Genomic DNA, 71,852 nt, shown 5'->3' with positions numbered 1-71,852 from the left:
GGCAAAAGTAACAGTAGCAGTTTTGTAGTAATTGTAACAGTGGCAACGGTAAAGTAACTAAGCGGAGAACAATATGTGAAAAGCTTGTAGGCATTGGATCAGTGATGGATAATTATGTCGGATGCGATTATTCATGCAACAGTTATAACATAGGGTGACACAGAACTAGCTCCAATTCATCAATGTAATGTAGGCATGTATTCCGAATATAGTCATACGTGCTTATGGAAAAGAACTTGCATGACATCTTTTGTCCTACCCTCCCGTGGCAGCGGGGTCCTATTGGAAACTAAGGGATATTAAGGCCTCCTTTTAATAGAGTACCGGACCAAAGCATTAACACATAGTGAATACATGAACTCCTCAAACTACGGTCATCACCGGGAGTGGTCCCGATTATTGTCACTTCGGGGTTGCCGGATCATAACACATAGTAGGTGACTAATGACTTGCAAGATAGGATCAAGAACTCACATATATTCATGAAAACATAATAGGTTCAGATCTGAATTCATGGCACTCGGCCCTAGTGACAAGCATTAAGCATAGCAAAGTCATAGCAACATCAATCTCAGAACATAGTGGATACTAGGGATCAAACCCTAACAAAACTAACTCGATTACATGATAAATCTCATCCAACCCATCACCGTCCAGCAAGCCTATGATGGAATTACTCACGCACGGCGGTGAGCATCATGAAATTGGTGATGGAGGATGGTTGATGATGACGACGGCGACGGATTCCCCTCTCCGGAGCCCCGGACGGACTCCAGATCAGCCTTCCCGAGAGAGTTTAGGGCTTGGCGGCGGCTCCGTATCGTAAAACGTGATGAATCCTGCTCTCTGATTTTTTTCTCCCCGAACGTGAATATATGGAGTTGGAGTTGAGGTCGGTGGAGCACCAGGGGGCCCACGAGGCGGGGGCGCTCCCAGGGGGTAGGCGTGCCCCCACCCTCGTGGATAGGGTGTGGGCCCCCTGGCCTTGATTCTTTCGCTAGTATTTTTTATTAATTCCAAAAATAATCTCCGTGAAGTTTCAGGTCATTCCGAGAACTTTTATTTCTGCACAAAAATAACACCATGGCAATTCTGCTGAAAACAGCGTCAGTCCGGGTTAGTTCCATTCAAATCATGCAAGTTAGAGTCCAAAACAAGGGCAAAAGTGTTTGGAAAAGTAGATACGACGGAGACGTACCAACTCCCCCAAGCTTAAACCTTTGCTTGTCCTCAAGCAATTCAGTTGATAAACTGAAAGTGATAAAGAAAAACTTTTACAAACTCTGTTTGCTCTTGTTGTTGCAAATATGTAAAGCCATCATTCAAGTTTTCAGCAACGATTATGAACTAACCATATTCACAATAACACTTAGGTCTCATGTTTACTCATATCAATGGCATAATTAACTAGCGAGCAATAATAATAAATCTCGGATGACAACACTTTCTCAAAACAATCATAATATGATATAACAAGATGGTATCTCACTAGCCTTTTCTGAGACCGCAAAACATAAATGCAGAGCACCTTTGAAGATCAAGGACTGACTAGACATTGTAATTCATGGTAAAAGAGATCTAGTCATAGTCATACTCAATATAAATTAATAGTAATGGATGCAAATGACAGCGGTGCTCTCCAACTGGTGCTTTTTAATAAGAAGGTGATGACTCAACGTAAAAGTAAATAGATAGGCCCTTTGCAGAGGGAAGCAGGGATTTATAGAGGTGCCAGAGCTCGATTTTGAAATAGAGATAAATAATATTTTGAGTGGCATACTTTCATTGTCAACATAACAACCGAGAGATCTCGATATCTTCCATGCTACACACATTATAGGTGGTTCCCAAACAGATTGGTAAAGTTTATACTCCTCCACCACCAACAAGCACACTCCACGGCTGGTCCGAAACAACGGGTACCGTCCAACTAACAACAATCCTGGGGGAGTTTTGTTTGCAATTATTTTGATTTGATTTGAGCATGGGACTGGGCATCCCGGTGACCAGCCATTTTCTCGTGAGTGAGGAGCGGAGTCCACTCCTCTTGAGAATAACCTGCCTAGCATGGAAGATACAGACAACCCTAGTTGATACATGAGCTATTCGAGCATACAAAACAGAATTTCATTTGAAGGTTTAGAGTTTGGCACATACAAATTTACTTGGAACGGCAGGTAGATACCGCATATAGGAAGGTATGGTGGACTCATATGGAATAACTTTGGGGTTTATGGAGGTGGATGCACAAGCAGTATTCTTGCTTAGTACAAGTTAAGGCTAGAAAAAGACGGGGAAGCGACCAACTAGAGAGCGACAACAGTCATGAACATGCATTAAAATTAATAAACATTGAGTGCAAGCATGAGTAGGATATAATTCACCATGAACATAAATATCGTGGAGGCTATGTTGATTTTGTTTCAACTACATGCGTGAACATGTGCCAAGTCAAACCACTCGAATCATTCAAAGGAGGATACCACCCTATCATACCACATCACAACCATTTTAATAGCATGTTGGCACGCAAGGTAAACCATTATAAACTCCTAGCTAATTAAGCATGGCATAAGAAACTATAATCTCTAATTGTCATTGCAAACATGTTTATTCATAATAGGCTGAATCAGGAACGATGAACTAATCATATTTACAAAAACAAGAGAGTTCGAGTTCATACCAGCTTCTCTCATCTCAATCAGTCCATCATATATCGTCATTATTGCCTTTCACTTGCACGATCGAACAATGTGGATAATAATAATAATAATGCACGTGCATTGGACTAAGCTGGAATCTGCGAGCATTTAATTCAAGGGAGAAGACAAGGTAATATGGGCTCTTGGTTAAATCAACAATAATGCATATAAGAGCCACTTAACATTTTCATTATGGTCTTCTCCTCTCGACCCCCAAAGAAAAGAAAAGAAATAAAACTATTTACACGGGAAAGCTCCCAACAAGCAAAAGAAGAACGAGAAATCTTTTGGGGTTTTCTTTTAATTACTACTACAGGCATGGTAAGTAAACTAGCTAAAAGTTACAACTAAATTTTTTGTTTTTATTAAGGGTTTTCAAACACACAAGAAGAAATCATAAAAACGAAAATAAACTAGCATGGATAGTACAATGAAAAGGTATGAGCACCGACAACTAGCATGAGTGTGCGAACATGAATGTAATGCCGGTGGGAAATACGTACTCCCCCAAGCTTAGGCTTTTGGCCTAAGTTGGTTTATGCCCATGAATCAAAGTTGTAGTTGGGGTCGTACTGAGATGCAGCCGCTATTGCATCGTGAGCTGCAGCTTGGAGGCGAGCTGCTCTCGCCCTCCTCTCTTACTCGTTTGCCTCCTCCCTGGTTATGACATATCTCCCCTTTGCCTGAAAGTCAAAGAAAGTAGGAGCAGGGAGAGAAATATGGATGGCGCGACGTCTGCCAAAGATTAGTCGGTACTGGAGAGGCTGTTCATTCCTCTCAATAAATTGATGGCGAACCATAGCATTAAAATCTAGATAAGCAGGAGGCAATTCCATATCATAATCACGAATGGGTACCTCAAGATAATGAGCTAAACGGGTTGCATAAATTCCACCAAACAAGTCTCCACTTATACCGTTATTATGCAACCTACGCGCAACAATGGCTCCCAAGTTATATTGTTTATCTCCTAATACAGCACTCTTGAGAACACTAAGATTAGGAACACACATGTGGCATGCCTCATCCTTAACGTTTATGCATCTACCTATAAAGAGAGCAAAATAATGTATAGCAGGAAAATGGATGCTCCCTATGGTAGCTTGTGTTATTTCTCTAAATTCCCCCACAGTGATACTAGCAAGAAAATCTCTAAACTCAGATTTGCGAGGTTCACTAGCACTACCCCATTGCGGGAGTTTACAAGCAGTATTAAAATCCTCTAGGTCCATGGTATAAGATTTATCATACAGATCAAATAGGACCATGTGAGAGTTGCGTGATGATGTAAATTTAAATTTTCTCACAAAGGAATCAGTAAGGTAGCAGTACTGGAGGCACTTATCTGACGCAAAGCCCTCCAAGTCAGCGTTACGCACATATGAGTCAAATTCCCCCTTAATTCCTGCTCGAACCATGAAGTTTTCTGACGGCCATTCACAAGGCTGCACTTGAGCTTCCCTTGGTGGTTCATGGTCCGGCTCACGTATTGCGAGCCTGGGTCCTTGCTTCCTTGAGGAACCACCTTGGTACATTTTCCTAAACATATTTCTTCCTCTGAAAAATTTCTGAAAATTTTAGTAACTTAAAATAAAAGTGAACCAAACTCAACAAAATTGATAGCAACTACTCCCACAAGTGTCTAGAGACTATATCATGCATTAGAACTACTTGGGACCATATAAATTTGACATGCAAGCTCAAGAATAGGGTCACCTAAGCAGCAAAAATTTGTAATAAATAAAGCACTAGAATAAAAACTAATTGGACCATTGGAGGAGTCACATACCAAAGAACAATCCCCCAAAGCAGTTTTGTGAGTGGAGCTTTGAGCAAGGAGATCGAAAATGGCAGCAAGATGAGCTAGAACTCGTGCTTGAGCTGGCTGGTGATTTTTTTGGGAGGAAGGAGTGTGTGGGTGCAGGAATAAGTGGAGGGGGCCCACCAGGGGCCCACGAGGCAGGGGGGCGCGCCCAGGGGGTGTGGGCACGCCTTGGACCCTCGTGGCCAGGTGCTTGCTCCCCCTGATGTGTTCTCAGTGCCAGATATTCTCAAATATTCTATAAAAATCATATTTCAATTTCGGGGCATTTGGGAAACTTTTAATTTCGGGGTATTTTTTATTGCACGGATAATTTAGAAAACTGACAGAAAATGCTATTTTTGCTTTATTTAATCTAAATAACAAAAAGTAAAAGGAGGGTACAGAAGGTTGTGCTTTCTAACTTCATCCATGTCATGCTCATTAAAAGGAATCCACTAACAAGGTTGATCAAGTCTTGTTAACAAACTCATTCCGAATCACATGAAACCGGAGAATTTTCGAATAGCACTAGGTTACCTCAACGGGGATATGCACGTCCCCAACAATAAGAATATCACATTTCTTTTTGACAGTAGGAAGAGGAAATTCAAAACCTCCAAAAGTAATCGATGGAATTTTTCCAATAGAGTTTATACTATGAACTTGAGGTTGTTTCCTCGGAAAGTGTACCGTATGCTCATTGCCATTAACATGAAAAGTGACATTGCCTTTGTTGCAATCAATAACAGCCCCTGCAGTATTCAAAAAGGGTCTTCCAAGAATAATAGACATACTATCATCCTCGGGAATGTCAAGAATAACAAAGTCCGTTAAAATAATAACGTTTGCAACCACAATAGGCACATCCTCACAAATACCGACAGGTATAGCAGTTGATTTATCGGCCATTTGCAAAGATATTTCAGTAGGTGTCAACTTATTCAAGTCAAGTCTACGATATAAAGAGAGAGGCATAACACTAACACTGGCTCCAAGATCACATAAAGCAGTTTTAACATAGTTTCTTTTAATGGAGCATGGTATAGTTGGTACTCCTGGATCTCCTAATTTCTTTGGTATTCCACCCTTAAAAGTATAATTAGCAAGCATGGTGGAAATTTCAGCTTCCGGTATCTTTCTTTTATTTGTAACAATATCTTTCATATACTTAGCATAAGGATTCATTTTAAGCATATCAGTCAAACGCATACGCAAAAAGATAGGTCTAATCATTTCAACAAAGTGCTCAAAATCCTCATCATCCTTTTTCTTGGATGGTTTAGGAGGAAAAGGCATGGGTTTCTGAACCCATGGTTCTCTTTCTTTACCGTGCTTCCTAGCAACAAAGTCTCTCTTATCATAACGTTGATTCTTTGATTGTGGGTTATCAAGATCAATGGCAGGTTCAATCTCTACATCATTGTCATTTCTAGGTTGAGCATCAACATGAACGTCATCATTATCATTATCACTAGGTTCATGTTCATTACCAAATTGTGTTTCAGCATCAGAAATAGAAATATCATTGGGATTCTCAGGTGTGTCAACAACAGGTTCACCAGAAGCATGCAAAGTCCTATCATTTTTCTTTTTCTTCCTCTTAGAAAGACTAGGTGCATCAACATTATTTCTCTGAGAATCTTGCTCAATTCTCTTAGGGTGACCTTCAGGATACAAAGGTTCCTGAGTCATTTTACCCCCTCTAGTCATAAGTCTAACAGCATTATCATTCTTCTTATTATTTAATTCATTGAGCAAATCATTTTGAGCTTTAAGTACTTGTTCTACTTGAGTGGTAACCAAGAAGCATGTTTACTAATAAGTTTGAGTTCACCTTTAACTCTAGACATATAATCACTCAAGTGTTCAATCATATAAGCATTGCGTTTCAATTGTCTACCAAAATAAGCATTGAAGTCTTCTTGCTTAACCATAAAATCATTAAACTCATCCAAGCATTGACTAGGAAATTTAGTGGACAGGGTTTCAGCTTTATCATATCTATAGAGAGAATTTACCGTTACTACCTGTGTCGGGTTATCAAGACCGTGTATCTCTTCAAGAGGCGGTAAATTCTTAACATCTTCAGCTTTAATACCTTTTTCTTTCATAGATTTCTTCGACTCTTGCATATCTTCAGGACTGAGAAATAGAATACCCCTTTTCTTCGGAGTTGGCTTAGGAGTTGGTTCAGGAAGTGTCCAATTATTTTCATTAGTCAACATATTATTCAATAGTAATTCAGCTTGATCGACAGTTCTTTCCCTGAAAACACAACCAGCACAACTATCCAGGTGGTCTCTGGAAACATCGGTTAGTCCATTATAAAAGATATCAAGTATTTCATTTTTCTTGAGAGGATGATCAGGCAAAGCATTAAGTAATTGGAGAAGCCTCCCCCAAGCTTGTGGGAGACTCTCTTCTTCAATTTGCACAAAATTATATATTTCCCTTAAAGCAGCTTGTTTCTTATGAGCGGGGAAATATTTAGCAGAGAAGTAATAAATCATATCCTGGGGACTACACACACAACCAGGATCAAGAGAATTAAACCATGTTTTAGCATCACCCTTTAATGAGAACAGAAACAATTGAAGGATATAGTAGTAGCGAGTTTTCTCATCATTAGTGAATAGGGTGGCTATATCATTTAATTTAGTAAGATGTGCCACAACAATTTCAGATTCATAGCCATAGAAAGGATCAAATTCAACCAAAGTAATTATCTCAGGATCGACAGAGAAATCATAATCCTTATCGGTAACACAGATAGGTGAAGTAGCAAAAGCAGGGTCATATTTCATTCTAGCATTCAATGATTTTTCTTTCAACTTAGCTAATAATTTCTTAAGATCACTTCTATCATTGCAAGCAAGAAAATCTCTAGCAGTTTCTTCATCCATTACATAACCCTCAGGCACAACAGGCAATTCATATCTAGGGGGAGAATCTTCATCATCACTTTCATCAATATTATCAGTTTCAATAATTTCATTCTCTCTATCCCTAGCAAGTTGTTCATCAAGAAATTCACCCAGTGGCACAGTATTATCAAGCATAGAAGTAGTTTCATCATAAGTATCATGCAAAACAGAAGTGGCATCATCAATAACACGCGACATATCAGAATTAATAGCAGAAGCAGGTTTAGGTGTCGCAAGTTTACTCAAAACAGAAGGCGAATCAAGTGCAGAGCTAGATGGCAGTTCCTTACCTCCGCTCGTAGTTGAGGGATAAATCTTGGTTTTCTCGTCTTTCAAGTTCCTCATAGTGACCAGCAGATATAAATCCCAAGTGACTCAAAGAATAGAGCTATGCTCCCCGGCAATGGCGCCAGAAAATAGTCTTGATGACCCACAAGTATAGGGGATCGCAATAGTTTTCGAGGGTAGAGTATTCAACCCAAATTTATTGATTCGACACAAGGGGAGCCAAAGAATATTCTCAGGTAGTAGCAGTTGAGTTGTCAATTCAACCACACCTGGATAACTTAATATCTGCAGCAAAGTATTTAGTAGCAAAGTAGTATGGAAGTAACGGTAACGATGGCAAAAGTAACAGTAGCAGTTTTGTAGTAATTGTAACAGTGGCAACGGTAAAGTGACTAAGCGGAGAACAATATGTGAAAAGCTCGTAGGCATTGGATCGGTGATGGATAATTATGTCGGATGCGATTATTCATGCAATAGTTATAACATAGGGTGACACAGAACTAGCTCCAATTCATCAATGTAATGTAGGCATGTATTCCGAATATAGTCATACGTGCTTATGGAAAAGAAGTTGCATGGCATCTTTTGTCCTACCCTCCCATGGCAGCGGGGTCCTATTGGAAACTAAGGGATATTAAGGCCTCCTTTTAATAGAGTACCGGACCAAAGCATTAACACATAGTGAATACATGAACTCCTCAAACTACGGTCATCACCGGGAGTGGTCTCGATTATTGTCACTTCGGGGTTGCCGGATCATAACACATAGTAGGTGACCAATGACTTGCAAGATAGGATCAAGAACTCACATATATTCATGAAAACATAATAGGTTCAGATCCGAATTCATGGCACTCGGGCCCTAGTGACAAGCATTAAGCATAGCAAAGTCATAGCAACATCAATCTCAGAACATAGTGGATACTAGGGATCAAACCCTAACAAAACTAACTCAATTACATGATAAATCTCATCCAACCCATCACCGTCCAGCAAGCCTATGATGGAATTACTCACGCACGGCGGTGAGCATCATGAAATTGGTGATGGAGGATGGTTGATGATGACGACGGTGACGGATTCCCCTCTCCGGAGCCCCGAATGGACTCCAGATCAGCCCTCCCGAGAGAGTTTAGGGCTTGGCGGCGGCTCCGTATCGTAAAACATGATGAATCCTTCTCTCTGATTTTTTTCTCCCCGAACGTGAATATATGGAGTTGGAGTTGAGGTCGGTGGAGCACCAGGAGGCCCACGAGGCAGGGGGCACGCCCAGGGGGTAAGGCGCGCCCCCACCCTCGTGGATAGGGTGTGGGCCCCCTGGCCTTGATTCTTTCGCCAGTATTTTTTATTAATTCCAAAAATAATCTCCGTGAAGTTTCAGGTCATTCCGAGAACTTTTATTTCTGCACAAAAATAACACTATGGCAATTCTGCAGAAAACAGCGTCAGTCCAGGTTAGTTCCATTCAAATCATGCAAGTTAGAGTCCAAAACAAGGGCAAAAGTGTTTGGAAAAGTAGATACGACGGAGACGTATCATTCCTCCAAGTATTTACCTTTGGATATGTGTATGACATTCCACTCTCTTGTTGAGAAATACACAATTTCTGGAGGAACACTTTCTATATTGGCCTTCTAAGCTTTTCGCCCATTTTGGCAATCGATGCCAATGGGGGAGAAGTTTCAGAGAGTTTTGTGGAGAATGTTTCAGAGTTTTGCATTGCTTTGGTTTTGTTCCTAAGCATTTGCATCTCTTACTCATGCATCATTGGTTGTAGCATTGCATGGTGATGCATAATTCCTTATATAAACTCTCTTGAAAGTGATTGTCATCAATTACCAAAATGGGGAAGATTGAAAGGACATGCGGTGCCCCCATGTGTGGTTTTGGTAATTGATGACATTCTCTATGGACTAATGGTTGCATTGAGTTATATTTGAAGGATTTGTCCATAGGCATTTCTTGAAGTCCATGTGTTGGTTTCAAGGAGTTTATGTGTTGACCAAGTTGCTATTAAGGAATTATCCAAAGATTGGTCATGTGAGAGTTGAGCTTATTGCAAGCATGTCTTAAAGAAGAAGATTGTGTGATCATTCATGCTTACCTTCAAGGCATCATCCAAATGAAGAGAGTTGGAAAGGTTCAAGGTTGATCAAGACTAAGTCAAGAGTGAATCAAGTTGATCAACTCACAGAGCGTAGAAAATGTACCGAGAGGGATCAAGTGATCCCATGGTATGATACTAACCCATGGTTGATACGTCTCCAACGTATCTATAATTTGTTATTGTTCCATTCTATTATATATTCTGTTTTGGATGTTTAATGGTCTTTATTATACACTTCTATATTATTTTTGGGACTAACCTATTAACCGGAGGCCCAGCCCAAATTGCTGTTTTTTTGTGCCTATTTTAGTGTTTCGAAGGAAATGGATATCAAACGGAGTCCAAACGGAATGAAACCTTCGGGAACGTGATTTTCAGAACAAACGTGATCCAGAGGACTTGGAGTGGACGACAAGCAATCAGCAAGGAGGCCACGAGGCAGGGGGGCACACCTACCCCCTGGGCGCGCCCTCCACCCTCGTAGCTCCACCGACCTACTTCTTCCTCCTATATATACCTACGTACCCTGGAAACATCATATACGGAGCAAAAACCCTATTTCCACCGCCGCAACCTTCTGTACCCGTGAGATCCCATCTTGGGGCCTTTTTCGGTGCTCCGCCGGAGGGGGCATCGATCACGGAGGGCTTCTACATCAACACCATAGCCTCTCCGATGATGTGTGAGTAGTTTACCTCAGACCTTCGGGTCCATAGTTATTAGCTAGATGTCTTCTTCTCTCTCTCTGGATCTCAATACAAAGTTCTCCTCGATCTTCTTGGAGATCTATTCTATGTAATCTTCTTTTGCGGTGTGTTTGTCGAGATCCGATGAATTGTGGGTTTATGATCAAGATTATCTATGAACAATATTTGAATCTCCTCTGAATTCTTTTATGTATGATTGGTTATCTTTGCAAGTCTCTTCGAATTATCAGTTTGGTTTGGCCTACTAGATTGATCTTTCTTGCAATGGGAGAAGTGCTTAGCTTTGGGTTCAATCTTGCGGTGCTCGATCCCAGTGACAGTAGGGGAAACGACACGTATTGTATTGTTGCCATCGAGGATAAAAAGATGGGGTTTATATCATATTGCATGAGTTTATCCCTCTACATCATGTCATCTTGCTTAAAGCGTTACTCTGTTCTTATGAACTTAATACTCTAGATGCATGTTGGATAGCGGTCGATGTGTGGAGTAATAGTAGTAGATGCGGGCAGGAGTCGGTCTACTTGTCACGGACGTGATGCCTATATACATGATCATACCTAGATATTCTCATAACTATGCTCAATTCTATCAATTGCTCGACAGTAATTTGTTCACCCACCGTAATACTTATGCTATCTTGAGAGAAGCCACTACTGAAACCTATGGCCCCCGGGTCTATTTTCCATCATATTAATCTCCCGTCAACAAGCTATTTCTGGCACCGTTTATTTTGCTTTCTTTACTTTTAGTCTTTATTACAAAAATACCAAAAATATTATCTTATCATCTCTATCAGATCTCACTTTTGCTAGTGGCCGTGAAGGGATTGACAACCCCTTTATCGCGTTGGTTGCAAGGTTCTTATTTGTTTGTGTAGGTGCGTGGGACTTGAGCGTGGTCTCCTATTGGATTGATACCTTGGTTCTCAAAAACTGAGGAAAATACTTACGCTACTTTACTGCATCACCCTTTCCTCTTCAAGGGAAAACAACGCAGTGCTCAAGAGGTAGCAAGAAGGATTTCTGGCGCCGTTGCCGGGGAGTCTACGCACAAGTCAAGACATACCAAGTACCCATCACAAACTCTTATCCCTCGCATTACATTATTTGCCATTTGCCTCTCGTTTTCCTCTCCCCCACTTCACCTTTGCCGTTTTATTCGCCTTCTTCTCGCCAGATTTATTGTTTGCTTGTGTTACCATGTGCCTTCTATTTGCTTGCATCTTTGCTTGCTAAAAATCTATTGATATGGATCCACTTAAAGTGTTCTACTTGGATCATCTTCGATCCTTATGCGCTCGTGCTGAAACCCCAACTAGCCTAGTTGATGGGAAATCTTTAGATGAGCATGCTCATTTTGTGCGTCACCGTTTGTCTGAAAAAGGGAGACTCTTATGGGATCAAATAAATAGATTGCTGTGTTATGCTTGGAATCTTTGTGAGATTTATGATTTTACATGTTGCTCTAAGAACCCTAAAAAACACCTTCCCTACCTATGTGAGTTTAATGAAAATGAAATCTTATCTTCTTATGCAAAGGGTGTTTATAGTTACTATGATATCGAACAAATTGAAGAATTTGTTGCTTTTAAGGGTGCTTATGAAGTTGCTTCTTTGATTGAAAAGTATGATGTTACTCTCTACGAATCTGAAAATTTTGACATACTTAAATATTGCTATGAAAACTATGCTCATAATGTCTATGTCAAAGAATTTATTGAGAGAATGACCGTTGCTTTGGAAGAAAATAATGATATGCATGAATCTATAGATAATGATGAACATGATGCTTGCTATTGTTGTGGCCATGATGCCAATATTTATGAAGATGAATTTGCTATAGTTCCTTATGTTAAACATGAGATCGTTGCTATTGCACCCATACTTGATAGTTTCGTCGATGAAAAGCATGATCACAATGATGTTATTATAAATTCTATTAATGTCAATTGTGTTAATGATATGCAAAACCCTAAGCTTGGGGAGGCTAAGTTTGCTATGTCTACTACTTGCTGCAATGATCATGATTGGGGTGATTCTTTTTATGATCTTGAAAATTTATTTAAGCCCCATGATGAATACGAGATTGATAATAGTGTTTGCAATAATATTGAAAGTGGGTTTGGAAGAGTGTCAACTTTAGATCCCACATATTTGGATTTTGATCAATCTTATGAAATGTTTGATAAAAGTGGGCTTGGAGAGGTCATGACTTTAGTTAATGATAATCCCACTATTTTGGAAGAGTGCCAACTTCGCATGCATGTGGATCGTGTTGAGAATATGTTTTGTGATAGCTATTTTGTTGAATTTTCTTATGATCCTACATGTAATTATTATAATAGAGGAAAATATGGAAATTTTCATGTTACTAAATTACCTCTCGTTATGTTGAGATTGCTATTGTTTCTTTCTTCTTCCTTGCATATGCTAGTTTTTGCTAGCCTTGATAATGTGTTTTCTTATAAAAAAACCTATGCATAGGAAGTATGTTAGACTTAAGTTTGTTTGTCACATGTTTTATGATGCTCTCTTTATGCTTCAATTCTTGTCTTTCATGTGAGCATCATTGAAATCTCAATGCCTAACTAAAAAGGCTTTAAAGAAAAGCGCTTGTTGGGAGGCAACCCAATTTTATTTTAATTTCTTTCTTTTTGTTCCTGTTTAGCAATAAATATTTGATCTAGCCTCTGGTTAGATTTGTTTTTATGTTTTAATTAGTGTTTGTGCCAAGTAAGACCTATAGGATCTTCTTGGATGATAGTTATTTGATCTTGCTGAAAATTCCAGAAACTTTCTGTTCACGAAAACAATTGTTAAAAATCACCAGAACGTGATAAAATACTGATTCCAATTGCAGTAGATCAATAAACAAATTGTATTGGTCGTCCTATTTTGGTAGATTTTTCTGAGTTCCAGAAGTTTGCGTTTGATACAGATTACTACAGACTGTTCTGTTTTTGACAGATTCTGTTTTTTGTGTGTTGTTTGCTTATTTTGATTAATCTATGGCTAGTAAAAGAGTTTATAAACCATAGAGAAGTTGGAATAAAGTAGGTTTAACACCAATATAAATAAATAATGAGTTCATTACAGTACCTTGAAGTGGTGCTTTGTTTTCTTTCGCTAACGGAGCTCACGAGATTTTCTGTTAAGTTTTGTGTTGTGAAGTTTTCAAGTTTTGGGTAAAGACTTGATGGATTATGGAACAAGGATTGGAAAGAGCCTAAGCTTGGGGATGCCCAAGGCACCCCAAGGTAAAATTCAAGGAAAACCAAAAGCCTAAGCTTGGGGATGCCCCAGAAGGCATCCCCTCTTTCGTCTTCGTCTATCGGTAACTTTACTTGGGGCTATATTTTTATTCACCACATGATATGTGTTTTGCTTGGAGCGTCTTGTATGATTTGAGTCTTTGCTTTTTAGTTTATCACAATCATCCTCGCTGTACACACATTTTGAGAGAGGCACACATGATTCGGAATTTGTTAGAATACCCTATGTGCTTCACTTATATCTTTTGAGCTATATAGTTTTTGCTCTAGTGCTTCACTTATATCTTTTAGAGCACGGTGGTGGTTTTGTTTTATAGAGATTATTGTTCTCTCGTGCTTCACTTATATTATTTTGAGAGTCCTACAAAACAGCATGGTAATTTGCTTAAATTGTGAAATTAGTCCTAATATGATAGGCATCCAATATTAGTAAAAACTCTCTTATAAGTGCGTTGAATACTAAGAGAAGTTTGATACTTGATGATTGTTTTGAGATATGGAGGTAGTGATATGAAAGTTGTGCTAGTTGAGTAATTGTGAATTTGAGACATACTTGTGTTAAAGTTTGCAAGTCCCGTTGCATGCATGTATGGTAAACGTTGTGTAACAAATTTGAAACATGAGGTGTTCTTGGATTGTCCTCCTTATGAGTGGCGGTCGGGGACGAGCGATGGTCTTTTCCTACCAATCTATCCCCCTAGGAGCATGCGCGTAGTGCTTGGTTTTGATGACTTGTAGATTTTTGCAATAAGCATGTGAGTTCTTTATGACTAATGTTGAGTCCATGGATTATACGCACTCTCACCCTTCCATCATTGCTAGCCTCTTCGGTACCGTGCATTGCCCTTTATCACCTTGAGAGTTGGTGCAAACTTCGCCGGTGCATCCAAACCCCGTGATACGATAGGCTCTATCACACATAAACCTCCTTATATCTTCCTCAAAACAGCCACCATACCTACCTATTATGGCATTTCCATAGCCATTCCGAGATATATTACCATGCAACTTTCCACCATTCTGTTTATCATGACACGCTTCATTATTGTCATATTGCTTTGCATGATCTTGTAGTTGACATCGTATTTGTGGCAAAGCCACCATGCATATTATTTCATACATGTCACTCTTGATTCATTGCCCATCCCGGTACACCGCCGGAGGCATTCATATAGAGTCATACTTTGTTCTAGTATCGAGTTGTAATCATTGAGTTGTAAATAAATAGAAGTGTGATGATCATCATTCATAGAGCATTGTCCCAAATAAAAAAATAAAAAAAGAGAAAGGCCAAATAAAAAAAGAAAGGCAAAAAAAGAAAAAAGAAAATAAAATAAAAAGGTGGCAATGCTACTATCCTTTTTTCCACACTTGTGCTTCAAAGTAGCACCATGATCTTTATGATAGAGAGTCTTTTGTTTTGTCACTTTCATATACTAGTGGGAAATTTTCATTATAGAACTTGGCTTGTATATTCCAACAATGGGCTTCCTCAAATGCCCTAGGTCTTCGTGAGCAAGCAAGTTGGATGCACACCCACTTAGTTTCTTTTGTTGAGCTTTCATACATTTATAGCTCTAGTGCATCCGTTGCATGGCAATCCCTACTCCTTGCATTGCCATCAATTGATGGGCATCTCCCTAGCCCGTTGATTAGCCTCGTTAATGTGAGACTTTCTCCTTTTTTGTCTTCTCCACATAACCCCCATCATCATATTCTATTCCACCCATAGTGCTATATCCATGGCTCACGCTCATATATTGCGTGAAAGTTGAAAAAGTTTGAGATTACTAAAGTATGAAACAATTGCTTGGCTTGTCATCGGGGTTGTGCATGATGAGAGCATTCTTGTGTGACGAAAATGGAGCATGACCAAACTATATGATTTTGTAGGGATGAACTTTCTTTGACCATGTTATTTTAAGAAGACATAATTGCTTAGTTAGTATGCTTGAATTAGTATTATTTTTATGTCAATATTAAACTTTTATCTTGAATCTTTCGGATCAGAATATTCATGCCACAATTAAGAGAATTACATTGAAAATTATGCTAAGAAGCATTCCACATCAAAAATTCTGTTTTTTTCATTTACCTACTCGAGGACGAGCAGGAATTAAGCTTGGGGATGCTTGATACGTCTCCAACGTATCTATAATTTTTTATTGTTCCATGCTATTATATATTATGTTTTGGATGCTTAATGGGCTTTATTATACACTTTTATATTATTTTTGGGACTAACCTATTAACCGGAGGCCCAGCCCAAATTGTTGTTTTTTTGCCTATTTCAGTGTTTCGAAGGAAATGGATATCAAACGGAGTCCAAACGGAATGAAACCTTCGGGAACGTGATTTTCGGAACAAACGTGATCCAGAGGACTTGGAGTGGACGTCAAGCAATCAACGAGGAGGCCACGAGGCAGGAGGGCGCGCCTACCCCCTGGGCGCGCCATCCACCCTCGTGGGCCCCTCGTAGCTCCACCGACCTACTTCTTCCTCCTATATATACCTACGTACCCTGGAAACATCATATACGGAGCAAAAACCCTATTTCCACCGCCGCAGCCTTCTGTCGGTGCTCCGCCGGAGGGGGCATCGATCACGGAGGGCTTCTACATCAACACCATAGCCTCTCCGATGATGTGTGAGTAGTTTACCTCAGACCTTCGGGTCCATAGTTATTAGCTAGATGGCTTCTTCTCTCTCTTTGGATCTCAATACAAAGTTCTCCTCGATCTTCGGAGATCTATTCGATGTAATCTTCTTTTGCGGTGTGTTTGTCGAGATCCGATGAATTGTGGGTTTATGATCAAGATTATCTATGAACAATATTTGAATCTCACCTGAATTCTTTTATGTATGATTGGTTATCTTTGCAAGTCTCTTCGAATTATCACTTTGGTTTGGCCTACTAGATTGATCTTTCTTGCAATGGGAGAAGTGCTTAGCTTTGGGTTCAATCTTGCGGTGCTCGATCCCAGTGACAGTAGGGGAAACGACACGTATTGTATTGTTGCCATCAAGGATAAAAAGATGGGGTTTATATCATATTGCATGAGTTTATCCCTCTACATCATGTCATCTTGCTTAAAGCGTTACTCTGTTCTTATGAACTTAATACTCTAGATGCATGCTGGATAGCGGTCGATGTGTGGAGTAATAGTAGTAGATGCAGGCAGGAGTCGGTCTACTTGTCACGGACGTGATGCCTATATACATGATCATACCTAGATATTCTCATAACTATGCTCAATTCTATCAATTGCTCGACAGTAATTTGTTCACCCACCGTAATACTTATGCTATCTTGAGAGAAGCCACTAGTCAAACCTATGGCCCCCGGGTCTATTTTCCATCATATTAATCTCCCGTCAACAAGCTATTTCTGGCACCGTTTATTTTGCTTTCTTTACTTTTAGTCTTTGTCACAAAAATACCAAAAATATTATCTTATCATCTCTATCAGATCTCACTTTTGCAAGTGGCCGTGAAGGGATTGACAACCCCTTTATCGCGTTGGTTGCAAGGTTCTTATTTATTTGTGTAGGTGCGTGGGACTTGAGTGCGGTCTCCTACTGGATTGATACCTTGGTTCTCCAAAACTGAGGGAAATACTTACGCTACTTTACTGCATCACCCTTTCCTCTTCAAGGGAAAACCAACGTAGTGCTCAAGAGGTAGCAATGGTCTTCATGAGATTTCTTTGTGGGGTTAGGTTGCCGTGTGCACGTTCAAGTGATGCATCACGAAGAGATCAAGTGCTTGAAGATTGCCGTCCACTATGGTGACAATGGACTTGTGAAGATGTGCCGAAGAGTGGCTCACCCATAGTGGAGTATGGGGGAACAATCTACTAGTCTTCACTGAGCCAACGCAATCAAGAAAGGTGGTCCTACTTGAGAAAGTCAAGATCGTCTACATCTAGATCAAGTGGACTTTGTGCAAGGCAAAGGTTTGGAGACCAGGTTATAGGATCGATTGTTGTACTATCAAGGGGGGCTCTCAAGTGAGTAGCTTGATCGTATCGTTCGTAGAGAGCTCAAACCATTGCATGCTTGCATCATCTTTCTTGGCTCTTGTTTTGTTTTATCCTTGTGAGATTTGGAGCTTATGGTCATCTTCTTGACAAGCTCGAGTTCATCGAAAACGGAGTTCACATACTTCTTCTATTGTGTTTTCGGTGTTGGAGGTTTTACCGGTCTTATTCGAGGAAGGGTTCTCACCATTTTCTTATGGGACTTTTCTAATTTCATTCTTATTGTTATTTCTATCAATATTGTGTTATCCCTTGTCGCTAGCTTTCCAACAAACTTGGTTTCGTTGAATTTGGAGTCCGTTTGCAGAAGTTGTGTCAGTTTTGGTGTCCTTAAAAAGGCTGCAGCGGTACTACCGCTCATGCGAGCGGTACTACCGCTTAGAGGGGATGTAATTTTTTACTACCGCTCTTGGGAGCGGTACTACCGCGGCTACTTCCGTGACTACTTCCGCTCCGGACCAAAAACTCGTCTCAAGTCCAGCGGTGGTTGGCATGGATGTATTTTTTTAGTACCGCTCGCAAGCAGTAGTACCGCTACCCTTTGAGGTAGTACCGCTACCCCTAGCGGTAGTACCGTGAGGATGAGCGGTAGTACCGCTCTATGCGGGCTGTGAGCATAACAGTTGGATTTCTCCCCACCTATAAAAGGGGGTCTTCTTCCCAAGTGAACCTTATCCTTTGAGCTCGTGTTCTTCCCCCATTTTGACCTTCTTCGAGCTTGCTATCTCTCAATTCCTCCATGGATTCTTGCTAGTTTTTGTGGGAAAAGAGAGAGGAGGTCTAGATCCACATTTCCACCAATCACTTTCTCCTCTACGTGAGGGGAACCCCTTGGATCTAGATCTTGGAGTTCTTGGTGTTCTCCTTCTTGTTCTTCCTCTCATTTTCCTCCCTAGCATTAGTTGCTTTGGTGGGATTTGGGAGAGAAGGCTTGAGCACTCTGTGTGCCCTTGCCATTGCATTTGGTGCATCGGTTTGAGCTCTCCACGGTGATATGTGGAAGTTACAAGTTGAGAATCTTATTACTCTTGGGTGCTTGGTACCCTTGAGCTTGTTCCTCTTGGGTGCTTGGGCGCCCTAGACGGTTGGTGGTGTTCGGGGCTCAATCATTGTGGTGTAAAGCTCCGAGCAAGCGTCGGGGGTCTCCAATTAGGTTGTGGAGATTGCCCCGAGCAATTTGACGGGTATCGGTGACCGCCCCCAAGGGTTGCAAAGTGTACGGGTTCGGTGACCGCCCCCAAGGGTTGCCATTTGTACGGGTTCGGTGATCGCCCTCAAGGGTCCCTTAGTGGAATCACAGCATCTTGCATTGTGCGAGGGCGTGAGGAGATTTCGGTGGCCCTAGTGGCTTCTTGGGGAGCATTGTGCCTCCACACCGCTCCAACCGGAGATTAGCATCCGCAAGGGTGTGAACTTCGGGATACATCACCATCTCCGCTTGCCTCGGTTATCTCTTACCCGAGCCTTTTACTTATGCACTTTAGTTTGTGATAGCCATATTGTTTCTTGTCATATATCTTGCTATCACCTAGTAGTTTATCTTGGTTAGCATAAGTTGTTGGTGCACATAGGTGAGCCTAGTTGTTGTAGGTTTTGTGCTTCACAAATTAACCGCTAGGTTTATTCCGCATTTGTTCAAGCCTAAACCGTAATTATTTTAAAGCGCCTATTCACCCCCCCTTCTAGGCGACATCCATGATCTTTCACCAAATGATGCAAGGTTTTTTTTGGATTGGAAGTATACTTCAATGATCTTTTGGTGGTATAGCCCATTGTCGTGTTTCATCTTCCAAATGATTGCAGGATAGCAAAAGATCATAGGCACATTCTGATACTTGAGATTCATATTCGAAACTTGTTTTGGCAAACTTTATTTCTTCGTAAGCTCAAAGATTGGTGATTTCCCTCAACTTGTCCCGAGTTCAGACAACAACAAAGGTGATGAAAGTACAACCACTTCACTAGTTTCATATGGGAAATTAAGTTAGTGTTCACCCAATTAGTTATTTGTTTGGCGCGACTTCTTCTGATTGGACGTATAGTTGTTGGAGTCTTGTCGATGGCAGTGATGTCCTCATCATTCTTACCCCCTTAAAAAGAGTCATCCTCGATTCTGATGGGCCAAATACGGAGAAAGATCAGAGGCATTGAAAGATGGACCAACTCCATACTCCGTTGGAAGGTCAATATTGTAGGCATTATCATTTATCCTCTCAAGCACTTTGAATGGGCCATCTCCACATGGCTGCAACTTGCACTTCCTTTGATCGGGAAAATGATCCTTCCACAAGTGTACCCACACAAGATCTTCTTCTTCAAACAAAATATTCTTTCTTCCCTTATTTGCTCGTTTTGCATATTGCCTAGTCATCTTCTCAATGTTTTCCTTGGCCTTCTCATGAATGCAAGGTTGGACTGTTCCTGCAATAGTAAAGGCAAAAGATCTATGGGAGTAGCAGGTTTGAACCAATATGCAATCTCAAATGGACAAAGTTAAGTGCTTGGATGTATTGCCCTGTTGTATGCAAACTCCACGTGAGGTAGACACTCTTCCCACATCTTCGCATTTTTCTTTAAAACTATTCTTAGCATCATGGACACTGTGCGGTTTACAACTTCGGTTTGTCCATTTGTTTGTGGGTAACATGTGGTGGAAAAGAGTAGTTGGCTCCAAGCTCTGCCCACAAAGCTATCCAAAAATAGCTCTTTAGCTTTGTGTAACAGTTGGAAACAAATGGTGTGTGTCACTTTATGCAACAACACAACTTTCCTTGAGAAATAATTCAACAGTATGTGAAGCTTTTGTGACATGGAATAAAACGAGTCATCTTGCTAAACCTATCAACCACCTAGACCGAATCACTCCCCTTCTTAGTACGTGGCAAACCAAGAACGAAGTCCTTAGAAATATCTTCCCAAGGTGTACTAGGAATTGATAAAGGCGTATGAAGTCCATGAGGGGTTTAAATGTGCCTTAGCTTTGTGGCAAATCTCACAACACAATACATAGCGCGCCTCGTCCTTGGCCAAAAGAAATGGTCAACCAACACACTCTAGGTTTTCTTAGCTCCAAAATGCCCCATGCAACTGAAGGAAATATGCCCTAGAGGCAATAATAAAGTTATTATTTATTTCCTTATATCATGATAAATGTTTATTATTCATGCTAGAATTGTATTAACCGGAAACATAATACATGTGTGAATACATAGACAAACAGAGTGTCACTAGTATCCCTCTACTTGACTAGCTCGTTAATCAAAGATGGTTATGTTTCCTAGCCATAGACATGAGTTGTCATTTGATTAACGGGATCACCTCATTAGGAGAATGACGTGATTGACTTGACCCATTCCGTTAGCTTAGCACTCGATCGTTTAGTATGTTGCTATTGCTTTCTTCATGACTTATACATGTTCCTATGACTATGAGATTATGCAACTCCCGTTTACCGGAGGAACACTTTGTGTGCTACCAAACGTCACAACGTAAATGGGTGATTATAAAGGTGCTCTACAGGTGTCTCCAAAGGTACTTGTTGGGTTGGCGTATTTCGAGATTAGGATTTGTCACTCCGATTGTCGGAGAGGTATCTCTGGGCCCACTCGGTAATGCACATCACTATAAGCCTTGCAAGCATTGTGACTAATGAGTTAGTTGCGGGATGATGTATTACGGAACGAGTAAAGAGACTTGCCGGTAACGAGATTGAACTAGGTATCGAGATACCGACGATCGAATCTCGGGCAAGTAACATACCGATGACAAAGGGAACAACATATGTTGTTATGCGGTCTGACCGATAAAGATCTTCGTAGAATATGTGGGAGCCAATATGGGCATCCAGGTCCCGCTATTGGTTATTGACCGGAGAGGTGTCTCGGTCATGTCTACATAGTTCTCGAACCCGTAGGGTCCGCACGCTTAACGTTACGATGACAGTTTTATTGAGTTTTGATGTACTGAAGGAGTTCGGAGTCCCGGATGAGATCTGGGACATGACGAGGAGTCTCGAAATGGTCGAGACGTAAAGATCGATATATTGGACGACTATATTCGGACATCGGAAAGGTTCCGAGTGATTCGGGTATTTTCGGAGTACCGGAGAGTTACGGGAATTCGTATTGGGCCTTAATGGGCCATACGAGAAAGGAGAGAAAGGCCTCAAAAGGTGGCCGCGCCCCTCCCCATGGTCTGGTCCGAATTGGACTAGGGAAGGGGGGCGCCCCCTTCCTTCTTTCTCCTTCTCCCTTCCCTTCTCCTATTCCAACAAGGAAAGGAGGAGTCCTACTCCCGGTGGGAGTAGGACTCCCCCCTTTGGCGCGCCTCTCCCCTTGGCCGGCTGCCTCCCCCTTGCTCCTTTATATACGGGGGCAGGGGGCACCCCATGGACACACAATTGATATACGATATTTTAGCCGTGTGCGGTGCCCCCTCCACCATATTACACCTCGATAATATCGTTGCGGAGCTTAGGCGAAGCCCTGCGTCGGTAGAACATCATCATCGTCACCACGCCGTCGTGCTGACGAAACTCTCCCTCAACACTCGGCTGGATCGGAGTTCGAGGGACGTCATCGAGCTGAACGTGTGCTGAACTCGGAGGTGCCGTGCGTTCGGTACTTGATCGGTCGGATCGTGAAGACGTACGACTACATCAATCGCGTTGTGTTAACGCTTCCGCTTTTGGTCTACGAGGGTACGTGGACAACACTCTCCCCTCTCGTTGCTATGCATCACCATGATCTTGCGTGTGCGTAGGAATTTTTTTGAAATTACTACGTTGCCCAATAGTGGCATCCGAGCCTGGTTTTATGCGTTGATGCTATGCACGAGTAGAACACAAGTGAGTTGTGGGCGATATAAGTCATACTGCTTACCAGCATGTCATACTTTGGTTCAGCGGTATTGTGAGATGAAGCGGCCCGGACTGACATTACGCGTACGCTTACGCGAGACTGGTTTCACCGTTGTGAGCACTCGTTGCTTAAAGGTGACTGGCGGGTGTCTGTCTCTCTCACTTTAGTTGAACCGAGTGTGGCTACGCCCGATCCTTGCGAAGGTTAAAACAACACCAACTTGACAAACTATCGTTGTGGTTTTGATGCGTAGGTAAGAACGGTTCTTGCTAAGCCCGTAGCAGCCACGTAAAACTTGCAACAACAAAGTAGAGGACGTCTAACTTGTTTTTGCAGGGCATGTTGTGATGTGATATGGTCAAGACATGATGCTATATTTTATTGTATGAGATGATCATGTTTTGTAACCGAGTTATCGGCAACTGGCAGGAGCCATATGGTTGTCGCTTTATTGTATGAAATGCAATCGCCATGTAATTGTTTTTACTTTATCACTAAGCGGTAGCGATAGTCGTAAAAGCAATAGTTGGCGAGACGACAACGATGCTACGATGGAGATCAAGGTGTCGCGCCGGTGACGATGGTGATCATGATGGTGCTTCGGAGATGGAGATCACAAGCACAAGATGATGATGGCCATATCATATCACTTATATTGATTGCATGTGATGTTAATCTTTTATGCATCTTATCTTGCTTTGATTGACGGTAGCATTATAAGATGATCTCTCACTAAAATTTCAAGATAAAAGTGTTCTCCCTGAGTATGCACCGTTGCGAAAGTTCTTCGTGCTGAGACACCACGTGATGATCGGGTGTGATAGGCTCTACGTTCAAATAAAACGGGTGCAAAACAGTTGCACACGCGGAATACTCAGGTTAAACTTGACGAGCCTAGCATATGCAGATATGGCCTCGGAACACGGAGACCGAAAGGTTGAGCGTGAATCATATAGTAGATATGATCAACATAGTGATGTTCACCATTGAAACTACTCCATCTCACGTGATGATCGGACATGGTTTAGTTGATATGGATCACGTGATCACTTAGAGGATTAGAGGGATGTCTATCTAAGTGGGAGTTCTTAAGTAATATGATCAATTGAACTTAAATTTATCATGAACTTAGTCCTGATAGTATTTTGCAAATTATGTTGTAGATCAATAGCTCGCGTTGTTCCTTCCCTGTGTTTATTTTTGATATGTTCCTAGAGAAAAATTATGTTGAAAAATGTTAGTAGCAAAGATGCGGATTGGATCCGTGATCTGAGGATTATCCTCACTGCTGCACAGAAGAATTATGTCCTTGATGCACCGCTAGGTGACAGACCTATTGCAGGAGCAGATGCAGACGTTATGAACGTTTGGCTAGCTCAATATGATGACTACTTGATAGTTTAGTGCACCATGCAACGGCTTAGAATCGGGACTTCAAAGACGTTTTGAACGTCATGGACCATATGAGATGTTCCAGGAGTTGAAGTTAATATTTCAAGCAAATACCCGAGTTGAGAGATATGAAGTCTCCAACAAGTTCTATAGCTAAAAAATGGAGGAGAATAGCTCAAGCAGTGAGCATGTGCTCAGATTGTCTGGGTACTACAATCACTTGAATCAAGTGGGAGTTAATCTTCCAGGTAAAATAGTGATTGACAGAATTCTCTAGTCACCATCACCAAGTTAGTACAACTTCGTGATGAACTATAGTATGAAAGGGATGACGAAAGTAATTCCCGAGCTCTTCGCGATGCTGAAATCGACGAAGGTAGAAATCAAGAAAGAGCATCAAGTGTTGATGGTAAACAAGACCACTAGTTTCAAGAAAAGGGCAAAGGGATAGAAGGGGAACTTCAAAAAGAACGGCAAGCAAGTTGCTACTCAAGTGAAGAAGCCCAAGTCTGTACCTAAGCCTGAGACTAAGTGCTTCTACTGCAAAGGGACTGGTCACTGGAAGCGGAACTGCCCCAAGTATTTGGTGGATAAGAAGGATGGCAAAAGTGAACAAAGGTATATTTGATATACAGATTATTGATGTGTATTTTACTAGTGTTCATAGCAACCCCTCGGTATTTGATACTGGTTCAGTTGCTAAAGAGTAGTAACTCGAAACGGGAGTTGCATAATGAACAGAAACTAGTTAAGGATGAAGTGACGATGTGTATTGGAAGTGGTTCCAAGATTGATATGATCATCATCGCACACTCCCTATACTTTCGGGATTAGTGTTGAAACTAAATAAGTGTTATTTGGTGTTTGCGTTGAGCATGAATATGATTTGATCATGTTTGTTGCAATACGGTTATTCATTTAAATGAGAGAATAATTGTTGTTCTGTTTACATGAATAAAACCTTAGATGGTCATACACCCAATAAAATGGTTTGTTGGATCTCGATCGTAGTGATACACATATTCATAATAATGAAGCCAAAAGATGCAAAGTTAATAATGATAGTGCAACTTATTTGTGGCACTGCCGTTTAGGTCATATTGGTGTAAAGTGCATGAAGAAACTCCATACTGATGGGATTTAGGAATCACTTGATTATGAATCACTTGATGCTTGCGAACCGTGCCTCATGGGCAAGATGACTAAAACGCCGTTCTCCGGAACTATGGAGAGAGCAACAGATTTGTTGGAAATCATACATACAGATGTATGTGGTCCGATGAATATTGAGGCTCGTAGCAGGTATCATTATTTTCTGACCTTCACAGATGATTTGAGCAGATATGGGTATATCTACTTAATCAAACAGAAGTCTGAAACATTTGAAAAGTTCATATAATTTCAGAGTGAAGCGGAAAATCATCGTAACAAGAAAATAAAGTTTCTACGATCTGATCGTGGAGAAGAGTATTTGAGTTACGAGTTTGGCCTTCAGTTAAAACAATGTAAAATAGTTTCACTACTCACGCCACCTGGAACACCACAGTGTAATGGTGTGTCCGAACATTGTAACCGTACTTTATTAGATATGGTGCGATATATGATGTCTCTTACCGATCTACCACTATCGTTTTTTGGGGTTATGCATTAGAGACAGCTGCATTCACGTTAAATAGGGTACCATCTAAATCCGTTGAGACGACATCTTATGAACTGTGGTTTGGCAAGAAACCAAAGTTGTCGTTTCTTAAAGTTTGGGGTTGCGAAGCTTATGTGAAAAGGTTTCATCCTGATAAGCTCAAACCCAAATCGGAGAAATGTGTCTTCATAGGATACCCAAAGGAGACAGTTGGGTACACCTTCTATCACAGATCCGAAGGCAAGACATTCGTTGCTAAGTATGGATCCTTTCTAGAGAAGGAGTTTCTCTCGAAAGAAGTGAGTGGGAGAAAAGTAGAACTTGATGAGGTAATTGTACCTGCTCCCTTATTGGAAAGTAGTTCATCACAGAAATCTGTTCCTGTGACTCGTACACCAATTAGTGAGGAAGTTAATGATGATGATCATGTAACTTCAGATCAAGTTCCTACCAAACCTCGTAGGTAAACCAGAGTAAGATCCGCAGCAGAGTGGTACGGTAATCCTGTTCTGGAGGTTATGTTACTAGACCATGACGAACCTACGAACTATGAAGAAGCGATGGTGAGCCCAGATTCCGCAAAATGGCTTGAGGCCATGAAATCTGAGATGGGATCCATGTATGAGAACAAACTGAGGACTTTGGTTGACTTGCCCGATGATCGGCAAGCCATAGAAAATAAATGGATCTTCAAGAGGAAGATGGACGCTGATAGTAGTGTTACTATCTACAAAGCTAGACTTGTCGGAAAAAGGTTTTTTGACAAAGTTCAAGGTGTTGACTACGATGAGATTTTCTCACTCGCAGCGATGCTTAAGTCTGTCCGAATCATGTTAGCAATTGCCGCATTTTATGAAATCTGGCAAATAAACAAAACTGCATTCCTTAATGGATTTATTAAAGAAGAGTTGTATATGATGCAACCAGAAGGTTTTGTCAATCCTAAAGGTGCTAACAAAATATGCAAAGGTCCAGCGATCCATCTATGGACTGGTGCAAGCATCTCGGAGTAGGAATATACGCTTTGATAAGTTGATCAAAGGATATAGTTTTATACAGACTTGCGGTGAAGCCTGTATTTACAAGAAAGTGAGTGGGAGCACTACAACATTTCTGATAAGTATATGTGAATGACATATTGGTGATCGGAAATAATGTAGAATTATTCTGCAAAGCATAAAGGAGTTTTTGAAAGAAAGACCTCGGTGAAGCTGCTTACATATTGAGCATCAAGATCTATAGAGATAGATCAAGACGCTTGATAAGTTTTTTTCAATGAGTACATACCTTAACAAGATTTTGAAGTGGTTCAAAATGGAACAGTCAAAGAAAGAGTTTCTTGCCTGTGTTACAAGGTGTGAAATTGAGTAAGACTCAAAGCCCGACCACGGCAGAAGATAGAAAAAGAATGAAAGTCATTCCCTATGCCTCGGCCATAGGTTCTATAAAGTATGCCATACTGTGTACCAGACCTATTGTATACCCTGCACTGTGTTTAGGAAGGGAGAACAATAGTGATCTAGGAGTAGATCACTGGACAGCGGTCAAAATTATCCTTAGTGGAATAAGGATACGTTTCTCGATTATGGAAGTGACAAAAGGTTCGTCGTAAAGGGTTACGTCGATGCAAGTTTTGACACTAATCTAGATGACTCTAAGTCTCGGTCTAGATACATATTGAAAGTGGGAGCAATTAGCTAGAGTAGCTCCGTGCAGAGCATTGTAGACATAGAAATTTGCAAAATACTTACGGATCTGAATGTGACAGACCCGTTGACTAAAATTATCTCACAAGCAAAACATAATCACACCTTAGTACTCTTTGGGTGTTAATCACATAGCGATGTGAACTAGATTATTGACTCTAGTAAACCCTTTGGGTGTTGGTCACATGACGATGTGAAACTATGGGTGTTAATCACATGGTGATGTGAACTATTAATCACATGGTGATGTGAACTATTGATGTTAAATCACATGGCGATGTGAACTAGATTATTGACTTTAGTGCAAGTGGGAGACTGAAGGAAATATGCCCTAGAGGCAATAATAAAGTTATTATTTATTTCCTTATATCATGATAAATGTTTATTATTCATGCTAGAATTGTATTAACCGGAAACATAATACATGTGTGAATACATAGACAAACAGAGTGTCACTAGTATGCCTCTACTTGACTAGCTCGTTAATCAAAGATGGTTATGTTTCCTAGCCATAGACATGAGTTGTCATTTGATTAACGGGATCACCTCATTAGGAGAATGACGTGATTGACTTGACCCATTCCGTTAGCTTAGCACTCGATCGTTTAGTATGTTGCTATTGCTTTCTTCATGACTTATACATGTTTCTATGACTATGAGATTATGCAACTCCCGTTTACCGGAGGAACACTTTGTGTGCTACCAAATGTCACAACGTAAATGGGTGATTATAAAGGTGCTCTACAGGTGTCTCTAAAGGTACTTGTTGGGTTGGCGTATTTCGAGATTAGGATTTGTCACTCCGATTGTCGGAGAGGTATCTCTGGGCCCACTCGGTAATGCACATCACTATAAGCCTTGCAAGCATTGTGACTAATGAGTTAGTTGCGGGATGATGTATTACGGAACGAGTAAAGAGACTTGACGGTAACGAGATTGAACTAGGTATCGAGATACCGACGATCGAATCTCGGGCAAGTAACATACCGATGACAAAGGGAACAACCTATGTTGTTATGCGGTCTGACCGATAAAGATCTTCGTAGAATATGTGGGAGCCAATATGGGCATCCAGGTCCCGCTATTGGTTATTGACCGGAGAGGTGTCTCGGTCATGTCTACATAGTTCTCGAACCCGTAGGGTCCGCACGCTTAACGTTACGATGACAGTTTTATTGAGTTTTGATGTACCGAAGGAGTTCGGAGTCCCGGATGAGATCGGGGACATGACGAGGAGTCCCGAAATGGTCGAGACGTAAAGATCGATATATTGGACGACTATATTCGGACATCGAAAAGGTTCCGAGTGATTCGGGTATTTTTCGGAGTACCGGAGAGTTACGGGAATTCGTATTGGGCCTTAATGGGCCATACGGGAAAGGAGAGAAAGGCCTCAAAAGGTGGCCGCGCCCCTCCCCATGGTCTGGTCCAAATTGGACTAGGGAAGGGGGGCGCCCCCTTCCTTCTTTCTCCTTCTCCCTTCCCTTCTCCTATTCCAACAAGGAAAGGAGGAGTCCTACTCCCGGTGGGAGTAGGACTCCCCCCTTTGGCGCGCCTCTCCCCTTGGTCGGCTGCCTCCCCCTTGCTCCTTTATATACGGGGGCAGGGGGCACCCCATGGACACACAATTGATATACGATATTTTAGCCGTGTGCGGTGGCCCCCTCCACCATATTACACCTCGGTAATATCGTTGCGGAGCTTAGGCGAAGCCCTGCGTCGGTAGAACATCATCATCGTCACCACGCCGTCGTGCTGACGAAACTCTCCCTCAACACTCGGCTAGATCGGAGTTCGAGGGACGTCATCGAGCTGAACGTGTGCTGAACTCGGAGGTCCCGTGCGTTCGGTACTTGATCGGTCGGATCGTGAAGACGTACGACTACATCAACCGCGTTGTGTTAACGCTTCCGCTTTCGGTCTACGAGGGTACGTAGACAACACTCTCCCCTCTCGTTGCTATGCATCACCATGATCTTGCATGTGCGTAGGAATTTTTTTGAAATTACTACGTTCCCCAACAGCAACCACCAACGTGAGCCTCCTGCAAAAGTAACAAACAATGGAACAATCTAGGATGCACAATTTGTTAGCTCGAAACAAAAACCCTTCGTGCAGGTGGAACTTTTCCCAACCTTTTCCATCACTACATTTGGAGCATGGTTCAGAAAAATATGGGTCTTCAACATATAGTTCCTTCATGCGTTGTAACCACGAAGTTTGGTATCAAGTTGTGAGGGTAAAATATGACGTATAGACAAAGCATCAACTACAACATTGTCCTTCCCTTTACTGTACTTAACAATTTAGGGAAATGACTATATGAATTCACTCCACTTCGCATGCCGACGGCTTAGTTTTATTTGACCCCTAAGATGCTTAAAAGTCCCATGGCCAGAGTGTATAAAAAATCTTTAGGCCATAAAGAATGTTGCGGTGTTTCCAAAGCTATCACAAGTGCGTATAATTATTTGTCATAAATAGGATAACTGAGAGTTGGGCCACTTATTTTCTCACTTAAATATGCAATGGCCTGCCTTTTTTGCATGCATACTCCTCCGATACCAACAACACTCGCATCACATTCAACAAAATATTTACCGAAGTCGGGCAGTGCAAGCAATGCTGTAGATGTCAACTTAGCTTTCAATTCTTGGAAGACCTTCTCTTGTATTTTGCCCAACTTGAAGGGAATTTCTTTCTTTGTTAGCTCGCTCATTGGAGCAACAATGGTGTTGAAGTCCTTCGCAAACCGACGATAGAAACCAGCAAGCCCAAGAAAGCTTCATACTTGGCTGATATTTTTGTCGTGGGAGCCATTCATGAATGACCTTGATCTTCTCTACATCTATTTATGCATCTCGAACTAAAAAAACAAAGCCAAGAAACACAACCTCGTTGGTGAAAATGGTGCACTTCAGTGTTAGCACATAGCCCCCTAAGGATGAAAACCACACATCATATTTGTTCAACATGTTCGTCCAAAGTTTTTGCCATGAATCAGAATATCATCAAAGTAGACAACTACAAACTTGCCAATGTAAGCTCTAAGAACATGATTCATCAACCTCATGAAAGTAGCAGGTGCAATTTTTAATCAAAAGGCGTAAACAACCACTCACATAAGCCAAAATTTGTTTTGAAAGCATTTTCCACTCATCACTGTCTTTCATTCTAATTTGTTGGTAGCCACTTCGCAAATAAATTTTAGAAAAGATAGTGGAGCCACTAAGTTCATCAAGCATATCATCAAGTCTAGGTATTGGACGCCTATACCTCACGGTTATGTTGTTAATAGCTTGACAATCTACACACATTCTCCAAGACCCATCTTTCTTAGGTACTAAAAGGACCGGTACAACACGAGAAGAAAGAGTTTACCTTACATAACCTTTTTTTAGTAGGTCCTAAACTTGTCACTGAATCCCCTTGGTTTCCTCCGGGTTTGTGCGGTACGATGGACGATTTGTCAATGGTGCTCCTTTGTGGTGGCAATCCCGACGGTACTTCCTTGGGAAACACATCTTCATACCCCTGCAAAACTGCAAGATCAACACTAGGAGTGCTAGAGGGTAAGAAAATTGTAGAAACAAAATTGTCCTTGTACAAAAGTACAAAGAATGTAGAAACCATCATCACTAATCCATGTTTTTCCCATGTCTTGGTTAATTTGAGCTGTAGAGTTTTGTTTGGCGTTGGATTCTGTTTCTCGCACACACACTCACTATGTTGGTGGATCTCACTCAAGTGTTTCTCTCTCTCTCTCTCGCTCTTTCTTTTTCAGATCATCCATTAATATCTGTTTGTGTGTCAAAGGGAGCAAGGATATGAGTTCTCCTTCACATTGGAATGTGAGACGATTAGCACACTGCTAATTTGAACATCATGAGCAAACAACCAAGGTCTTCCCAACAAGAGTTGGCAGGCTTGCATTGGCACCACGTTACACTCCATTTGATCTCGGTACCCCCCATTGTAAAACTGAACAGTCGCCAACTTACTCACTCGAAAATTCCCACAATCATTGAGCCATTGCATCTTATAGGGACTTGTGTGCCTTATTTGTCCCACTCCCAACCTCTTCACTAAATCTGAATTTGCAATGTTATTACAACTGCCATTGTCAGCAATAATTCTGCATACCTTGTTCTTGGTGGTTCCACGAGTGTGAAAAATATTATACCACCCTCTCTTCTCTAGTTGCATTGACACTAAGCACTCGACAGGAAATAAAGAAACCCCCTGTTCGATCCGCATATTACTTCTGCGACTTGTTTCTTCTTTAGATTCATCACCATCTTGTTCCCCATTATCTTCATGTTCACTCCCAGATTCCCATTCACTTTGCTCACTGACGAATAAAACTCTTGTTTCGACACTCAGAATAAATATGACCATGTCATTTGCACTTCCAACACTCAATATCTCGGCATCGAGATGATGGTATAGCCGCGGGTGTAGAACTACTGGCGGTAGTAGCAACATGACACTTGTCAACATTACGAGGAGCTAGTGATGATGCCGAAGAAACCGCAGGTCGCCGGGTGGCAGCTGGTTGAGCCAAATGGTGTGGTGTATGCTAGCGTTGAGAACCACCATGAGAGGCACTCAGTTGTGATCTATGCAATTGTGTGGTGGTGCGTTCTGATATGAACGAACATGGTTGCTCCGCTACACCTTCTTCTCGGTGCGCTTTGCTTGCTCCAAAATATCTTGTAGAGTGTTGTATGTAAACACCTTTACAAATTATGAAATCCCAGTATTAAGATCATGCATAAATCTTGCCATCTTTGACTTTCATCATGTATAAATCCGGGAACAAATTAAAAGTGATTCCAACTCCTTGCAGTACTCCTCAATTGCGCGGGAGCCTTGGGTGAGCTGTTGCAATATATTCTCATAGGTCACTTTGATATTGTGAAGGAACAAACGACGCCCCATGGTCTGCTTCATCTCTTCCCATGTAATAATGAGATTATGACCCAACAAAGATGATTCTCCTGCAACTGATTCCACCAAGTAAGTGCATAACGAGAAAAACTCAACAGAAGTAAGCTTGACTCTCTTTGGATCAGTGAGATTGTGAATGTGGTAAATCAGACTACACTGCTCTTCCCAATCAAAATATGCATATGGGTCTTCCTTTCTGATTTAAAAGTGTTCACTCATTTTAAAGACATTCTCAATTTTTTTTAAATCCTGATTTTTATTTTTTGTGAATTCTAATTTTTTTCTAGTAATTTTAAAAATGTCTGCAAAAATTAAAAAAAATTCTCACATTTTTCAAATGCCTGTTACTTAAAAGTGATCATGAATTTCAAAAATATATGAATAAAAGAGGTAAAAAAAGAGCCGTGAAAAGAAAAATGGAAAGCAGAATAAGAAAACCGACAGAAGAGAAAACCAGTCGAAAGAAATGAAAATATACGTAAGGGCCCTTACGTTGGGAGGCCAGGCCCAGAAGCAATTGTTTTTGGAGAATGACTACAACATCTCGTTTGTATAATCGCAATATATTTGCCTAAAAAAAAAATCGCAGTATATATAGTTTAGTCCGTACCAGCCTTCCGATTTTGCTAATCGGGAGTTTCCCTCGTCTACGTCAGTGGATCGTCTCCTTGGCGAGTAAACCTAAACTCGGCAGCAGGTACGGACGGCAACTTGCTATCGCTAACTCCCGCTTTGCCCTAATTCATTCCATGTTATTTTTTGGTTTTACTACAACGTGATTCTGATTCCACGTACGAGCACTACTTGTCTGAAATTGGAACTTAATTTCTACTAATAATCTTGTTGCTGCATCGCAAAGCCTTCGATTCGAGCTATTGTTGACAAGTTATCGATCGATCTGTTACAATGGTATGATGGTGTTGGGACATTTGATGTAGATTGGCAATGGCGACGAATTGTCCCGACGAGAACGACGGCGTGGCCGGCCATCCCGGCGCTCCACCACCACCACTGGCACAGCGCACCCCGGCGCCGGACCCCAACTCCTTGCCGTCGACGTCGCAGCAGTTGTCCCCGTCCTTTTTCTTGCCACCGCCGTGTAATTATCCGTCGCAACCAGATGAATGGTCGAACATCTCCGCGCCCGACAACGATGACGCCATTAATGCCAGCGTTTTCAGCTATATCGATTATCTTAACGCCTCCCTGCCGCCGCTGTCGGACGCCACCCCGTTTGCACCCTCCGTGCAGCCGCCGTTGCCTCCGCCGTCGCAACAGCAGCAGCATCGTTATCCATCGCAACCAGATGAAGAGTCGAGCATCCCTGCGCTCGGCAACAACGACGCCATGAATGCCAGCCTTTTTGGCGATTATTTTAATGCCTCCTCACCGCCGCCGCCGTCGAGCGCCACCCCGCTTGCACCCTCCGTGCAGCCGGCGATGCAAGTGCCGCACTACATCCAGCAGCTACCAGCCATGGCGACCATGGGAGAAACTCAGTACTACTACCCCGGAGCCGCTCCAGAGCACGCCGTACTCCCGGAGGCGCCACCACCGCCGGCAGTTCAGTCCGCCAAGCCGGCCGGAGGGCGGCGCCGCGGCCGGCCTCGTGGCAGCACCGCAAAGTCCAAGTCCAAGTCGAAGGTCGCCAACACCGCCGCTGCAGCTGGGCGCCGGCAGCAAGAAGCTGCTACCGCGTCTGCCATCATCGCCCGGCAGGAAACCGTGGGCGCCGGCAGCGCGGAGGTGGAGGAGGAGGAGCAAAAGTTGGTGGAGTACGCGGACACGAACATCCCGGGCGTCCGGTTCAAGCCGACGGACGCGGAGATCATCTGGTACCTGGAGAGGAAGTACCACGGCCACTAGTTGCCCGTCAACTTCATCCAGGAGTTTGACGTCTTCGAGGACCATCCCGACACGGTCCAAGGTAATTAATCAAGCACTCGTATTTTTTTTCCTACTCTTTGTTGCCAAGCTTGATGCTCACGTACTTTAATTTATTTATTTCAAGAAAAATTTTCAATCTAGTCATCAATCATGGCAGTACAGAGAACACTAGAGCACCAAGCTCGATGCTTGCTTACTTTTATTGTCAGTACCAAGCCAAGCTTGGTACTGTATATTTTGATGAACACGTACTAATTTTTTTATCATGGTTAATTAATTAAAGCTTATACAAATTACAAAAACTTGTGATATTTCATCAGCTCTGTATCTTTTCACAGAGAAGTACGGGGAGAGCCAGGAAGGGGTATGGTACGTGTTCTCATCCAGGGACCGGAAATACAAGAACGGCACCCGGCCAGTTCGGTCCGTCGGGACAGCGGGCTTCTGGAAATCCAGCGGCAAAGAGCAAGATGTACTAGACAAGAATAATGTCAAGATCGGGAGAGTGAACGCTCTGACATTCAAGCTCGGCCACCAGCCAAAGGGGACGTCGACCCCCTGGAGGTTGAAGGAGTACCGCATGGAGAAGTACCAGAAAGAACCTAATCCTTCGTCCATGCTGGTAACCTTTTCTCTCTCTCTCTTTTTCTTTTGCATTTTGCAATTTGATTCATCTACAAGAAGATGAAACGGTTCGACGGGTTGAAATTATCAGGACTATTTTTTGTACTGGTTAAATAAAAAAATCGCAGATCCAACAGTAGGAAAATATTCGAAAGACCCAAATAAAATTCCCAACAAAAATAACTTTTCACTGCACCTCTCCCAATAGAAAAATGAAACCACACCCGGTTATTGTAGGAAAAATCCCATCAATTTTTCTTGCAGGTAAAAAATCTCATCAACTCTAACATATTGAAATAATTCATATGTTCTTTTTCCACACACAAAAGAGCATGTGTTTTTCAGCGGTACAGTCAAGTGCTCCTGGCACAATTTTTCATCATTTTTAATCCTTAAGGATGTAATTAAGAGACGTGACATTATTTGTTTTTTGCCTTTTCCATTGCCGTGCTTTAGAAATCCTATTACCCCCTAAAAAACCTATTACTAATTTAGATGACCCCTTATAGAATTTTACATATTCTTTCTTACGTAATTTTACATATTTCTTGGTATGTCATCCCATGTTTGCATCATTAGTCTTTCCTCATTTAATCCTCATGCACTCGTGTTGCTCCATTTTACCCAAGCCGCTGAAAAGTTGTTCGCTTTGCTGCAGCTTGACCCGTGGGTGATCTGCAAATTGTTCCGTGCTAAAGATCCACCAGCAGGCCAGCATGATTTGCCTGTTCAGTTGGGAGATCAACCAGATGAGGGTGATGAACACGCCAGCGAGGCAAATGGCCGCGGAGGCGAAGACGGGAATCAGCCGCCGAATGGCCCTGAACCAGAGCTGGGCATGGAAAACTGCTACTTTTCACTTGATGACTTTATACATGGAGATCCCAAAGATCAATGATCGTCGGAGCGATTGGAGAAACCAGTAGAGGTTTTTAATCTGAATGTGTGGATGATAGTTAAATTTAATTTAATTTAGTTGGTAGTAGAAGTCATGGGATATCCTCTTTATTCTTTTCCTGCATTTCATGGTCGGTCCATTTGGACTATGTGGCAAATGAGCCTCGATGAAGCCAGCAAAGGCACGTTGAACTTTAAATTATATCGCGTGTTCTTTTGGATCATTTGTAGTATCAACGTTACCTGCCTTAGATGACATTAACTGTGCACAACTCAAATATCAAAACATGAAAAATGTATGAGTACACCATCTTGCTATTCCTAGGATGAAATTGTACCAAAGAAAAAATATACCTTTTGTCCCATTATCACCGTTGAAACAATAGCCACGAACCCTCTCTCTCCCTACGTCTGTGGTAACATAAGTTCAACACATGTGAGCCGTTGATCTCGGCTGCATCCAACGGTTGTGAGTGCTTCTAAGGGAGGTGGGGAGAAGAAAACCCTAGCCACTCCACCCATGTACGATGACATTGTGAATTTGAGAGAGTGGGAGAGAACACAAATGCACGCACAACCCGTGAGAGGGAGGAAGAACAAGGATAGGTGACTATTCAGGTTTGTTGCATTTGATTAGAGGTGTTCAAGTTGGTGATTGAAGGCTCAAACGTGCTTGATTGGCACCAAACTTGGTAAGATCATTCCTTACTTTGACCACTTCGATTTGATTAGCTAGTTTGAGGATTGGGTCAGTGGAGCATCTAATTTGATAGTGGTTTCGTTTGTCCGTACTATTACAGTTTCATCACAAAGTAGTTTTGGGATACAAACATATTGGGTAGACAACGATGTCTGATTGAGCTTAAATATTGAGAGGAATCCCAAGGACTCGTGTGTCTATTTGTCTGCCGAAATTGGTGTTGCTTGGTTAAGAGTCCGAGAGCAGCTTGCAAAATACAAAAGGGGGCAGAAGTTGTGTAAATTCTGTTTTGCTGAAATATTTGCTTCTTTATGGTTTTTGTTGCTTTTTTCGGTTGCAAATGTGGAGAGCGGGTTGTAAATCTCAAAGATGTTCTAGAGAAAACTTTGTACTCACATTATTCTTGTAGTGAAGTTGTGTGGACCGGTTGGTCCACATTCGTGGTTTTCACTCCTCAAATTGAGGAGGTTTTCCCATGTTAAATACCGTGTCACATGTGCATGTTGTTTGTGTTATCTTGTTGCTTAGTTGTTGGTTGAAACTATCATCAAAGTTCACTACAAGTGGAGGGGATTGATTAGTGTGCATATTCATCGTGCCGGTGAATTGTTGCATTGATTGTTGTTGTTCATTGTCCATCAAAGTGGGGTATAACAACGGTGCAGCCGCAAGCCCGTAATACAATAAGATCTCCTCGCCTCACCCTTATTATGGTGGGGCTTCTTCGTATCGTCGAGAGGCGTGGGTAGGATCGTGTGTCCCAAAATATGGGCTCCAGGTATTTCTAATTACTATCGTTTTATTGTATATAACGATATTAACCGTGTGTGCTACAAGTACAGTTACAATTTCACTACCCGCTTCTAATTCTACGAATGCTATAATGTTAGAGTAGAACTCTGTTTTTGCTAAAAAATTATATTATTTTTAAAATTTCAAGACATTTGGTTGAACCATCTTTCGTCCAAATCTAAGTAAATGATAAAAATTACAATCATTAAAAAAAGAATTATGCATATATGTATTATTGTGTGTGTGTGTGTGAGTGAGTGAGTGTGTGTGTGTGTTGTGTGTGTGTGTGTGTGTGTGTGTGTGTGTGTGTGTGTGTGCGGGCACGTGCGCGTGTGTGCGTGTTTATTTTGGTATCCTACCATCCTCAAATATCTGGATGTATTACAATACACGATTTTTTTGTGTAGCTTGCAATTCAGGGTAAATCATAAAATTATACGCACATATACATTACATCCTTATGTGCGTGTATATATATTTCCAGTTCTTTTTTAAACTAAAAGGATTGGTTTTAGATTTTTTTTAAAATAAAAGGACTCCATGTAGCTCGGCCTCCAAAACACCCAACTCTACGTTTTTTTTAAATTATCGCATAAACTAGATGCAATTTTTTAATAAAATAAACTACATATTAAATGTAACCCAATTTTTTTGAGTTTGTTTATATAGATGTAACTCAAAAAGTATCATACTAAAAGAGGCACCATGCCTTGTTGCAGGAATCTTGCTAAAAGAATTACATAGAAGTTGATAACAACAACTAGAACTAATGTGAAGAAAATGTAAGATTAAAAAATAGAATAAAAATACCAAAAGAGTATAAAAATAGAAAATGTGAATTTGTAGTTAAAAGAATGACATTTCCAAAAAAAATGTAGAGGGTGAACTTCATAGGTATGATGCAATCGCCCAACACATGTATTGTGAATACAAAATATAATTAAAAAATAACTTATGACTAACTTGCATAAATTGATGGTGTGACATGGTTGCTCGTAATTTACAATTTGCATGCATGACTTCATGGTTGGATGTCGAGAAAAAATAGGCAGTGGGTTATAGGAGTAGTATCTATCTAGAAATAGAAGATTCTGTGGACGGGCCTGGGCCTGGGCCTGTAATACCCACCCGGCCCATCCACGGAACGAAACCCTAACCACGAATACGAGAACGAGGACGAGGACGAGGAGCGGACACGCTTCCTCTGCTTGGAATCGGATCTGGTGCGAGGAGGAAGAGGAAGAGGAAGAGGAAGAGGAAGATGAAGGTCCGCGCATCGGTGAAGCGGCTGTGCGGCTTCTGCAAGGTGGTGAAGCGCCGGGGGATCGTCTTCATCCACTGCACCTCCAACCAGAAGCACAAGCAGCGCCAGGGCTTCTCCACCATCGCCGCCTGCCTCCCAGCCCCGCCGCCGCCCACCTCCGCCTCCGCCGCCGCGTTCGCCGAGTAAGAAGCTCTTTTTAACTCTCCCCGCGAAGCAGCGCGGGCTAGGTTCTAAAAGCATCCACGAGATTGGTTGGTTTGGTCGTCTGCTCGTGATTCCTAGGACAAATTAAGGTTGCGAATTAGAGCCAGTGATGAGATTGAATCTTGATCTGGTCCCTAAAGAGGCGTGATTGTGAGCATGTTTGATATCCAAGTGAACAATTTTGGGACCTATCTCATTGGTCAGTAACCTGACATCTGGATCCAAGTGAACAATTTACACTTACACAAGTACCGCCTGACAAACCATTTCTAGTATTTTACACTAGAAAAATGACTGACCTCCCTTTACAAGGCACCACTAGCCCAAAAATGAGCTCGGGCAATGGTTTCAGCTTGGATGGCATGTGATCCACCGGACTGCTTGATCACTTGCTAGGCTGCTCCTACCCTGAGTATTTTTAAGAAGCTATGGGCATCACTTCAATCTCCTTGGTTTGTCAAGTTGCTGTTGAAACTTTTCGAACTGATTATAGTGAAAGAGGTTTTCCAGTGTAGCCTCTTACTGGTTAAGCTACGCCTGTTGAATTACAGGGCATCTCCATTTGCAATTGTTCACGAGTTACTGTTGTGAACCAATATACCTACATATCTCATTGCATATTTGCCTGTGGCCTTTGCTAAGTGATTTCAATGTTAAATGCATTCTTTGCAGTTAGCATGGTTATTCCTGTGTATCTGTACCTATCCTCGGCTGTTACTTTTATACTGCACTGCATTTATCAAACCAACTATATGGTATGATGATTAAGGTCCAAGGAGAGCGAAACTTCAGTCAAAACAGAACAGCTGGGGTCACCACAGACTGCCTTTGCTAATAGTTTCTTTAGGGTGTAGAATAATACGCGATACGCTTCTCCTTTTGGTTCCATGTACTGAATTCTTCTTATTGGTTAACCATATGTTCTATAGGACTATCCTGTTGCCTAATTTGACACTTGATGTTCTCATCTTTGCTGTGTATTGTAGGGCTTCCAAGGTGGCCAGGCAGGAGATGTCAACGAAATTCAACTGGCCGCTGGGTCTAGCTGCCATGTTCAAGAATGGTGACAAGTAATCAGATGATGAATACTAGCTAGTCGCTGTTTTGGTATTAAGTGGAGTTTCCAGTTGAGGAATTCCTGTAACGAAAATTAGAATATAATCGTGTATCCGATGCCATTGGTTAAACTGTTCGTTTCATGGAATAATATTGGCATACACTATTACTCTGTCTCGTGATATGTTTGATTCAAACAGAGCCGCTTTGACTTACCTCTCCTGGCCAGCTTGCTGAGTATGTTCATCCTATTTTCGTTGGATTGCTAATAATACCAGGGTGTGCCACCTGTATGTTGCATCAAGAGTTACTGAAACCTGAAGAACCTGCAGATAAGAGGACTGTGTTGTGTCTCTCTCTTTCAAATCAAGAAGTTCTGGTCAAATTTCTAGCACTGTTCACTTTCTCTAAAACCGTGGTTTAGTGGCACAAACTGTAGTTCCTGGCAGTATATCTAGCTCGCAACAGTAACATCATACCGTTATTAATAGCTCCAGATCTAGCCATGGCTTTGAATCAACCAGGTAGCTTCAGGGCATATCTCCACCTAACTCATGTAATGCCTTTGCCACAGGAAATTTAGAACTTTAATAATACCTTTGTCATGTGAAATTTACCAAATAAATGCCCATATTTTGTTGTTGAAGAACTTGCTAGTGAAGAACTTCAACAACAGAAGCTATTTTCACCTTCTTAAACTATAGTGATAACCAAAATTCCGGTCAGCACTCTTACGCAAAAAAAACTATGAAATGTACATGAGTGTGATTTTTGGAGGCAAACATGCTCAGCCTCAGAAAATCTAGTACACATCTATTCAGGCAAATTGGGAATCATGCCTCTTTATACAGACCAAATTGACAGTACAATTTCCCCAAATAGACAAGTTCAAGCATACTATACTAGAGTAAATTATATATGTAACTGACATCACACCACTACCTGGTCAATGGAAGACATAAGACAGATACTCTAGCTGGCCAATGGAAGACACAAAAGAAATACTCACTGAACTCAGCGTTGCCAAAAGTACCAATTCAGATGTAGTCTCCGAATTCAAGATTGTCCACAGGCTCCTAGAATCACACTTCACAAATCAAGAAACGGCGATCCCATGATGCACTTAATTTATGACAGTTCATCGGCTCCTAGACCCACACTACAAATCCAAAACATACTGATCCCCACAATGCACATAGCTGTTACAAATTTACAACAGTAAGATATGCTAATTTGCTACCCAGATCCAAGATTTCATGATTGTGAGTCCCCTCAAAATCATACTCTGCAAAATTAAGAAACAGCCATCCCACAATGAACATGACAGATCCAAGTAAACTAGAGGAAAGCAGGCTTGAACTAGACAAGCCATCATCGCTCAAGAAACCCATGAAAACACGAATACTACATAGCAGCAAGTTGAAATAGCACAATCAGCACTAGCAAACCATAACAGGTAAAATCACATAGCATGAGCACTAACAAACTACACTCTAGCTCTAATCACAGCCAAAGAAACATAAATTGGTACATGTTAATAACATATACAAAAGTGACCCATCTCTGGAGTCATCTTTTACGGCCAAACAAGCAATAATCATACATTCATACACATCCAACATAACAGCAAACACACAACAGCCTGATAAGCACACAGCAAGAACATCAGAGCAACATCAAAATGCAAATACACCCACCTAAATCAGTAGTAATTTGGAACATCAAGCAGCACGAATCCTCTCAATATATTCCAGCTGCTTAATGTATCTGAACAATCATGCACATATCAAAAATCTCAAGCGAACGCCCCTGTTTATCAGACCATTGACACCCACAGCACAGATATACCTACTAATTAAAGTATCAAATTCAAGTTCCATCCGAGCTATGTTCATCATCAATATGGAACCACCGCAAACACAAACATACCGCGGCAAGCACAGATTACAGGACCGATCTCCGATTCAACAGTTTCTCTCGACGATTTCTAACTAAAAAAAAACACGGGGCACCAAGGATCAGGCGTCGTTGGCGGAGGGGGTCTTGGATCCGACGCCGTACTTCTCCTGGAGCCTGGTGATCTCGTCCTCCTTCTTCTTGATGTCCGTCTTCTTGGACATCCTGTTGAGCTGCGAGTAGAGCACGATGAGGTAGCGGTTGGCGACGTTGAAGCCCGAGAGGTGGTCGACGGCGTTCTTGGCGTCGTAGATGTCCTCGTACACCACGTACGCCGTCCCCCGCGTGTCCTTGGCGTTGCCCAGTCGGATCTGCCGGATCGCCCCGTACTTGCCGAAGATGTCGTACATCTCCTCGCTCGAGATGTTGAACGGCAGGTTCCGCACGAACAGCGCCCTGTTCACCTCCGGCGGCAGCCTCGCGTTCCCCTTCCTCAGGCTCGCCGCCGCCATCGCTTCCGCCGCCGCCGCCGCCGCCGCCTAGGGTTTGGTCTGGGTCTGGTTGGGGGCTCGGTGGTGTCTGGTCCAAATCGATTTGGGGGTAGTTTCCTTCTCTTCCCCTCCTTTTTATTAGGACGATGATGATTACCGACTTCACTTGGGAACGGATAGCCGGCTGACCTGTGGGCCCGGAGGTCGACGTTGGACCCACACGGCAGTGAGCGGGATCTGAGCCGAGGGGTCTCGAACGTTCGGGACTCCTGCACGAATCTTGGCGCATATTGGCCCGCCTCCGTCCTCCTTGCGCGCCGCCGGCCTCTCCCTCGGCTGAAACTCGAAGCTTCTTCCGCTCTCCCCCGCTCGGCTCCCGAACCTTCCGGAAGCTTCCGCGAGCGCCGAGAGGCATGGCGTCCGCCATATCTGCGGGGCCCACGCCGCCGGCCGCGGCGCCGTCGTCGGTGGAGTGGCACCAGCGGCCGCCGAACCCGAAGAACCCGGTGGTGTTCTTCGACGTGACCATCGGGTCCATCCCGGCCGGCCGCATCAAGATGGAGCTCTTCGCCGACGTCGTCCCCAAGACCGCCGAGAACTTCAGGTAGCTCCGCCCTCGCTGCCCTGCACTTAAACCCTAGGTTCCGTTTAATTAATCGCTGCTGCTGCTGACGGATCTCTGCTCTGTTTGTTCTTTTGGTCGCAGGCAGTTCTGCACTGGCGAGTACAGGTGAGGACTGGATGTATGCCCGGCGATTGGTTATCGTAATTGCCGATAGTATGCTTATTTCCGTGGCTAATTCTGCAACCCTGAATTCCTTTCCCACTTAAACATTTAGCTTCCTTGTGTGGTTGTTGCTTAAGCTTGTGTTAGTATATATCATGGGTAACTTTGTTGAATTAGCTGGGATGTTAGTTGGTGTGCAAAGTCGTGGAAAGAAGGGAGAATTTCTAGTTTGACATGCACTTTACTTCCGCTGTTATTTATGATTCATGAGCACTTTTAGCTTGTAGAGTGCAAACACTTTGGAGCATTGCCACTTGACTGTTCCTTTTCTTAGTGGGCAGTGGTTGTTATTTGCTTCATTCAGGACACTGTAAAAGTGTAAATAAAACAATACACCCTCTGTTCCTAAATGTAAGATGTCTACATTTAGGAACAGAGGTAGTAACTTGCAACTGCAAGTCTGCAATTTTGGATGGTTGCATTAGTAGTTTTATTTGGTGTGCAGCTATGCTTAGTTTCAACATGCTGATTGCAGGAAGTCAGCTATTCCACAGGGGTATAAGGGTTGTCAGTTCCATCGAGTGATCAAAGATTTCATGATTCAGGGAGGTGACTTCGTAAAGGTTTGTGGCTGTTTAGCTCCATGCCTCCATGCATCAACAGCATAAATTAACATAATATTTTAGGCATGCTGTTTTGGACTGTGGCATTCATGTGCATTGATGCAACTGAACTTGAGCTATTCAATTATTTGATAAAATGTTGCAACTTGCTTTGAGCCTCTATGGCTTCTTGCATTTTAGTTTTGAGTGACCAACTGTTCTTGAGTAATTTGTGCTCAGAACTGAAGGGTTTGTTTGGTATAAACTTAAGTTCCTTCATGTTCTGTAGGGTGATGGTAGTGGATGCATATCAATATATGGTACCAAATTTGATGATGAAAATTTCATTGCGAAGCATACTGGCCCTGGCCTGCTCTCCATGGTATTCTTCTCTCCATCTCATTTTCTGAATTGAAACTATTGTCAGATGTTACTTTGCTAATGCCATGTTCATTTGCAAGAGATCTACTGCTTGGGCTGGGCTAATGTCTTAGTTATTCTTTGTATAAAAATTCCTTCCCCTCCATGTATTTTGTAAAAAAATAATTATCAGTTCTCTCATGGGTTTCAGGTCTAGCCTACCCCAACTTGTTTGGGACTAAAGGCTTTGTTGTTGTTGTTCTGTATGGGACTTCTGCTCACTGAGTGACCAGAATATATACTCAAATTTGCAAGCCTCTTTTACTATGGCGACCTTCAAATGGTGTACATAATTATGGAGATGCTGTGCACAATATAAAGTGAATGGCCTAAATTTGGCATTTTAGGTGTTCACTTTCAACATTTGTAGTAGGCTAGGTTAGGTTTGACGTACATCAAAACAGACTGGGGCAATCTCATGGCAATGCATTATTTTAAGTCATGGTGAATGGTCATGTGTTTCCAGATATCTTTTATGGAGTATTGGTTTCTTAAATCCTCATGGGTGCCTTTTTCTCATGGTTGCTTAAAAAGAAGCATCCACCTTGGGTTTACTATTTAGCTGGTTTTACGCTAGAATAGTTCTGTTTTAGTATAAATGACTACTAGTGTTTCGTTTCCTTTCCTCGGCAGTGTCTTGCACAATGATAGGGAATATTCATTAATCTGTTTAAGATTTTTGTTAAATCCCATCTTATTATGGATCTAAACAGCTGTTGATTTATTTTTCAGGCGAACAGTGGAGCTAACTCTAATGGATCTCAGGTACTTTCATCTATTAAACAATTGTTTCTTCTCATTTCAGCATGATCTGAATGTGTGCTCTGTTACCAATTTGTTGTGATGTTATAGTGGTGTTGTTCTTATCTGTTCATATCTGGATTTCCCCTTTCTTGTCTATACCACCAATCTCCTTTCACATATTTTCCAGTTAGATATTACTGTATATATCTTTTAGAATAATGAATGAAATCTTATTTTCTACCATGTGTTTTGCAGTTCTTTTTAACTTGTGCAAAGTGTGAATGGCTGGACAACAAGCACGTGGTTTTCGGGGTAAGAGTGCTTGATTTTAATGCATTATTATTTGGTACCAGCATTTGAACACCATATATGGTGCGCGCTATTTGATCTATTACAGTTCACAAGTACTCCCTCCGTCCCATAATATAAGAACGTTTTTGACACTACACTAGTGTCAAAAAGTTCTTATATTATGGGACAGAGGGAGTAAATACTACTCCCTCCGTCCCATAATGTAAGACGTTTTGTAACACTAAACTAGTGTCAAAAAACGTCTTACATTATGGGACGGAGGGAGTACGTGTCTAGTACAACTAACACGAAGAGACAATGAAAGGTATCCTTGTGTGCTAAGCTGTATGTTGTCATCTGCCTTCCTATGGCAAGTGCTATGTGAGTTCAACTAACGCCTTGTGCTATTTCAGAGGGTGCTGGGAGATGGTCTGCTTGTGTTGCGGAAGATTGAAAACGTAGCGACTGGACCAAACAACCGGCCAAAGCTTGCCTGTGTGATTAGCGAGTGTGGCGAGATGTAAGATTGCTTTTCGAGCGCGGCATTTCCTAGAGCTGCCTTGACATCGATGAAAGTACCGAATCACTGGAAACAGATTGGAGTCTAGAGCATTGCTGTATTAATCTACTTATTGTGACTTGTGGGCATGCGGAATTTGGACTCTGACAAACTGGCAACATGTATCTGTATCAGCCAATGCTGTAGAGCCTTTGAAAAAAAGGTGTATGGTGTTGAATAATATTCAAAGCAGGAGATTTATGTCCATGTGATTTTATGACTTCACTGCCGCTAAATTTGTTGAATATGTAGCCCCCAATTTGTCGTTCAATCAATCATGTTCGCTCTGATATACCACCAAACAGTTTTGTTTTTTTAGCTCTGTCACTATTGTTTCAGGGAAAGAGATCGAACACACCGATTCCATTCATCTGAGGGGTTACATATACAGGGGAGCAGCGGGCACTTGAGCCACGATGGAGATCGTGGAGTGGCCATGCTCGAGAGGTGGAGGGACGTGTGTGCGTAAGGGAAAACTGCACACACGTACGCTATACTAGCCTGATGTAGAGACTACGTACAATACTCACACACACATATACATGTAGCTTAACAACTATGTTTCAACTGTTCCGGGGTATAACAAAATGAAGATGTTTTTCTTCTATGGAACAAAATGAAGATGTTTGCGATACCAGGAACAAAGTCTAGTATTCTCAAAAAAAAAAAGGAACAAAGTCTAGTAGAGAAACATATCCATCTAGTCATTGTCAATATACCAACGCAATGCAAGTGGGCTGCCACGAACAAACGAAATAAGATACTCTATCAGAAGTGATGATGGATGTCCTCGTCACCACATCCTGCGGCGGTCAAACCGCAGATTGCAGCATGAACTAATCAGCACCAAAATCCTCGGCGCTCATGTCTGCTATCAGTACGTGTGTCGGTGTAATGCCACCACGTCGTGCACGCTACACCGCCTCGAACCAGCGTGCATGCCGTCACGTCGCGCTAGCTCGGGGGTTAAGCTTAAAACACTCCGAGGACTCGCTGCCGTCGAGCTCCTAGTCCCAGGGTCTCTCTCTGCCGCCACCTCTTTGGTTCCCCCGCGCCGCGGTTCGCCGGACCATGCCGCGCACGACGCCGTCGAGCCCGCTGTCCCGCGCGACGCCGCCGCGCTCCCCGACGGCGGCTAGCCGCCTGGCTGTCGCGCCGGCGTCCCCGACCACCCCGCAGTGCGCCATCCCGGCCTCGCCGCGCACGCCGCCGGCGCCGTCCAGGGCGTCCACCCCGCCGCCGACCACGCCGCGCACGCCGCGCCCTGAGATCACGCTCAAAGAGCCGTCGTCGGCGAATGAGAAGCGCGCGCCCGCGGCCGTCCGGGGCCCGCCGTCGCGCGCGCTGCGCGCCATCCGCGCAATGCTCCGCTCCTTCCCCATCATCGCGCCGGCCGCGTGCCGCCCGGCGTCGGCCCTCCCCAGGCGCCACGGCAAGCCGCACGACGGCCACGCCGGCGGCCGCGCGCGCGTCACCGGCACCTTCTACGGCCACCGCCGCGCCCGCATCGTGCTCGCCGTGCAGGAGCGGCCCGGCAGCCTCCCCACCCTCGTCCTCGAGCTCGGCGTGCTCACGGGGAAGCTCATGCAGGAGATCTCCGCGGGCGGCCACGTCCGCATCGCCCTAGAGTGCGAGAAGAAGTCCAAGAAGTCGCCCGACGCAGGCGAAGGCGGCGGGAGCGTCAGCCTGCTGGAGGAGGCGATGTGGACGGCGTACGTCAACGGCCGGCGCGTTGGGTACGCGGTCAGGCGGGAGGCCACGGACGGCGACCTCGCGGTCATGCAGCTGCTGAGCACCGTGTCGGTGGGCGCCGGCGTGCTGCCCGGGGACGTGGTGGACGAGCCGCCCGGCGGGGCGGCGGATGCGGACGGCGAGGTGGCGTACATGCGCGCGGGGTTCGACAGGGTCACCGGGAGCAAGGACTCGGAGTCGTTCTACATGGTCAGCCCGGACGGGGACGGCGGCGCCGGCGCCGGCGGTGGCACGGAGCTCAGCATTTTCTTTGTCAGGGTGTAGACTGTAGAGGGAGACCGCCTTGCCGTTGCCGGCGGTGAGAGGTTAGCTCTGTCGTTAGTCGTCGTTGTTTCTTTTTTGGAAGACGTGGCTCCCATCGCTGTAACAAGTGTGTGACGCTGTATTTGTGTTGGTGCAGTGCATATCTGTGTGACCGCGAACAATCTTGTGTGTATAGACTGTGTAAACGGAATCTATACAAAGAGAAATCATAATCTTATAAATTCCTCCGAAGACAACTGATTCTCCGTGAACAATACTCCCTCCGTCTCAAAATGTAAGATGTTTTTTAGGGTAAACTAGCTACAAAAATGTCTTATATTTTGAGATGGAGGTAGTACTTGATTGCGGTTAAGGGCCTCTTTGATTCACAAGATTCTACGAATGCAAAAATAGGAAAACAAAAGGGTTATAATATTTTGTCTATTTGAATCTTATAGCATTTTTTATTTTATTTTTGCGGGAAAAATCCTATAGTAGTTTAGGTTTAGGATGGAATGATTCAATCATAAGAATCAAATGATCAACATAACAATTATTCATAAAGATTGTAATCTTTTAGAATTCATATAAAATCATATGAACCGAAGAGGCGGTAAGTATTGTATCGGTATCTGATGTTAGTTGTTGTGTGCTTATGTAACTCTTTTGTGTAGTGTTTTGCTGATTCTCTGTGCCTAAAAATTTCCTAGTGTTGTGTATTTTGCTGATTCTAGGTCACCTAATGATTTGATAGTTCTCAGACGCAATGAGAGTTGTCGATCAGACATCAAGATCCATGTAATTCATACTAGTAGAATGCCTATGTGTTGCTACTAGCTATAATGGATATAAATGAATCAAATAAATGATTAAAATCATTTCCAAGGTCGAAGCTCATTTCTCCCTATTTATAGGCATGTTCGAACAGTCAGGACTTCCCAAATCCAACTCATATGTTGAAGGATATGCGGTTGTCCAGACTATATATCATGTTATCTCTGTTGGAAATATGCCCTAGAGGCAATAATAAATTGGTTATTATTCTATTTCCTTGTTCATGATAATCGTTTATTATCCATGCTAGAATTGTATTGATAGGAAACTCAGATACATGTGTGGATACATAGACAACACCATGTCCCTAGTAAGCCTCTAGTTGACTAGCTCGTTGATCAATAGATGGTTACGGTTTCCTGACCATGGACATTGGATGTCGTTGATAACGGGATCACATCATTAGGAGAATGATGTGATGGACAAGACCCAATCCTAAGCATAGCACAAAAGATCGTGTAGTTCGTTTGCTAGAGCTTTTCCAATGTCAAGTATCATTTCCTTAGACCATGAGATCGTGCAACTCCCGGATACCGTAGGAGTGCTTTGGGTGTGCCAAACGTCACAACGTAACTGGGTGACTATAAAGGTACACTACGGGTATCTCCGAAAGTGTCTGTTGAGTTGGCACGGATCGAGACTGGGATTTGTCACTCCGTATGACGGAGAGGTATCTCTGGGCCCACTCGGTAATGCATCATCATAATGAGCTCAATGTGACTAAGGAGTTAGCCACGGGATCATGCATTACGGTACGAGTAAAGTGACTTGATGGTAATGAGATTGAACAAGGTATTGGGATACCGACGATCGAATCTCGGGCAAGTAAAGTACCGATTGACAAAGGGAATTGTATACGGGATTGATTGAATCCTCGACATCGTGGTTCATCCGATGAGATCATCGTGGAACATGTGGGAGCCAACATGGGTATCCAGATCCCGCTGTTGGTTATTGACCGGAGAGGCGTCTCGGTCATGTCTGCATGTCTCCCGAACCCGTAGGGTCTACACACTTAAGGTTCGGTGACGCTAGGGTTGTAGAGATAATAGTATGCGGAAACCCGAAAGTTGTTCGGAGTCCCGGATGAGATCCCGGACATCACGAGGAGTTCCAGAATGGTCCGGAGGTGAAGAATTATATATAGGAAGTCCAGTTTCGGCCACCGGGAAAGTTTCGGGGGTTATCGGTATTGTACCGGGACCACCGGAAGGGTCCCGGGGGTCCATCGGGTGGGGCCACCTATCCCGGAGGGCCCCATGGGCTGAAGTGGGAAGGGAACCAGCCCTTAGTGGGCTGGGGCGCCCCCCCTTGGGCCTCCCCCTGCGCCTAGGGTTGGAAACCCTGGGGGTGGGGGGCGCCCCACTTGGCTTGGGGGGGAAGCCAACCCCCCTCCCCCCTTGGCCGCCGCCCCCCCTTGGAGATCTGATCTCCCAGGGCCGGCGCCCCCCCAGGGGGCCTATATATAGTGGGGGGGAGGGAGGGCAGCAGCACCACAGCCCCTGGCGCCTCCCTCTCCCCCTGCAACACCTCTCCCTCTCGCAGAAGCTTGGCGAAGCCCTGCCGAGATCCCCGCTACTTCCACCACCACGCCGTCGTGCTGCTGGATCTCCATCAACCTATCCTTCCCCCTTGCTGGATCAAGAAGGAGGAGACGTCGCTGCTCCGTACGTGTGTTGAACGCGGAGGTGCCGTCCGTTCGGCACTCGGTCATCGGTGATTTGGATCACGGCGAGTACGACTCCATCAACCCCGTTCACTTGAATGCTTCCGCTCGCGATCTACAAGGGTATGTAGATGCACTCCTTTCCCCTCGTTGCTAGTATACTCCATAGATGGATCTTGGTGATGCGTAGGAAATTTTAAAATTCTGCTACGATCCTCAACAGTGGCATCATGAGCCAGGCCTATGCGTAGTTACTATGCACGAGTAGAACACAAAGCAGTTGTGGGCGTAGATGTTGCCAATTCTTCTTGCCGCTACTAGTCTTATCTTGTTTCGGCGGTATTGTGGGATGAAGCGGCCCGGACCGACCTTACACGTACGCTTACGTGAGACAGGTTCCACCGACTGACATGCACTAGTTGCATAAGGTGGCTAGCGGGTGTCTGTCTCTCCCACTTTCGTCGGAACGGATTCGATGAAAAGGGTCCTTATGAAGGGTAAATAGAAATTGGCATATCACGTTGTGGTTTTACGTAGGTAAGAAACGTTCTTGCTAGAAACCTATAGAAGCCACGTAAAAAACTTGCAACAACAATTAGAGGACGTCTAACTTGTTTTTGCAGCATGTGCCTTGTGATGTGATATGGCCAGAAGATGTGATGAATGATATATGTGATGTATGAGATTGATCATATTCTTGTAATAGGAATCACGACTTGCATGTCGATGAGTATGACAACCGGCAGGAGCCATAGGAGTTGTCTTTATTTTTTGTATGACCTGCGTGTCATTGAATAACGCCATGTAAATTACTTTACTTTATTGCTAAACGCGTTAGCCATAGAAGTAGAAGTAATCGTTGGCGTGACAACTTCATGAAGACACGATGATGGAGATCATGATGATGGAGATCATGGTGTCATGCTGGTGACGAAGGTGATCATGCCGCGCCTCGAAGATGGAGATCAAAAGGCGCAAGATGATATTGGCCATATCACGTCACTTTATGATTTGCATGTGATGTTTATCATGTTTACATCTTATTGGCTTAGAACGACGGTAGCATAAATAAGATGATCCCTCACTAAAAATTTCAAGAGACGTGTTTCCCCTAACTGTGCACCGTTGCGAAGGTTCGTTGTTTCGAAGCACCACGTGATGATCGGGTGTGATAGATTCTAACGTTCGAATACAACGGGTGTTGACGAGCCTAGCATGTACAGACATGGCCTCGGAACACATGCAAAACACTTAGGTTGACTTGACGAGCCTAGCATGTACAGACATGGCCTCGGAACACAAGAGACCGAAAGGTCGAACATGAGTCGTATAGTAGATACGATCAACATGGAGATGTTCACCGATGATGACTGGTCTGTCTCACGTGATGATCGGACACGGCCTAGTTTGACTCGGATCATGTATCACTTAGATGACTAGAGGGATGTCTATCTGAGTGGGAGTTCATAATCAGATGAACTTCATTATCATGCACATAGTCAAAAGGTCTTTGCAAATCATGTCATAGCTTACGCTTTAGCTCTACTATTTAAGATATGTTCCTAGAGAAAATTTAGTTGAAAGTAGCTATTATGCGGACTGGGTCCGTGAACTGAGGATTGTCCTCATTGCTGCACAGAAGGCTTATGTCCTTAATGCACCGCTCGGTGTGCTGAACCTCAGCGTCGTCTGTAGATGTTGCGAAACATCCGACATACACGTTTTGATGACTACGTGATAGTTCAGTGCGTAATGCTAACGGTTTAGAATTGTGGCACCAAAGACGGTTTTGAAACGTCGCAGAACATATGAGATGTTCCGAAGACTGAAATTGGGATTTCAGACTAGTGCCCACGTCAAGAGGTATGAGACCTCTGACAAGTTTCTTAAGCCTGCAAACTAAGGGAGAAAAGCTCAATCGTTGAGCATGTGCTCAGATTGTCTGAGTACCACAATCGCTTGAATCGAGTGGGAGTTAATCTTCCAGATGAGATAGTGATGGTTCTCCATAGTCACTGCCACCAAGCTATTAGAGCTTCGTGATGAACTATAACATATCAGGGATAGACATGATGATCCTTGAGCAACTCGCGATGTTTGACACCGCAAAAGTAGAAATCAAGAAGGAGCATCAATTGTTGATGGTTAGTAAAACCACTAGTTACTAGAAGGGCAAGGGCAAAAGGGATACTTCATGAAACAGCAAATCATTTGCTGCTCTAGTGAAGAATCCCAAGGTTGAACCCAGACCCGAGACTAAGTGCTTCTGTAATGAGGGGAACGACCACTGAAGCAGAACTACCCTAGATACTTGGTAGATGAGAAGGCAGGCAAAGGTCGACAGAAGTATATTGGATATACATTATATGAATGTGTACTTTACTAGTACTCCTAGCAGCACCAGGGTATTAGATACCGGTTCGGTTGCTAAGTGTTAAGTAACTCGAAATAAAAGCTGCGGAATAAATGGAGACTAGCTAAAGGTGAGATGACGATGTGTGTTGGAAGTGTTTCCAAGGTTGATGAGATCAAGCATCGCATGCTCCCTCTACCATCGAGATTTGGTGTTTGCGTTGAGCATGATTGGATTATGTTTATCGCAATACGGTCATTCATTTAAGGAGAATAATGGTTACTCTTTTTATTTGAATAATACCTTCAATGGTCTTGCACCTAAAATAAATGGTTTATTGAATCTCGATCGTAGTGATACACATGTTCATGCCAGAAGTAATGATAGTACCACATACTTGTGGCACTGCTATTTGAGTCATATTGGGATAAAACGCATGAAGAAGCTCCATGTAGATGGATCTTTGGACTCACTCGTTTTTGAAAAGATTGAGACATGCGAACCATGTCTATTGGTATATATGCATGAAGAAACTCCATGCAGATGGATCATTTGGACTCACTTGATTTTGAATCACTTGAGACATGCAAATCATACCACATGGGAAAGATGACTGAAAGGCCTCGTTTTCAGTAAGTTGGAACAAGAGAGCAGCTTGTTGGAAGTAATACATTTTGATGTGTGCAGTCCAATGAGTGCTGAGGCATGCAGTGGATATCGTTATGTTCTTACTTCACAGATGATTTGAGTAGATGCTGAGTGTATTTACTTGATGAAACACAAGTCTGAATTATTGAAAGGTTCAAGTAATTTCAGAGTGAAGTTGAAGATCGTCGTGACAAGACGATAAAATGTCTGTGATATGATCATAGAGATGAGTATCTGAGTTACGAGTTTGGCACACAATTAAGACATTGTGGAAAGTGTTTCACAATTAATATCGCCTGGAACACCACAGTGTGATGGTGTGTCCGAACATCATAACTGCACCCTATTGGATATGGTGCATACCATGATGTCTCTTATCGAATTACCACTATCGTTTATGGGTTAGGCATTAGAGACAACTGCATTCACTTTAAAAGGGGGCACCACGCAATTCCGTTGTGACGACACCGTTTAGAGAAACCTAAGTTGTCGTTTCTTAAAAGTTTGGGGCTGCGATGCTTATGTGAAAAAGTTTCAGGCTGATAAGCTCGAACCCAAAGCGGATAAATGCATCTTCATAGAATACCCAAAACAGTTGGGTATACCTCCTATTTCAGATCCGGAAGCAAGGTGATTGTTTCTAGAAACAGGTCCTGTCTCGAGGAAAAGTTTCTCTCGAAAGAATTGAGTGGGAGGATGGTGGAGACTTGATGAGGTTATTGAACCATAACTTCAACTAGCGTGTAGCAGGGCACAGGAAGTTGTTCCTGTGGCACCTACACCAATTGAAGTGGAAGCTTATGATAGTGATCATGAAACTTCGGATCAAGTCACTACCAAACCTCGTAGGACGACGAGGATGCGTACTACTGCAAAGTAATGCGTGATCCTGTCTTGGAAGTCATGTTGCTAGACAACAATGAACCTACGAGCTATGGAGAAGCGATGGTGGGCCCATATTCCGACAAATGGTTAGAAGCCATGAAATCCGAGATAGGATCCATGTATCAGAACAAAGCATGGACTTTGGTGAACTTGCCCGATGATCGGCAAGCCATTAAGATAAATGGATCTTTAAGAAGAAGACGGACATGGACGGTAATGTTACCGTGTATGAAGCTCGACTTGTGGCAAAGAGTATTTTCACAAGTTCAAGGAGTTGACTACGATGAGATTTTCTCATCCGTAGCGATGCTTGAGTCCGTCGGAATCATGTTAGCATTAGCTGCATTTATGAAATCTGGCAGATGGATGTCAAAAACAAGTTTCCTTACCAGTTTTCGTAAGGAAAGGTTGTATGTGATACAATCAGAAAGGTTTTGTCCATCCTAAGGATGCTAAAAGGTATGCTAGCTCCAGCGATCCTTCCATGGATTAGAGCAAGCATCTCGGAGTCAAAATATATGCTTTGATGGAGTGATCAAAGTTTTTGGGTTTATACAAAGTTTGTTAGAAACTTGTATTTACAATAAAGTGAGTGGGAGCGCTACAACATTTCTGATAAGTATATGTGAATGACATATTGTTGATCCGAAATGATGTAAAATTTCTCGAAAGCATAAAGGGTTGTTTGAAAGGAGTTTTTCAAAGGAAGACCTGGATAAAGCTGCTTACGTATTGGGCATCAAGATCTATAGAGATAGATCAAGACGCCTGATGATACTTTCAAAGAACGCACACCTTGACATGATTTTGAAAGAGTTCAAAATAGATCAGCAAAGAAGGAGTTCTTGGCTGTGTTACAAGGTGTGAGTATTGAGTAAGACTCAAGACCTGACCACAGCAGACGAGAGAGAAAGGACGAAGGTCGTCCCCTATGCTTTAGACGTAGGCTCTACAGTATGCTATGCTGTGTACCGCACATGAAGTGTGCCTTGCCATGAGTTGGTCAAGGGGTACAATAGTGATCCGGGAATGGATCACATGACAGCGGTCGAACTTATCCCTAGTATCTAGTGGACTAAGGAATTTTCTCGATTATGGAGGTGAAAAGGAGTTCGTCGTAAAGGGTTACGTCGATGTGAACTTTGACACTAATCCGGATGACTCTGAGTAGTAGACCGGATTCGTATAGTAGAGCAGTTATTTGAAATGGCTCCAAGTAGCGCGTGGTAGCATCCACAAGATGACATAGATATTCGTAAAGAACACACGGATCTGAAAGGTTCAGACCCGTTGACTAATAACCTCTCTCACAAGCATAACATGATCAAACCAGAACTCATTGAGTGTCAATCACATAGTGATGTGAACTAGATTGTTGACTCTAGTAAACTCTTTGGATGTTGGTCACATGGTGATGTGACCTGTGAGTGTTAATCACATGGTGATGTGAACTAGATTATTGACTCTAGTGCAAGTGGGAGACTGTTGGAAATATAACCCTAGAGGCAATAATAAATTGGTTATTATTCTATTTCCTTGTTCATGATAATCGTTTATTATCCATGCTAGAATTGTATTGATAGGAAACTCAGATACATGTGTGGATACATAGACAACACCATGTCCCTAGTAAGCCTCTAGTTGACTAGCTCGTTGATCAATAGATGGTTACGGTTTCCTGACCATGGACATTGGATGTCGTTGATAACGGGATCACATCATTAGGAGAATGATGTGATGGACAAGACCCAATCCTAAGCATAGCACAAAAGATCGTGTAGTTCGTTTGCTAGAGCTTTTCCAATGTCAAGTATCATTTCCTTAGACCATGAGATCGTGCAACTCCCGGATACCGTAGGAGTGCTTTGGGTGTGCCAAACGTCACAACGTAACTGGGTGACTATAAAGGTACACTACGGGTATCTCCGAAAGTGTCTGTTGAGTTGGCATGGATCGAGACTGGGATTTGTCACTCCGTATGACGGAGAGGTATCTCTGGGCCCACTCGGTAATGCATCATCATAATGAGCTCAATGTGACTAAGGAGTTAGCCACGGGATCATGCATTACGGTACGAGTAAAGTGACTTGCCGGTAACGAGATTGAACAAGGTATTGGGATACCGACGATCGAATCTCGGGCAAGTAAAGTACCGATTGACAAAGGGAATTGTATACGGGATTGATTGAATCCTCGACATCGTGGTTCATCCGATGAGATCATCGTGGAACATGTGGGAGCCAACATGGGTATCCAGATCCCGCTGTTGGTTATTGACCGGAGAGGCGTCTCGGTCATGTCTGCATGTCTCCCGAACCCGTAGGGTCTACACACTTAAGGTTCGGTGACACTAGGGTTGTAGAGATAATAGTATGCGGAAACCCGAAAGTTGTTCGGAGTCCCGGATGAGATCCCGGACGTCACGAGCAGTTCCGGAATGGTCCGGAGGTGAAGAATTATATATAGGAAGTCCAGTTTCGGCCACCGGGAAAGTTTCGGGGGTTATCGGTATTGTACCGGGACCACCGGAAGGGTCCCGGGGGTCCACCGGGTGGGGCCACCTATCCCGGAGGGCCCCGTGGGCTGAAGTGGGAAGGGAACCAGCCCTTAGTGGGCTGGGGCGGGCCCCCTTGGGCCTCCCCCTACGCCTAGGGTTGGAAACCCTGGGGGTGGGGGCGCCCCACTTGGCTTGGGGGGGAAGCCAACCCCCCTTCCCCCTTGGCCGCCGCCCCCCCTTGGAGATCTGATCTCCCAGGGCCAGTGCCCCCCGGGGGGCCTATATATAGTGGGGGGGAGGGAGGGCAGCAGCACCACAGCCCCTGGCGCCTCCCTCTCCCCGTGCAACACCTCTCCCTCTCGCAGAAGCTTGGCGAAGCCCTGCCGAGATCCCCGCTACTTCCACCACCACGCCGTCGTGCTGCTGGATCTCCATCAACCTCTTCTTCCCCCTTGCTGGATCAAGAAGGAGGAGACGTCGCTGCTCTGTACGCGTGTTGAACGCGGAGGTGCCGTCCGTTCGGCACTCGGTCATCGGTGATTTGGATCACGGCGAGTACGACTCCATCAACCCCGTTCACTTGAACGCTTCCGCTCGCGATCTACAAGGGTATGTAGATGCACTCCTTTCCCCTCGTTGCTAGTATACTCCATAGATGGATCTTGGTGATGCGTAGGAAATTTGAAAATTCTGCTACGATCCTCAACAATCTCCAACATGCAAGCCCAATACAAGAAACCCATCCCACAACGTGCATTTCATTTTCCTTCCGGACCATCTCATTCCTGCTCGGTTTTCGACCGTAGCAGGACAATTCTCGTTGGAGCCCTCTCCTTTAAAACTGGATGACATCCGGGGCACACTGTACCCCTTCCACCTTGCCCCATCCCTCGTGTTCCTACTGATCCACCACCGCCATCAAGGGGAAGGAAGTGTGCGCCGTCCGTGATGTCCCCGAGCCAAGAAGGCAAATCATGTGTCTCCTGAGCCATTACAGCTGAATGTTGTGCATTTTCACTAAACAAAAATATGATGTCCATTACTGGGCACGCAACTGATACCTCACAGTGTCCGTTATTAACTCTTGAAGCAAGCAACCAATGGATTTACCCTTCTATCCCAACCAAAAAAAGTCTGTTATTAACTCCCAAAGCAACCAATCAATGCATTTACCCTTCTATACTAACCAAAAAATTGCACTGGCTTGATAAAAAAATATAAACCACTCGCTCATGCAATTTGCTGCAAAGTCATCTCTAATGAAATGTTATTAACCACACTTTCTCAAGTAGGGAAATTATTTTGCTAAAACATCCATAAGTGAACAGACCAACACCAACCCTCATTCCGCTAACTCTCAACCCTCACTCTTATCACAAAATCCATTAACTCGTGTTTTAAGTGAACCAATGATTAACGCCACGTGGCAGGCCAGCAACATGGGACAATGGCGGTCTTTCCATCCTAGTGCTAGTACCTCCTGGCAGAGTTATTTGCAAATAAGTCCTTAGTAATCTGGCAATACTTTGGACCCTTTATAATGCTTGTTAAAAATAAGGAGAATGTTTCTTTCAAAATATATACCAAAGTTTCAATAGTGGGCAAGAATTGTCCTTGTAAAAAATTGCTATCTTAAATGATACAATGGGAATATGGTCTCGCATACATAGTTTGCTCAATGCCACAAAAGTTCAATTTCATATTCTTGAGTCATAGAAATAACAGAGGCAAACACTTAATTCAACAATAATATGGTCTCAGGTACAAAACTTGCGCAATGTCGTGGACTTAACACGGAGATGCCCTAGCAAAAGGACTTAGATGTGGAGCCCTCGCAGCTAGGTTAGCTTGAAGGGGTTAAACGGGACAAAGGATACAGAGAATTTACCCAGGTTCGGCCCCTCTCAACGAGGTAAAAGCCTACTCCTGCTTCAGGTTGTATTGCTTGGGTTTCGATTACCAGGGAGCGAATACACTTGACCTAGTTCTCGATGAGTTGTTTTTTAAGTTAACCTGCCGCCGGGTCACCCCTTTATATACAGGTTGATGCCCGACCGGCTCATATAAAAATGTGTCCGGCTCGGTATCTAACTAAGCTTGCCTTACAATACAAGTTAAACATATGGCGGCTCACACCCGTGGGCCTCAAGTCGTCCCCGGGTCTTGGGCCTTCAGTAAGCTCGCTCTGTGAACCGCCATCTTCATATATTCTTGGGCCTCTTCATCTTAAGCCGCCAGTGCCATGACCCGACCCCTCCTGGGCGGGTCATACCCAGTAGTTATATCCCCAACATTAGGCCCCAGGTTGATTTGAACTTGTTCACATCAATCTTCAACACTTGTCTTTAGCAGAATCTTCCATTGTCATCTTTCATGAACTTGTTATAACCCGCCATGACATCAGCTCACAGAACCATGGTAACCCGCCATGACATCAGGCGCATTAATTACACGCAAGCCCAGAATATCTCCACAGATTCTTTTAATGAACCTCCGAAAATCGAGGCGCCCTTATAGGCACATAACCATTTTTTCGGCCTCCTCGATTCCCGCGCATGCCATCTATTCACCGCCTTATAAATAGGGATGGGGGGTCCTTCTTTTCATTTCTACCCTACCCTCTCGTCTTCGTCTTCCTCCTCGCGATGCCCTAGCAAGCCCGAGCTCTGCCACCGGCGTCTCCGTCCAGCGTCCTCAACTCCGGTCGCTGCATCGACCTGATTGGACCAGAGCACTGTGACACACCTCTGCTGTTCGTCAGTGTCAATAAGTATTCTCCTTTCCCGTAGCAGATCTGCATTAGGGTTTTCACCGTTCGTCGGTGTTCTTCACTGTTCCTTAATTTTCTTCTCTAAATCATGTAGTTTGATCTGAATATGGTACCAAAGTTTTGCGGTAGCAGTTCAGCATCCCTTTTCAATCAAAGAAGATCATCCCTCTGTACAAAAAATCTCATCTGAGCACACGAGTTCCTCTGCTGCCGCCACCTTAGGTTTAGAATTTATTTTATTTTCTGAGCTGCTGCAGATCCAAAATCATAGCACCAACATGTGGAATATGTCTGTCCATCACTTAGAAAAAATTCACTTTTAGATCTGTTGTACTACAAATGTGCGGGCGGCTCATACCATAAGTCGTAACCCGCCATATAGAATTAGTCCCCTTGTTAAGCCGCCAATATGTGTTCATAATTCATATAACCCGGCACTGCCTTCCGGTTTAATCATGTCAAGCTTTATAGCACTTACCTTTTGATCATTGGCCGGCTTAACAGCATAATCATAAACCGGCAATATTTTCTTTTTAGGCCTTCATCCGCAAAAATGATCAAGACTGTCACCTCATGCAACTGGGTTGCCTCCCGAGTTACCGAACAAACGTGTCCAAGTGGGTGTCTTAGCTGCAAAAGACATCATCCATTGGAGGGCCCCAGGAGCAGAAACCACTCCTGAGCCCAAAGAAGGCGAAGTCATTGTCTTTACTGACCATATGCTCCAGGGGTTTACCCTACTCGGCTCAAAATTCTTTCGTGACATGCTGCATTTCTTCAAGCTTCATCCTCAAGACATCGGGCCCAATTCTGTTTCAAACATCTGCAATTTTCAAGTGTTTTGCGAAGTATACCTTCAACAGGAGCCCACTGTGGAACTGTTCAGGGAATTTTATTACTTAAACCGGCAGACTGAGTTCACAAACGGGCCCAGCCTAGAATTAGGTGGCATTTCAATTCAGAGGCGGAAAGAAGCCACTTTTCCTGCCACCACACCTCCCAGTCATCCTAAGGACTGGAACCAGACTTGGTTTTACTACCAAGACACATCTCCAGAGGGTGAAAATCCCTTGCCGGGTTATCGTGAAAACCGGCTTAGCAACAGACATCATCTTCCAGGACGGATTAGCACAGAAGAACGGGCCAAACATATGCCCACCTTTTCAAAGATCAGAGCCTTAATGGCCAACGGCTTGACTGGAATAGACCTAGTTCGATGTTGGGTCGCATGGAGAATTTTGCCCTTAAGCCGCCGGCCCGGCTTACTGTGCGAGTATACTGGTGATGTCAAAGATCCTCAACGCCACTGCCACATAGAACTGGATGATGATGACATCAATAATATGACCAAGTATCTGCTCAACGAGAGCTTGGAAGATTGCAGCAAGACGGGCTTAAACCCTTTCTGCACCCTTAACAAACCTCCAGCTGTAAGTATTTTTGAGTCATTTCTATTTTACTCATTAACTGTCAATCTGTCTTCCCATCCTTATTTGAACTTTTGCAGGCTTACTTTCCCTTTTGGAACAAAAAACTCCAAGATAAGATGGCCAAGAAAGCCAGAAATAAGCACAAGGTGACCAAGAGGCCTGCCAAAAAGAAGGCAGATGCAACTGATCTTTTTTACTCTAGATGATGAGTCGGAGGTAGAACTTCACTCTCTTGGCTCATTCTTTGTTCATCTTATTGACATTGATTACTACCAGGATGACGCAGAAGGCAGCCACGCAGACAGTGAAGAGGTAACTATCCTTTCCTCCGACTCAGAACCTCTGCCAAGACAGAAAGTTCGTCAAGCGAGCCGGAAAGTAAGGTTTTCTCACCCTTTATCTTACTTGGATCCCAACTTTATTTTGAAGAAGCAGCAGCATGAAGTTCGCCGCACAATCCGGAATAGTGGCGATGGGATTTTATCTTCCGGCTTACCCAACACGCCGGTTCCCCGCAAGCGCCAAGCAGAGGTTTCACAAATTTCCGACTTAGCTTTTCCAAAGGTGGGTCTTATTCGACAACCCCTTAACTTTTCTAATTCAAACTACCAGGTAACTTCCAATTCTTCCTCTGGTGATTCCACTGGGACTCAGGTTCCTCTGTTCAAGACTGTTCTTGGGTGAGAACACTTAAGCCTGCTTGCTTTAACACCTTACTCAATTGGTATACTAATCTCATCATGTGTTTTACTTTCAGTGCTATGGCCAAACCCAGCAAGAAGCTGAAAGTTAATAAGCCGGCCCAAGATCCCAAGGTTGCTGATCTAGAGAAGTAGACAATGTCTAAGTCTTTGCATCAAACTTCTGAAGCAGCCATGGATGATCCGCCGCCAGAGGAGCACCATGTCACCATGGACTCCATGAGTGTTGATCCGAAGAATGCTAAGCCGCCCAGTCCTGCTCAGCCGGCTCAAGTATTTGAAGATGTAATAGTTACTGGGATGGCTTATACAGCTCCAGGCAACCCCACCGTCTTATCCAAGCACAACACCAAAGGAGAAATTTTAGCTATTGATAAGGGCAAGTGGAAACTGGACTTGGAAAGTTACGCCCAGTTCAATGCTCAGGAGATTCACTCGGGTTATCTAAACCGCCTTGACACCAGCCGTGACTTTGAAGTTGGCCTGGTCAACCTCATGAAGGAGCGCTTTGAGGTAAGCACTAACAAAAACTTCTCACATAAGTATATAGCTGTCAGCCGCCAAGCCTACTGAATATGAAAAACTTGAATATGTTGTAGACTTGAATACTCTGGTTGATCTTGTAGACTTGCCATAACAATTTGTAATTGCTGAATCAAAACGAGTAGTCCCCAAGGGCCGGCTTAAACTGGAAAGTTAAGTCGGGACTTCAAATAGTAGTGCTCAGTTTCGCACCTGTAGCTCCCAAGGGCCGGCTTAAACTGGAAAGTTAAGCCGAGACTTCAACTAGTAGTGCTCAATTTCGCACATGTAGCTCCCAAGGACCGGCTTAATCAGCATGGCTAAGGCGGGACTTATCACCATGTTTATGAATAAAATCCAAATATGTAGCCCCCATGAACCGGCTTTAATTGAAAATTTTAGCCGGGTCATTAGAAATTTGTCTTCAAAAGAGCAATGTACATTAGCCCCCAAGTGCCAAGTAAAATACTTGTATTATGCTTGGGTCTTTAAATAAGATGATCGTCATAACACCATACTACCTGCCTTTTTGTGTGACAGGTTGAATTGAATATGAAGGAATCCCAAGTCAATGATCTGAGGCAAAACATTCAGACCCACCAATCTGAGACTTCTAAGGCAAATCAAAGCTGAAGACCGCTTTGGAAAACATTGAAAAGCTAAAAAAGGACTTCAGTGCTGAGAGAACCGGATGGGATACTGAGAAGGCGGCTCTGTTGAAAAGAGCGGAAGACGCTGAAACTGCCCTTAAACCGGTGACTGACGTGTTGTCCGGTTTGAAGCATCAAATCAATAGTATGACAGCCGCCATCTTTGGTAAGTAATGCCGTACTTCAATCTTTCATCATCAATGCCTTAACAATCATTCAACCGAGTTATCAATCTCTATGGTAATGCAGGTTCCAGAATTTCCCACCTTGGCTCAGACATGCGCATGAAACTGAAAGCTGCGTATACCCTTGTAGAACAGTTGTACACTGGCGCTCAACGGGCCATTTCTGATGTCTCCCATAAGAAGCAACCACCTTCACTCATCAAGGAGGTGTTGGAGAAACTGTCTGTGCTACCGCAAAGGGTTGAAGAACTGAAGCGTTCAGCCGCCAGAGCCGGTGCCATCACCGCACTGAGTCGGGCCAAGGCATGGCAAGCAGAACTTGACCCGGAAGAACTAGCCATCGGTTGCCCAAGTTTAAAAGAAGATGGGTCTCTCTTCAACACCGATGACTTCACCCAAACAGTAAGGGAGATGCGGCTGTTGGCAAGCAAATTGGCTGAGGAGACTGATCTTTCCAAGTATCAGGCGGTGTATGATGTTGAGAACAAAAAAGTGAAAGCTCCGGTTCATAAGGCCATGGACCTTATCCCGCCAACACGTAAGCACACCTTTGCTCCTGACATTGACCCTTCAACCCTTATAGACGATGAAGCTGTTTTCAAAGCTTTGATTGGGATCAATTGGGCCACATCTGACTTCCAGCCAATGGGTGAAGACGAAGAAGAAGAAGAGTTGGTGCAAGATGACCCGGAATCTTCAACACGCCAAGGTCAAGACAACTGATCCAAGGGCCGGTTTATCATCCACAGCATTGGATGATGTGTGCATCAAAACACTTATTCTTTTGGGCCGTCCGATGCCTTGTAATAGGCTAGATGAAAACCATGATCTGCCATGCCATCGTGCATGTTTATCTTTATAACACTTTAAACTGCCAATCTCGATATGGGCATATCTGTTGTTTCTGCTCACAATATTATCAATCATACATGTCATATTTATCATATTCCCCGCACACAAACAGATAACAAGTGCCTTGGCGGTTTACCCCAGGGCGAGTCATGATGTCCCATATAAAAGCCGCTGGAGACTGTATAGTCCATAACCAGGGGGGTTATCAAAACCTCCCATATTCATATAACAAGTAAATAACATACCTGTGAAATTTGTTCATACTGCCGGCTTACCATGCAATATGCAGCAAGGGTAACATCCCAAAGACTTAGAGCCCAGAACTCCAAGCGCATAATCAAAGCACACTGGCAACTTATCGTCCAAAGCCAAGCCGGGTTATTAAAAACCTTAGATATGCTCAAATATGAGCCATAGAGATTAAGGCTACATGGCCTGAATCGTTTTAAACCATATGTCAATATGGTACAAAAGATGTACCAAAAAATATTCAAATAAAATAACAGAACAGAAAAAACAAGGCTTTCATAGGCTACCAAACCTCAATATCAAGTGTTGTTCAAGGGCCGCACAGCCACTGAGTTAATCATTTATTCAAACCTGTAAGCCGGGCCTCACATGACCAATCGTCGTTTTAACTTTGACAAGTTCAGGGTCTTTATAAGATTGACTGTCAAGAGTACGGCGAGTCATTTTAGGATTACTTGGGCAGAGTGGCAGAGATACAAAGGCAGGATAACCCGGATTTTTGGTGAATACACACCTGGCGTCCAAGCCGATCAAAGGGTAAATAAAGCTATGTTCATTGAACAAGAAGCCCCCAAGTGATTTGCAATCAAGCATACAAGCCGGATCAGTGGGGTAATCATAGCTATGCTCAACAAGCAGGAAGCCCCCAAGTAATATTTATCAAGGCGTACAAGCCGGATCAAGAGGGTAATCGCAGCTATGCTCAATGAGCAGGAAGCCCCCAAGTGATCTTATGAATTGACAATAAAGACTCAAATACTCAAAAATGAAATGACAGAGGCCCTAAATTATCAGGGATGCCGACTTTATTATACTTGATCATAATATATACATGGATGAAAATATGTACACCACAAGAGTTAGTGGCTCAAGTGTAATAAGGCCAAAGATGAGCAATGTTCCAAGGCCGGCGGGTCTCCTCCTCAGACGTACATGAGTCCTTGTGATCTCGAACATCAATGAGGTAGTATGATCCGTTGTTCAGGTTTTTGCTGACCACAAAAGGCCCTTCCCATGGTGGGGATAACTTGTCATATCTGTTTGATCCTGAATGAGCCGGAGCACCAAATCGCCTTCTTGAAAGGTTCGAGTTTTAACCCGGCGGCTATGATATCGACGCAGATCTTGCTGATAGATCGCCGAACGAGCCGCCGCAAGGTCACGCTCCTCATCCAAAAGCTCAAGATCAATCTGACGTGCTTTTTCATTGTCAGCTTCAACATAAGCCACTACACAGGGCGAGTCATGATGGATGTCACTGGGGAGAACTGCCTCTGCTCCGTAGACCATGAAGAAAGGCGTGTAACCTGTAGATCTATTGGGGGTAGTATTGATACTCCATAGCACTGAGGACAACTCAACCCAACAACCCGGCATCCTCTGCAAAGGGACCATAAGCCGGGGCTTGATGCGTCTCAAGATTTCTTGATTAGCCCTTTCGGCTTGACCATTGGACTGGAGGTGAGCCACAGATGAAACGTCAAAACGAATATGCTCTCGTTGACAGAATTATTTCATTGCACCCTTAGAAAAATTATTACTATTATCAGTGATGATACTATGAGGGTATCCAAAATGAAAGATCACCTTTTTAATGAATTGAACCGCCGTCGCTGCATCACACTTGCTGACCGGCTCAGCCTCAACCCACTTTGTAAATTTGTCAACCGCTACCAACAGGTGGGTCTTTTTGTCCTTGGATCTCTTAAAAGGTCCAACCATATCCAGCCCCTAGACTGCAAACGGCCAAGTAATTGGAATCATCCTCAATTCTTGAGCCGGCACATGAGCTCGTCTGGAAAATTTCTGACAGCCATCACATTTGCTAACCAGGTCCTCCGCATCCGCATGAGCCATCATCCAATAGAACCCATGACGAAAAGCCTTAGCCACGAGAGACTTAGAGCCGACATGATGGCCACAATCTCCTTCATGAATCTCTCGTAGGATCTCACGGACCTCCTCAGGAGAAACACAACGCTGAAACACCCCTGTGATACTGCATCGGTGCAACTCGCCATTGACAATAGTCATCGACTTAGACCGCTGGGTTATCTGCCTGGCTAAAGTTTCATCCTCAGGCAACTCACCCCCGGTCATATAAGCCAAATACAGAACTGTCCAATCAGGAATAGCATGAAGAGCCGCCACCAACTGTACGTCTGGGTCAGGAACAGCAAGATCTTCCTCCGTAGGCAATTTAACTGAAGGGTTATGCAAAATATCAAGGAAAACATTAGGTGGTACCAGCTTACGCTGGGACCCCAGCCGGCTTAAAGCATCAGCCGCCTCATTCTTCCTGCGATCAACATGTTCCAATTGATAGCCCTTGAAATGACCAGTGATAGTATCAACCTCTCGACGATAAGCCGCCATGAGTGGATCCTTGGAATCCCAAGTTCCTGAAACCTGCTGAGCCACCAAATCTGAGTCGCCAAAACACCTCACCCGGCTTAGATTCATCTCTTTAGCCATCCGAAGACCATGGAGCAAGGCCTCATACTCAGCTGCATTGTTAGTACAAGGGAACATCAACCTTAAGACATAACAAAATTTATCACCTCGTGGGGAAGTCAAAATAACTCCAGCCCCCGAGCCTTCCAATTGTCTAGACCCATCAAAATGAATAGTCCAATATATGTTATCCGACTTCTCCTCAGGCATCTGCAACTCTGTCCAGTCATTAATGAAACCCACAAGTGCTTCAGACTAGATAGCAGTCCGAGGCATATATTTTAAACCATGGGGTCCAAGCTCAATAGCCCACTTGGCCACCCGGCCTGTGGCTTCTCTGTTTTGAATAATATCCCCTAAGGGAGAAGAACTAACCACAGTGATGGGATGACCAAGGAAATACTGCTTTAACTTACGACTAGCCATGAACACTCCATAAACCAACTTCTGCCAATGTGGGTATCTCTGCTTAGATTCAATGAGTACCTCACTGACATAGTAAACCGTCCACTGAACCTGATATTCCTTGCCTGATTCTTTCCTTTCCACAACAACCGCTACACTGATGGCTCTGCTATTAGCAGCCACATATAATAGCAAGGGCTCCTTATCAATAGGAGCTGCAAGGATTGGCGGCTCAGCCAACTGCTTTTTCAACGCCTCGAACGCCTGATTGGCAGCATAACTCTAGACAAAGTGATCTATTTTCTTCATCATCTGATACAGAGGAATAGCCTTTTCTTCCAAATGGCTGATAAATCGGCTCAAAGCCGCAATATGACCCGCCAAACGCTGGACGTCATTGATACACGCCGGCTTAGCCAAAGAAGTGATCGCCTTGATTTTCTCCAGCTTAGCCTCGATGCCTCTCTCAGAGACCAAAAAACCCAAGAGCTTGCCTGCTGGCACACCAAAGACGCACTTGGCCGGGTTAAGCATCATCTTGTAGACCCGGAGATTGTCAAAGGTCTCTTTCAAATCATCTATCAAGGTCTCCTTCTTCCTGGATTTCACGAAAATATCATCCACATAAGCATGAACATTGCGTCCAATCTGGTCATGAAGGCAGCTCTAAACACACCGCTGATAAGTCGCCTGGGCACTCTTGAGCCCAAAAGGCATAGACACATAGCAAAAGGCTCCAAAAGGAGTGATGAAGTTGTCTTCTCCTGGTCCTTTATTGCCATCTTGATCTGATGATAACCAGAATAAGCATCCAGAAAACTCAAACACTCACAACCCGCCGTAGCATCGATGATCTGATCAATACGAGGGAGAGCAAAAGGGTCAGCCGGACAGGCCTTGTTAAGGTCTGTGTAATCCACACACATACGCCAAGTGCCATTCTTCTTAAGTACCAGCACCGGGTTAGCCAGCCGTTCAGGGTGAAAAACTTCAATAATAAAACCAGCCGCCAAGAGCCGGGCCACTTCTTCACCAATGGCCTTGCGCCTCTCTTCATTAAAATGGCGAAGGAATTGCTTGACCAATTTAAACTTTGGATCAACATTGAGAGTGTGCTCAGCGAGTTCCCTCGGTACACCTGGCATGTCTGAATGCTTCCATGCAAAGATGTCCCGGTTCTCATGGATGAACTCGATGAGCGTGCTTTCCTATTTCGGATCCATATTAGCACTGATACTGAACTTCTTGGATGAGTCACCAGGAACAAAGTCAACCAGCTTAGTGTCATCTGCTGATTTAAACTTCAATAATGGGTCATGCTCTATGGTTGGATTTTTCAAAGGTGTCATATCTGCCGGATCAACGTTATCTTTGTAGAACTTCAACTCCTCTGTTGCACAAACAGACTCAGCATAAGCAACATCGCCCTCTTCACACTCCAAAGCTATCTTCCTGTTGCCGTGTACTGTGATGGCACCCTTACGACCCGGCATTTTAAGCTGTAGATAAACATAACAAGGCCGCGCCATAAATTTGGCATAAGCCGGCCGTCCAAACAGGGCATGATAAGGGCTCTTGATCTTGACCACTTCAAAAGTCAATGTCTCAGCTCTGTAATCATGATCATCGCCAAAGGCTACTTCCAAAGCTATCTTACCCACCGGGTACGCTGACTTACCGGGCACCACCCCATGAAAAACAGTAGAAGATGGCTTAAGATCTTTATCAGTCAAATTCATACGGCGAAAAGTATCATAGTAAAGGATATTGATGTTGCTGCCTCCATCCATGAGCACCTTGGTAAACTTGTATCCTCCAACCTGAGGAGCAACCACCAAAGCCAATTGATCCAGATTGTCAACCCGGGGTGGGTGATCCTCACGGCTCCATACAATAGGATGTTCAGACCATCATAAGTATCGAGGGACTGCCGGCTCAACCGCCTTCACTGCCCGCTTATGAATCTTCTGGTCTCGTTTGCATAAGCTCGCGGTAAACACATGATACTGACCACTATTCAGCTGCTTTGGATTACTCTCATAACCGGTCTGCTGCTGCTGATTTCCTTGACTAGGTTGCTGATTAAAACCACCTTGATTGCCTTGGCCCTGAAAACCGGAGCTTGAGCCGCCACCTCCAAAGCCAGGTCTATGAGAGCCGGATCCTGACCCGTCGTGCGGGCCATGATTGTTCTGGAAAAAACCAGAATTTCTATACTCCCTCATGATGAAGCAATCTTTCCACAGATGACTGGCCGGCTTCCCTTGCGTACCGTGCTTTGGGCAAGGCTAATTCATAATTGCTTCAAGGTTGAACTTTGGCCCTCCAAGTCGGGGCGTTAATGATTTCCCCTTACAACGCTGATTATTACTCTGCGTGTTGGTATTAGCCACAAAGTCTGAACCGCCGTCCATCTGCTTGCGCTTACCATTATTACCTTGACCCGCCGTATTATGCTGCTGTCCCTTTGCATTGCCACTCTTCTTCCCCTTGCCGATCTTCTCCTCATCAGACTCAGGGTCCTTAGTACTATCAGAGTCGTCATATTTGACGAGAGCCGCCATGAGCTCCCCCATATCATTGCAGTGGCGCTTAAGCCGCCCAGCTTTTGCTTAAGGGGAAGGAAACAACAATTCATTTCCAACATCAGGATCGCAGAACTGGCGTTGATACTGTCCGATGAATGGATAACAGCCAAGATCCGGCGCACCCAGTTGGTTGTTGATTCGCCTTCACCCTGGACACAAGAGTCTAAATCAAGAATCGACATAGGCTGCTTGCACATGTCTTTGAAATTCTGGATAAAGCGAGTCTTCAATTCAGCCCATGACCTGATGGAGTTAGGGGGCAATCCTTTCAGCCAAGTGCGTGCCGGCCCATCCAGCATCATGGTGAAGTATTTAGCACACGCAGCATCACTGACATCCAACATCTCCATGGCCATCTCATAACTCTCTATCCAAGCCTCTGGGGGCTGATCCGCTGTGTAATTAGGCACTTTGCGAGAACCCTTAAAATCCTTGGGCAGGCGCTTATTACGTAAAGCCGGCACTAAGCACGGCACACCAAGGGTTCTAGAGGTTACTCCTGCCTCCACAGACACCGATGGGTAGACCGGCGATTGTTGTTGAGCCACCAAGTGAGCCGCCAGCTCAGCCTCCCGACGTGCCCTGTCTTGATCCACCAAAGCCCGAGCATTGTTATCAGCACGCGACGGGTCATGCCTACGAGGCTGGTTATGGTGCCGCTCACTGCTTGAAACCGCTGGCGACTCAATATGCCTGCTGTAACTTCGGCTGGGACGAGGGGTTGAATGAATCCGATCACGACTGTATGAGTAAGTCTCATGTTGAGCCAATGCTGTCTGAAGAAGCTCTCCGGCCCTCCGTATCTCCATCGCGGCTGGAGACTCACCTTCAACGGGGAGAGCCGCCAATCGCGTAGCTGTCGGATCTCGGGTTCCGGCAAAACCCTTAAGGTTCGAACTCTGGGGTGGGCGCGAAGTCTTTCCCTCCTACCGATCTACGCCCTAGCTCGCTAAGATCTCGTGGACGAACTCGACGAACTCGCAACACAGAAAGACACGAGATTTATACTGGTTCGGGCCACCGTTGTGGTGTAATACCCTACTCCAGTGTGGTGGTGAATGGATTGCCTCTTGGGCTGATGATGAACAATACAAGGGGAAGAACAGCCTCCTGAGGTTGAGGTGTTCTTGTGCTCTGCGAACTTGTGGATGTGAGGATGGAGTGGATCCAGTCCAAGATGAGATGCCTCTACGGTGGTGGCTAGTTCTACTTATATAGGCCCTGGTCCTCTTCCCAAATATTGAGCGGGAAGGGAGCCAACAACGGCGGCCAATTTGAAAGGGGACAGCTAGTACAAGCTATCCTCACAAAAGCGGTCTTCGCCTGCAAAAGGCCCTGGCGGTGACGCCGTCTCGGGCTCCATGGTGACCTCCGTCCTGGCGTCCTGCTGGTCTTGGTCTTGTTGCCCTGATATGGAAACCTTTGCCTGGTGCCTCGGTACTCCGCGCCTGCGCTGCCCCCCTTAGCACCAAAGAGGAAACAAGGACGCTGCGCGCGCTGGCGCCCGCCTGATCTTGATCGTCATAGCTCAAGTCACGAGAGCCTCGCGAGGTTTGCTCCGCCTTGATATCTCCGCTCCTCGCGAGGCAGCCTGCTGAGGCTGCTCCTGAGGAGGTCTTGTGTCGTCCCCCTCGCGAGGCTTGGCCCCTCGCGAAGGTCTTGAATGCCTTGTTGATGAAGATGGGCCGTGCAGGCCCGCTTGTGCAGCCACGCCGTGGGCTGCAGGCACGCAAGTCTGGGGACCCCTGTTCCCAGAATGCTGACAGTAGGCCCCGGGCCCAAGGTGCGCTCAGGCTTGGCTTCGGGGTGAAGCCAAAGGTCAAGTACGGAGCGCCACGGGCCCTAAAAGCCTGCGGCCTTGGTCGACGTGTGGCGGTTGATTGGACGTGGGCGTCTCCACTTCCCCACGCTGCCTCGGCAACTGCTAGATTTGACAAGTCCCTGTGACATGGAAGAAAAATCATCATTACCTGTGATCGTGGGAGGCGCCGGTTGGCCTTCTTCCGCTATAAATGGGGAGGGGGGAGCCCCCGTCGCCCATCTCCTCTTGGTTCACTTGCTTCTTCCTCCTTGCTCCACTACTAGCAGCGATGGCGCCATCGAAGAGGTTCTCCGCCGTGGAGAAGGGCAAGGCCCTTCGGGAGGGGCCCAGCTCTCCGGCGCCCAAGCGAGGATGTGGCCGTCCCCGCAAGCATGCCACGACCTCCGCCGTGGCTCCCGGCTCTCGGGGTGGCGCCGTAGCGCGCGGCAGGAGTCGCCCTGGTCGCGGCAGTCCTGTTGACGAGAGGAGACGCGTCGTGGTTGCGCGACCTCCCCGTCTGGTCGGAGGATCCGGCCGGCAGCTGGCTCCAGCTCCCCCGCTTCCTTGCCGACGAGCCGCCGGCCTCCGGTCCAGGCGGGCTCTGGCTGCAGGAAGACGGCTGCTGCAGCCGGGCTTCTTGGGTCGCGGTCGAGGTCTCCATCGCGGGCAACATAGCTCTGGCCCACGGTTGGCAGACGTTCGCCCGTGCGCGCGGCCTGGGCAGGCGGTGCACCCTCGACTTCAAGTTCGACGGCGACGCGACCCTCTTCATGAGGGTGTTCGGGGAAGACGGTCGCCGCGCCGGATGCTGCCCCGAGGTGA

At 44.2% G+C, this 71,852-nt stretch overlaps 5 protein-coding genes across 5 annotated transcripts; 4 read left to right on the top strand and 1 right to left on the bottom strand.

The window, feature by feature from the left end:
* Positions 1 to 32,994: 32,994 nt before the first annotated feature.
* On the top strand, positions 32,995 to 36,003 carry LOC123125936 (proline-rich receptor-like protein kinase PERK14). The gene is made up of 4 exons (XM_044546374.1): positions 32,995 to 33,088; positions 33,330 to 34,318; positions 34,617 to 34,900; positions 35,561 to 36,003. Exon 2 carries the CDS (start codon positions 33,337 to 33,339, stop codon positions 34,255 to 34,257), a length of 921 nt encoding a protein of 306 aa, XP_044402309.1. The 5' UTR covers positions 32,995 to 33,088; positions 33,330 to 33,336; the 3' UTR covers positions 34,258 to 34,318; positions 34,617 to 34,900; positions 35,561 to 36,003.
* A 2,428-nt stretch (positions 36,004 to 38,431) lies between these two features.
* LOC123123416 (uncharacterized) lies at positions 38,432 to 40,030 on the top strand. Its single transcript, XM_044543919.1, has 2 exons — positions 38,432 to 38,737; positions 39,746 to 40,030. Exons 1-2 carry the CDS (start codon positions 38,553 to 38,555, stop codon positions 39,831 to 39,833), a joined length of 273 nt encoding a protein of 90 aa, XP_044399854.1. The 5' UTR covers positions 38,432 to 38,552; the 3' UTR covers positions 39,834 to 40,030.
* A 1,630-nt stretch (positions 40,031 to 41,660) lies between these two features.
* Positions 41,661 to 42,317, bottom strand: LOC123123415 (splicing factor 3B subunit 6-like protein). The gene has a single exon (XM_044543918.1). It carries the CDS (start codon positions 42,221 to 42,223, stop codon positions 41,834 to 41,836), a length of 390 nt encoding a protein of 129 aa, XP_044399853.1. The 5' UTR covers positions 42,224 to 42,317; the 3' UTR covers positions 41,661 to 41,833.
* Positions 42,318 to 42,487: 170 nt separating this feature from the next.
* Positions 42,488 to 45,770, top strand: LOC123123414 (peptidyl-prolyl cis-trans isomerase CYP22). The gene is made up of 7 exons (XM_044543917.1): positions 42,488 to 42,806; positions 42,909 to 42,932; positions 43,465 to 43,552; positions 43,821 to 43,913; positions 44,684 to 44,716; positions 44,951 to 45,007; positions 45,400 to 45,770. Exons 1-7 carry the CDS (start codon positions 42,616 to 42,618, stop codon positions 45,508 to 45,510), a joined length of 597 nt encoding a protein of 198 aa, XP_044399852.1. The 5' UTR covers positions 42,488 to 42,615; the 3' UTR covers positions 45,511 to 45,770.
* Positions 45,771 to 46,616: 846 nt separating this feature from the next.
* Positions 46,617 to 47,701, top strand: LOC123121086 (protein MIZU-KUSSEI 1-like). Its single transcript, XM_044541012.1, has one exon. It carries the CDS (start codon positions 46,617 to 46,619, stop codon positions 47,559 to 47,561), a length of 945 nt encoding a protein of 314 aa, XP_044396947.1. The 3' UTR covers positions 47,562 to 47,701.
* The last annotated feature ends 24,151 nt before the right edge of the window (positions 47,702 to 71,852 follow it).

Source organism: Triticum aestivum, chromosome 5D, assembly GCF_018294505.1.
Source record: "Triticum aestivum cultivar Chinese Spring chromosome 5D, IWGSC CS RefSeq v2.1, whole genome shotgun sequence".
NCBI classification, from domain to species: Eukaryota; Viridiplantae; Streptophyta; class Magnoliopsida; order Poales; family Poaceae; genus Triticum; species Triticum aestivum.
The sequence above is the reverse complement of the archived record's forward strand: the minus strand, read 5'-3'. Positions and strand labels throughout refer to the sequence as shown.

Bases quoted from the DNA above. Each gene is read 5' to 3' on its own strand.
- LOC123125936 (XM_044546374.1), top strand. From the start codon at position 33,337: ATGGCGACGAATTGTCCCGACGAGAACGACGGCGTGGCCGGCCATCCC.
- LOC123123416 (XM_044543919.1), top strand. From the start codon at position 38,553: ATGAAGGTCCGCGCATCGGTGAAGCGGCTGTGCGGCTTCTGCAAGGTG. The intron at 38,738-39,745 runs GTAAGAAGCTCT...TGTGTATTGTAG, and splicing joins TCCGCCGCCGCGTTCGCCGA to GGCTTCCAAGGTGGCCAGGC.
- LOC123123415 (XM_044543918.1), bottom strand. From the start codon at position 42,223: ATGGCGGCGGCGAGCCTGAGGAAGGGGAACGCGAGGCTGCCGCCGGAG.
- LOC123123414 (XM_044543917.1), top strand. From the start codon at position 42,616: ATGGCGTCCGCCATATCTGCGGGGCCCACGCCGCCGGCCGCGGCGCCG. The intron at 43,553-43,820 runs GTTTGTGGCTGT...CATGTTCTGTAG, and splicing joins AGGGAGGTGACTTCGTAAAG to GGTGATGGTAGTGGATGCAT. The intron at 45,008-45,399 runs GTAAGAGTGCTT...GTGCTATTTCAG, and splicing joins ACAAGCACGTGGTTTTCGGG to AGGGTGCTGGGAGATGGTCT.
- LOC123121086 (XM_044541012.1), top strand. From the start codon at position 46,617: ATGCCGCGCACGACGCCGTCGAGCCCGCTGTCCCGCGCGACGCCGCCG.